This window comes from Hippopotamus amphibius, chromosome 2 (genome assembly GCF_030028045.1).
Source record: "Hippopotamus amphibius kiboko isolate mHipAmp2 chromosome 2, mHipAmp2.hap2, whole genome shotgun sequence".
Lineage (NCBI taxonomy): Eukaryota > Metazoa > Chordata > Mammalia > Artiodactyla > Hippopotamidae > Hippopotamus > Hippopotamus amphibius.
The window spans coordinates 209745740-209817494 of NC_080187.1; the positions used below are offsets into that span (position 1 = coordinate 209745740).

Below are 71755 nucleotides of genomic sequence, written 5' to 3' on the forward strand. Positions count from 1 at the left end.
AATTTTTAGGATTTTTTGTTCTAGTTCTGTAAAAAAAATAAAAAGCCATTGGTAATTTGATAGGGATTGCATTGAATCTATAGATTTGCTTTGGGTAGTATAGTCATTTTCATAATGTTGATTCTTCCAAGAACATTACATTTAAATCTTTAATCCATTTTGCATTTATTTTTGTGTATGTTTTTAGAGAATGTTCTAATTTCATCTTTACATGTAGCTGTCCAGTTTTCCCAGTGCCATTTATTGAAGACACTGTCTTTTCTCCATTGTATACTCTTGCTTCCTTTGTTGTAGATTGATGATAAGTGATAAGTTTATGGGTTTACTTCTGGGCTTTCTATCCTGTTCCATTGATCTATGTGTCTGTGTTTGTGCCAGTACCATAGTGTTCTGATTTCTGTAGCTTTGTACTATAGACTGAAGTCAGAGAATGTGATTCCTCCAGCTCCATTCTTCTTTCTCAAGATTATTTTGGCTATTTGGGGTCTTTTGTGTTTCCATGCAAATTAAAAAATTTGTTTGTTTTAGTTCTGTGAAAAATTCCATTGGTAATTTGATTGGAATTGCATCAAATCTGTTGATTGCGATGGATAGTATGGTTATTTTAACAATATTGTTTCTTCCAATCCAAGAATACAATATATCTTTCCATCAGTTTGTGTCATCTTCAGTTTCTTTCATCAGCATATTATAGTTTTTGGAGTATAGGTTTTTGCCTCCTTAGATAGGTTTATTCTTAGGTATTTTATTCTCTTTAATATGATGCTAAAGAAGATTGTTTCCTTAATTTCTCTTCCTGATATTTCATTGTTAGTGTATAGAAATGCAACAGATTTTTATATATTAATTTTGTATCCAGCAAATTTACTGAATTTATTGATGAGCTCTAGTAGTTTTCTGGTAGCATCTTTAGGATTTTCTATGTATAGCATCATGTCATCTGCCAACAGTGACAGAGTTTTACTTCTTCTTTTCCCATGTGGATTCCTTTTATTTCTTTTTCTTCTCTGATTGCCGTGGCTAGGACTCACAAAACTATGTTGAATAAAGGTGGTAAGAGTGGGCATCCTTGTTTTGTTCCTGATCTTAGAGGGAATGCTTTCAGCTTTTCACCACTAAGTATGATGTTAGCTGTGGGTTTGTCATATGTGGCCTTTATTATTTGCGGTATTTACCCTCTGTGCCCACTTTCTGAAGTTTTTTTTTTTTTTTTTAATCACAGATGAATGTTGAATTTTATCAAAAGCCTTTTCTGCATTCATTGAAATGATCATATGGTTTTTCTTCAGTTTGTTAATGTAGTGTATCACATTGTTTGATTTGCAGATATTGAAAACTCCTTGTATCCCTGGGATGCATCCCACTTGATCGTGATGTATGATCCTTTTAATGTATGGTTGGATTCAGTTTCCTAGTATTTTGTTGAGGATTTTTGCATCTATGTTCATCAGTGATATTGGCCTATGATTTTCTTTTTTTGTGATATGTTTGTCTGATTTTGGTATCAGGGTGGTGTTGGCCTCATAGAATGAGTTCAGAAGTATTCCTTCCTCTGCAATTTTTTTGGAATACTTTCAGAAGGACAGGTATTAACTCTTCTCTAAATGTTTGGTAGAATTCACCTGTGAAGCCATCTGGTCCTGGACTTTTGCTTTTTGGAAATTTTTTAAATTACTGATTCAGTTTCAGTATGGTAATTGGCCTATTCATATTTTCTGTTTCTTCCTGGTTCAATCTTGGGAGATTGTACCTTTCTACACATTTGTCCATTTCTTCTAGGTTGTCCATTTTATTGCCATGCAGTTGCTCATAGTAGTCTAGTATGATCTTTGTGTTCCTGTGGTGTCAGTTATAACTTCTTTTTCATTTCTGATTTTATTGATTTTGCCCCTCTCCCTTTAGTCAGGCTAAAGGTTTATCAATTTTGTTTATCTTTTCAAAGAATCAGCTTAATTTCATTTATCTTTTCTATTGTGTGTGTGTGTGTGTGTGTGTGTGTCTATTTCATTTATTTCCAGTTTGAACTTTATGATTTCTCTCCTTCTACTAACTTTGGGTTTTGTTTGCTCTTTCTCTAGTTGCTTTGGGTGTAAGATTAGGTTGTTTATTTGAGATTTTTCTTTTTTCTTGAGATAAGCTTGTATTGCTATAAACTTTCCTCTTCAAACTGCTTTTGTTGAATCCCATAGGTTTTGGATTGTTGTTTTTTCATTTTCATTTGCCTTTAGATAATTTTTTGATTTCCTCTTTGATTTCTTCAGTGATCCATTAGTTGTTTAGTAACATATTGTTTAGCCTCCATGTATTTTGTGTTTTTTGCAGTTTTTTTTTTCTTGTAGTTGATTTCTAGCATCATAGCATTGTGGTTGGAAAAGATACTTGATACAATTTCAATTTTCTGAAATTTACCAAGGCTTGTTTTGTGACCCAGCATGTGATCTATCCTGGAAAATGTTTCATGTGCACTTGGAAAAAAATGTGTATTCTGCTACTTTTGGATGGAATGCTCTGTAAATATCAACTATGTCCATTTGGTCTAATGTGTTATTTAAGGCTTATGTTTCCTTATTGACTTTCTGTCTGGATGATCTGTCCATTGATGTAAGTGGGGTTTTAAAGTCCCTACTATTGTCTTTCTCCTTTTACGACTGTTAATATTTGCCTTACATATTGAGGTGCTCCTATGTTGGGTGCATACATGTTTACAATTGGTATATCTTCTTTTGGGATGGATCCCTTGATCATTATGTAGTGTCCTTTGCCTCTCATAACAGTCTTTATTTTAAAGTCTATTTTGTCTGATGTAAGTATTGCTACTCCAGCTTTGTTTTGATTTCCATTTGTGTAGAACACCTTTTTTCATCCCCTCACTTGCAGTCTGTATGTGTCTCTAGATCTGAAGTAAGTCTCTTGTAAGCAGCATATATGTGAGTCTTGTTTTTGTATCCATTCAACCAGTCTATGTCTTTTGGTTGAAGCATTTAGTCTGTTTACATTTAAGGTAATTATCAATATATATATTCTTATTGCCATTTTGTTAATTGTTTTTGATTTGTTTTTATGGGTCTTCCCCCCACTTTTCTTTTGTTCTCTTGTGATTGGATGACTATCTTTAGTGTTATGTTTGGATTCCTTTTTCTTTTTTGTGTGTCTATTATAAGGTTTTGGTTTGCAATTACCATGAGGTTTATGTATAGCAGTCTCTATATATACAGATTGTTTTAAGTTGCTAATCTCTTAATTTCAAATGCATTTTAAATACTTTGTATTTGTACTATCCTCCCCTCATGAGTACTGTTTTTGATATTATATTTTACATCCAATTGTTTTGTGTATCCCTTAACTGCTTATTGTGGATACAAATGATTTTTACTACTTTTGTCTTTTAACTTCTCCACTAGTTTTGTTTGTGGATGATTTCCTATCTTTACTGTATGTTTGCCTTTACTGGTAAGCTTTTCCATTTTGTAATCTTCTTGTTTCTAATTGTGGCCTTTTCTTTTTTCCTAGAGAAGTTCCTTTAACATTTATTGTAAAGGTGGTTTCGTTGTGTTGAATTCTTTTAGCTTTTGCTTGTTTGTAAAGCTTTTGATATCTCCATGGAATCTGAATGAGAGCCTTGCTGGGTAGAGTATTCTTAGTTGCAGGTTTTTTCTTTTATCACTTTAAGTATATCATGCCACTGCCTTCTTGGCCTGCAGAGTTTCTACTGAAAAATCAGCTTATAGGGAATTCCCTGTCAGTCCAGTGGTTAGGACTCTGCATTTTCACTGCCAGGGGCCTGGGTTCAATCTCTGGTCGGGGTACTAGGATCCAACAAGCTGCACAGTATGGAAAAAAAAAATCATCTGATAGCCTTATGGGAGTTGTTCCCTTGTATGTTATTTGTTGCTTTTCCCTTGCTGTTTTTAGTATTCTCTCTTGATTTTTTTTCTCATTTTGATTTCAATGTGTCTTGCTGTGTTCCTCTTTCAGTTAATCCTGTATGGGACTCTCTGCGCTTCCTAGACTTGAGTAACTATTTCCTTTCCCAGGTTAGGGAAGTTTTCAGCTATTACTTCTTCAGATATTTTCTCAGGCCCTTTCTCTTTCACTTCTCCTTCTGGGACCCCTATCCTGTCATGCAAATATTACTGTGCTTGATGTTGTCCCAGATGTCTCTTAAACTGTCCTCATTTCTTTTCATTCTTTTTTCTTTTTTATGTTTAGTGGCAGTGATTTCCTCAACTGTCTTCCTGCTCACTGATTCAGTCTCCTGTATCACTTTGTCTAGTATTGATTCCTTCTAGTGTATTTTTCATTTCAGTTATTACAGTCATCTCTGTTTGGTTGTTCTTTATATTTTCTAACTCTTTGTTTAAAACTTCTAAATTCTCCCTCTGTGCATCCATCCTCTTCCCGAGTTCTTTGATCACTTTTATGATTATTAGTCTGAACTCTTGGGTAGATTATCTATCTCCACTTTACTTAGTTCTTCTTCTGGGCTTTTATCTTGTTCCTTCACCTATATGATATTCCTCTGCTGCCTCATTTTGTCTAAGTTGCTATTTGTGTTTTTATGTACATGGTAGGTTAGTTTTGTTTTCAACCTCGGAGAAGTGGCCCTCTGTGGGAGGCATTCTATGCATCCCAGCAGTGCACTCCCCTCTCATCACCCAAGCTATATGCTCTAGGGTTTCCCCCATGAGGGCTGTGTGGGTCCATCTCTTATGGTGGACTGACTATTGTGGGTGGTCTGGTAGACTTGGTTAGCCCCTAGTCTGGTTGGTTGCCAGGCCCTGCTTTGTACGGATGCTGTTCATTGCTGTTTAGCAGGGCTGGATCACGGGGTGGCTCATTGCAGAATCCTAGTGGGCCCTGGGTCTAGTGCTGGCTCACTGTAGGCAAAGTCAGGGTCCCAAAGACTCTGGGGCTGTTGCCCACACATTGGCAGGTGAGGCTAGATCCTGGGATCTGTGCCAGACTATTGGCAGGCAGAGCTGGTTCTTGGAGTCTGGCTGCAGAGCCCAGGGATCCCACAGCTCATTCCAGATCATTGGGGGTCGGGGGGAACAGTTCCTGACACAGTTGGGTATGGGGCCTGGGATGTCCCAAAGGTCACATTGACCTGCTGTTGAGCAGGGCCAGGGCACAGCTAGTCACAGGGTAGGGTTTGGCCTGCATTGCAGGATAGTAGTTTTCTTGCTTCTGATGTCTGCCCCCTGGTGGATGAGGCTGATCTAGAGGCTTTGGAGCCTTCCTGGTGAGAGGGGCTAGCGCCTCTCCACTAGTGGGTGGGCTGGGCTGTGTCTAGGGGTATGCTTAGAGGCTACTGAGGGCTCTTTAGTCTTTAGGCCACCTGTCTTCTTATGAGTGGTGCTGTGTCCCCACCCAGCTGTTTGGCCTGAGGCATCCCAGCACTGGTACTTACAGGCTGTTGGGTGGGGCCGGGTCTTGGCACTAATGAGCCAGTATGGCAGCTGCCAGGAGTGTTCACACAGTTGAATGTTCCCCAATATGTCTGCCATCAGTGTCTATGTCCCCAGAGTGAGCCACAGCCACCCCCTGACTCTCTGGGAGACTCTCCAAGACCAAGGGTTAGGTCTGGCCCATTCTCCTATTACTGCTTTTGCCCTGGGTCCTAGTGCATATGAGATTCTGTGTGCACCCTTTAAGAGTGAATTTTCTATTTCCCCTAGTCCTGTGGAGCTCCTGCAATTAAGTCCTGCTGGCCTTCAAAGTCAAATACTCTGGGATCTCATCTTCCCAGTGCTGGACTTCTGGGCTGGGGAGCCTGACATGGGGCTCTGAACTCTCACTCCTGTGGGAGAAACTGCAATATAATTATGGGATTTGCTTATGTTATGAGTCTATACCTCCTACCCATCTCACTGTGGTTCCTTCTTTATGACTTTAGTTGTAGATCTTTTTTGGTAGGTTCCAGTTTTTTTCATTGATGATTGTTCTGCAGGTAGTTGTGATTTTGGTGTATTCCTGAGAGGAGGTGAGCTCAGGATCTTTCTATTCTGCCATCTTGACTGCTGTTTCAAAACTTGGTCCATTTTAAAGTGTGATAAGCCGTTTTTCATTCTGATACAGTTTTAAGAATTATCAGTTTTGATGGCTACTGATCAAATTTGGCAAAATGTAACCTGTCACTATAAAATCTCAAGGGACATCTCCAATCCAAATCATGCTGTAGTCTTCCATCTTGAAGAAAGATAGAAGATAAGCCTCCCTCCACTTTGTAGTCCCACCTAATACATCCTCGTATGACTGGCATGGTGGTCAATAACTGTTTAATAAGCAGTGTGGTCCATTTCACTAAATATTGATCTGTTTGAGAGAATTTGACTCCACAGTGTCAACAGAACCCTTGGGCTATCCTCCTGTTTAAGACCCCTCTCTGTGAGGACTCTATGTCTGCTCTCCTTTCCCTCCAAGGAATTGAATGGCAGCAGCTTGGAGCTGGCCAGGAACAGGAGGACCATGTCAGTAATCTGAACTAGGGAAGTCAAAGAGACTTCCAGAGGCCAGCAAAGGCAGGGAAGAACACACAGAATCTGGATGTGTTCAAGGAAGTGGGCACTATGATCAGGGCCCCCAAAAGACCTAGAGTACACGAAGTGTGGGCAATAAAACTCAGTAACTTTGCTTTCTCAGACAATTCTTGGAGCTTCAAGTGCTTAGCATACCCACAGCCTCTTCTGAGAAAGGGGCCCAGGTAGCTTTTCTACACAGTCCCTAGGGTTTATAAATTACAGCTGGAGCCCCTCCAGCCATATGACTGAAGCAGGGGTTGGAGTCCAGGCCAGAACCTGACCAATAAGTGGGGCCCCCTACTGCCAGTGACTAAGCAGCTCAGGCAGCTCCTTTTTGCCTGGGGAGGAGAAGGTGGGATGTGCAGAGAGCAGCAGCATCCACTGAATGGCTGAGGCCCCAGAGCTGCCATTATATCTGAGTGACAAAGGAGCCCTTGCTGCAGTTCCCCAAGGTGCCTGTTGTACAGTCTGTGAGGGGCTAGGACCCAGAGGGGCTAGGCTGTGGCGATGATTCCTGCTTTTCTCCCTGCCTTCTGAATCCCACTGATAAGGTTAGAACACTGGCGAAAGGTGTGCAAGTGAGAGGGGACACCTGGCTTAGACATTTGGCCAATGGATGCCTACCTGGATGCTCAGTCAGCCTGCAACTTTCCAGGGTGGATGGGGCTAAGCCAACAGGAAGAGACTACTACCACTACCCAGCTAGAACAGAGACATCGGGGGTGTGGGGTCACAGGGAGTTGGTAGCCCCTAAGAAGAGAAACCAGAGAGCACCAAAGAATCTGAGATAACAAAGAGAACACAAGAGAGCCAGCTCCTCTGTGGACACCCACGAGCACCAGAGTGAAAAAGACCCAGCATTTTCTCCTGCCCACAGCCCTGCCCCACCACCAACTTGAAAATATGTGGAAGTTGTATTAGGAAGAAAAAGGGCTCTTTCCCACCCTTTTCACCTCCTCAATCTTTCTGGAACCATGTATGGTCCATCAGCTGCATGCTTTTCTTATCCTAACTCAAACCTGATGACCCTACTTCCCCTGTAGTCTTCTCATGAGGAGGCCACAGGGGAGGCTGGCCCCCTCCTTCATGGAACTGGAGAATTGTTCTTATTCCCCATCACTGCTTCCATTTCTCCTTCTTGCCTCTTTTAGAGTCACGTCTACCTCTTTGCTGCTGTCATCTGCCTCTTCATTAGTGAGGTCTTTAGCTGTTGGTTCATTATCTTTTTTCCTATTATTATTCCTGTTATCATTTTTGGCAACTTCAATAACCTCAAGGATGAGCCATCCAGGGGACTTCCCTGGCGATCCAGTGGTTAGCACTCCATGCTTCCATTGCAGGGGGCACGGGTTTGATCCCTGGTCAGGGAACTAAGATCCTGTGTGCCTCACAGTACGGCCAAAAGAAAAAAAAGCTAACAGTTGAAAAAAAAAAATAGCCATCCAATACCTTGGCCTCTCAGTTCTGCAAACTCCTCACTTCCACACCTCCAATGAAGATCCACTTCTCCATCCTACCTCCATGGCCGTACCCTTGACCTGCTCACCAGTAAATGCACCACCTTGGACATCTCCACTCTCTGACTGCTGCCTCCCCTTCTTGCCACTCACCTACCTTGGTCCTCCCATCCCAACAGTCCTTCAGCTCCAGCCATTCTCCAATCTATGGACTGCCTCCTGCTTTCTCACTCTCAGTCATGACTCACTTCCCTCTTTAGCCAACTTAGAATGCATGGTCCACACTTACAACTTTCTAAACACCCCCTCTTCCTTGCCCCATGCCCTGTGCATTATAACCGTCTGGCTAGTTAAACCCAGCTGTCTGCCACCCTGATGCTGGCACTCAAGCAGTTGAATCATGCTGACAGTTCCCCTTCAAAGTCATGGTCATCAGTTGCAGGTAAATAGGCATTGACCCCTCCCAGATTTCCCAGGGCTGGTGGTTTTCCGACCTTCCAGAACAACATTTCACACCTTCTGGTCTCTCCTTAAGTCACTACTCCCATTCTGCCCCTCTCTGCCCTCATACCCCACTGGTGACCTTGCCTCATATGTCCTTCAAAAACAGAATTCTACCTTCTCCCCTCCACCAAAGCTACCCCCTACCTGAAACTATAGTCTTTCTCTCCCTTCTCTCCTGTCACAAAGGAAGAAGTGTCCTTTCCTCTATGGAAGGCTAAGCTTCTATCACAGGATCCCAGGCCTCTGATTTTCTCCCAGATTCTGTCTGTCTCTTCTGCATCATTGATGCCTCCCTCTCCACTGGACCAGTCCTATCAGCACACAAACATGCTCTATATCTCCTGACACTTCTGGAAGGTACACTCTCCAGAGAGGGGTGGCTCGTCCCCAGTCACACTGGCCTCCCAGTACTAGCCCAGGATGGTACCACCGGCCATGCTGTCTCTTCTATTTTTCAAGCATTAGAAGGAGCTGATGTGGATCCTTCAAAACATCTAGTGTCCCCCTCTCCAGAGGTAGCAATCCATCCTCCTTGTTCCTGAGGTTCTGATCGTTTTTGTCATAAGACATCTGTTCCCAGGGACCATGGAGGGGCTGATTTTGTCACAGACTTAGAAGTCTGGAGCTCCGCAGAGATGAGTGGGAGGAGCGCACTGGGCCTGAGAGCTAGATTCTTGAGAAAAGGTGTGAAATTAGTCAAACCAAGATCTGGAGGAGATGAATCTTGCTGCAGTGCTTTGTAGGCTGCACAGGACCTGGGAAGTGAGGAAACATTTCCGTACTTCAGGCCAGGAAGCTATGGGTTCTGATACCAGCTCGTGCCTTCCTAGGCTGTATGATCTGGTGCAAATGACATAACATCTCTGAACCTCAGCGTCTTCATCTGCAAAGTGGGGAGAACAATAACTACCTCAAAGGGGATTCTGCTGCAAGAATGAAATGACAATGAATGAATGAAATGACAGCACCCATGTCAAGCTCTGGGCACCCCGTGAGCACTCAGTTCAGATTAGTTTTCTCTCTGCTTCCTTATTGGCCCAGCTGGACGACCCAGGCAATTGTGGGTGTGTATAAACTGGGCTGTTGGTCTACATGTTCGGACCTCGGAAAGTCATCAGAGAGCTCCTGCCTCAGCAGAAAGGCTGTTTCTCCCACACTAACCCTCTGTCACCTCAGAGTTTTTACCAGGGAATGCTTTTCCTAAACTTCACATTCAACAAAGCCCTAACTAGAGCCTCAGGGCAGCAAGGGAAAGAATGTAACAAACTAGGGACTTGTCAGAAGTCATGCAGTCTGCATCACTCTTCTTAAAGGACATAAAGGTGACTTGTCCACAATCACCCAGCTAGTTAGTCTCAGAGCTAAAATGAGAGTGCAGGTCTTCTGAGCCTTGGCCAAAACTTATAACACCTTCAAAAGGCCATCAGTAAGACTGAGGATACCCCTGGAGTGCAAATCCATTTCTTTCTACAACTAGGATCTTCTACAAACTAAGATCTAGCGTGACTGTGGTGGTTGATACAAAGAGCGAATCTTATTATATGTAAATGTTTAAAGGGAGGAAACAAAAACGTCTATGTAGATTATCTTAATTACCAAGTGGCTTTTAGGACTTTTGTTTTTCTCTTGTTAGAGAAAAGATTTGGGTTGCTTGGGCTTCTTTTTCGTACACCACCACGTCTCTCTCTCTCAATAGTGGTTTTCACTTGCCACTTGGTGATGTTCTTTCCATCTTTTGCGTCGTCTCGCGATCTGTGTGATACACAGGCATTTATCATCCTCCCTTTCCCACAGAGTGTGAACATCACATAGACCCAGGTTCAAAGCCCAGCTCTATCACTCACCACCTGTGTGAGCTTAGGCAGGTTACTGAACCTCTCTTGAGCCTCACTTTCCTCAACTTTAGATAAAACCGGCTATAATACCTTCCTCAGTAGGACATGGTGGGGATTGAGTTGAATGCACTTTCCAAATGTCCTCCATGACTAGAATCCTCTGGGCAATTGTTAAAACACAGATTCCTGGGCCCCGATCCAGAGTTTGAACCAGAGTTCCCAGGGATGAGACCTGGCAGTCTGACAAGCTCCAAGGATTCTTATCAGGAAAATTTGGGAAACACTAGGCTGATTTTCATAAAGCATTTATTGTGTGTCTGTCACTAAGCAGCTAACATTTATCAAGTACTTATGTGTGTTCAATCTTCGAAATGGGGGTAATGACTACCAGATAGGATTATTGTGAGAAACGAGCAAAATAATGTACAATGCCCAGCAAACAATAAGTTCTAAGTGTATGCTGGTGTCCTCACTTCATTGTATTAGTCAGGACTCTTTCAGGCTGAAATGGAAACATCCAGAGGCTCCCTCCAAGAAATGTGCTTCCGTCCTCCCAGCCCAGTACCCCCAGTAGGAGGTTTCTCATTTTCCAAATCCCAGGGACCAAGCCTCATTTAACCAACTTGGGTTCCAGGCTCTTCCTTGTACCGGTCTCTATGGTCAAAGTTTGGAATACACTGATTGTAATCCAAACAGGGTCACCTGCTCACCCCAGGAACCAGAGAGGTCCAGGGGTCAGCCCCACTTGAACTTCAGGAATGGGAGTGGCCCATACCCATGTGAGTCCTTCCAGTGGTCCCTCATAGTGTTGTTGCCAGACCAAGAGCAACTGATGCTTGGTGGGCAACTCCACTGATGTCCCCTGCATAAGCTCCTAAACTCACAGATAGTTGGTAGTATACAGAGGCTCCATCAGGTTTGGATCTTTCTCCAGTCTCTCTCCTTGCTGGCATAGTCGTGGCTACCTTGAGGGCCTTGGTCAGGCTGATTCAGCCTCAGACCTGCCCTCATCTGTCCCACCATCTCCAGCCCTCTCCTTGGTGCTGCTCACTCCTGGGCCCAGCCAGCCACGGGGGCCTGTCCAAGGGCTGGTCCAGGGACTCAGGGCTGCCATTGTCCAAGCTGCTTATTAGGGACCCACTGTGGGAATCCTTCCAACCAAGAACAATGAGTTTCTGAATCAGGATAAAAACAGCCTTTGCAAGTCAGCAAATGAGACAAACTGAATTGCGCATCCCCTCTTCCCTCATCTGCCTGGCTCTTTCAACGCAGCGGATGAGAACAAGGTCTCTTGCTTCAGAAAGTCATAGGTTTGAGGCTAGTTGTCTCACCTCTCTGAGCCTTGGTTATATCTGTGACATCTGTACAAAGACTGAGGGAGGCAATGGATATAGCACATGACACAGAGTAGGAGCTCATGGTCAAGAATCATCATTTATTCTATCAAGAAATGCACACCCTTTTCAGGGATGATCAACCTCAGGCACTACTGGGAAGGCAAACCCACTGTGAATATTTAGAAACACAGGATGCACTCCAAAGCCACATAAAACACAGAGAGGTGCCATGCACTCACTACATCCTGTCCCCCCAAGGCGTGGCTGGGTTCTGGAAGACACTGCACTGTGTACCTTCTGTATCTCACGACAGCTGGCTTCCCTGCAACCACACGGTGCAGCCTCCAGAGATGGTGCTTTAGAAGCCCAGGGATGGGAGTCCTGGGCTCCAGTTGGGCTCTGCCAATGCCTTGCAGGGTGACCTTGGGCACATCACTTACCCTCCCCGGTTTTTGGTTTCCTCTTTTATCAAATGAGAGGGCTGGCTGATGACTAAGTGATTTCTAAGGACCCTTCCATTTCAAGAGTCCGTCCTATGGCATTTGCTAGATCTGGTGGGGAAACCTATCACCAGGGCTGTGCTGGGCAGGGGTGAGGAACTGTTTCGACACAGCTGGCTCACACAGGTGGCTGCAGCTGGCAGAGGAGGCTGGAGGCACCCTAGTGGAAAGTAAGAGGGCTGGCGCTGGAACAACACACCCCTGGTTTATTCCTGTTGCTATTTTCTGGCTGCACGACCTTGGGCAAATCACTATCTGAGCCACCTGTGTAACAAGGGCAAAGACACCTACCGAAGGTGGCTGAGGATTCAATGAGATGAATGAGATGCTGCACGTAAAACATGGTACCCCGCACAAAGCAAGAGCTCAATAAAGGTCAGCTCTCACTGCCTCTCCCTCTTCTGGATGAGCTGCTTCTGCCTTCTTGCCAAAGTTCGATGAAATGGAAATAGCCCAAACAGACCTAGGATTCACCCTGCCTCCCCCTCTTCTTACCTCCAAGTCACTGGACCTGTTTTCTTCATCAGTAAAATTGGTACAAGACCTTATCTCAAGAGCTGATGTGACTGCTCGATATGACTTGACACAGGGTTTTCTTCCCTTGGTCCCATCAGCATTAACCCATCTACCATCATCCATTTTATCTTCCATTTTATAGCTTTTATTTCCATATATACGTGAAGTTAACCAATCTTTAAAGTCTCTATGGAGGGAGTCAGGGCCAGAAAACTGAGACCAGGCTTAAGTGTCTCTGGATTTCACTCCACTCCCCTGTTCCTTCACCATTCTGGGAGGCACAGAGCACGCCTGGCCAGTTCATCCTCACAGTCCTGATGCCTAGCATAGAACCTGGCCTCGAGGCCACTTCCCAAGCCTACACCTGGAGCCAAAGGACGTCTGTCTGCTCCAAAGAGAGCAGTAGGTATCAGGGCACCGCCCAGAGGGTGGGGTGGGTCAGTCTCCTGAGAAACACCTCATTCTGCTGGACTCACACAGGACTTAGGGCTTGCTGTGGGGTTCAAGGCCATACGGCTGAGAATGAATATGTGTGTATAAATTACCATAGTATGTTGGTGTAACCCTTCTGGAAAACATGGAACCTTGCACATGAGTCTTATAAATGTCACCTTTTGGTATATAACAGAATGTCCAGAATGTATAAGTTGGAAATAACCCAAACATCTTACCATTTGGTTAGAATTAAGCAAATCAGAATAGTTAGTAGACTACTTACATAGCCATTTCAGATACATGCTTTTGAAGCCTCTTTAGAGGTAGAGAGAAATTATCGTGATTAACTTTGAGAAAGGAACAAATTTGTTTTGTACATTCCTCAGGTTTTCCTGTATTCTTTTTACAGTCTGAACAACAAAACAATGAAAGATAAGGTCCCAAGGCTGGGCTTTTTGGTGTTTTTTTAAATTGACTCTATATCTTTCTCTCTTTATATCACCGCCCACCCCACTTCCCTGCCCAGATGGAAGTTTTTAATGAAGACAGCACCACTGAGTCTCGAGACCCAAAGTAACCAAACAGTATATCAGGTTATATATCCTGTAAGAAAATCTATATTATCAGGTAACTAACATGAAGCTTCCCCTTGCACCCCTGTCAGCTAGCAGGTTATCTGGAATGCATCTTAGATCAATGGCCTGTTGGACTCAAAGAAGCCACCCCAAAAAAAATTGTATAAAAAGATTTATTGAAATTTATCAATGACAAACAGACATAAAACTCAAAGTTTGGCTCTTCTGAGGGGGAGAAAAACCAGTGCAGATGGTTCTTTTATACAGATGAAACACGGGCTAGGGAATCACACGTCACTTCAAAAGCAATCCAGAAGAGGGACAGGAAAGCAAACCTGTACATTCACTAGGAATTTGCAGTCATTTCAGATTTCCACTAGGTAAGAAAATACAATTTTGCGTTAGTTTTTCCGTGCTCGGGTGTATGAAAAAAAAAACCCAGCCGACATGCAGCAGCGTCTCCTGTGCTTAGGTTTGTAAAAATGGTCTAAGCACAGAAGGACACGTAGAAGAATTCTCTTGTCATTTTGTAAAACAAAGCGTTCTAATATTTTACAGAACAAGATAGGACAGTTTTTTTTTAAATCTTTGAAAGAAGTTGAAGTTTGAGGGTTTGCTTCTTCTCCTTTAATTAGAATTACCAAATCCATCTTACTCCTAACTCAGAAGCCTGCTGTTCTCAGCTCTCTGGCTCCTTGAAAGAGTGACATCAGAGTCTTCTTCGGAGAGCGAAGCCCACCACCATCTGTGAAGAGGGAAAGGGGATAGGAGACGGGGAAGGTCCCCCGACCAGTGCCAAAATACGCCTTTCGCTTGCTATTCACAAACCAGGGCGCTGGCTGCCTCTAGCAGGCCCAAGAAAGACGGAAATCACGGAACCAGAACGAGAGGTAAGATGCGGCTGGCGCTCAGCCCCTCCTGGGCTTTGAGAAACCAAACGGAGGCCAGCCCTGGCCTCCCAAGCAACTCAAGAGACTCGCGAAATACCAGGAAACGTCAGAGATCTCCGGACCGTCCTCTTTGAGGGTAAGGAACAAACGCTCACTCGTGTGTAGGCAGCTATCTCATTTACAGGGACAAAACCAGACACAAAGAAAAAGTAGGGAAAAAAAAAAAATAAAGAGTGGCAGTAAAAATAGTATTTTATTCCACCCCCTCCCACCCTCCCTCCCCCCACAACCCCCAGTACACTTTTCCCCTCTCGTTCCCACAGCAACGTTACAATCAGAAAAAAATAAGTTTCGGGGGGCGGGATTTGGGGGGTATGGGTAAAAACAGTCAAATCACAACAGGAATTTTTCAAAATAGGTTATTCCACTTAGTCATCATCTTCTCCCTCATCTTCAGGTTCTCGTTTTCGCTTCTGACCCCTTTCTTCTTCTGGAAGAGTAAGGAAAAGGCATTCAGGTTAAACATGGCTCTCACCTCTGACTCAACCCACCCGCTGGGAAAGCAGGGGACCATCCGTCTAGGACACTTTGCCGACCCTGACAAACTGAGGCCAGGTCCTCAGGACCTAGGCCATCAACTGTCAACTGAAGGGGCCAGCCTGCTACCCACGGAGAGTAAAAAGGCTGCCGTACCACCAAGTTCCTCTTCATCTTCCTCATCGTCTACTTCCCCGTCGTTATAACCTTCCTCATCCTCCTAGGAGAGAAGATGGACACCAGACATGAGGAACGCCCTGGCCTCGGGCCATGCGGAGGAAGCCACTTTCCCTGACACTGAGCTCAGAAGGGTGGGGCCGCCCCTAGCCTCCCAGAGCCCCCAAGGACCTGCCTGCTCAGGTGAATCTGAAGCAGAGCTTCTTTTATATCAAGGACCCCCTTTAAGAATCTGTAGAAAGCTTTGAACCCCTTCCCTAGAAAATACCCATATCGCGCACAATATCTGCCAACAATGTTGGGGGTGGGGGGTGGGTTCTACCCCCAGGTTTAGAATTCCTGATCTGAAGTCCCTATAATTCCAGCACCTCTGCAGTGTGCCCTCGGAGGGGAACAAGTTTCCCAGCCGACTCTCCAGCACGTGAAGTAGGCTGTGCTTTCATCTGTTCTCACTCTAGTTTTGGCTTCAAGGGAAGACTCCCAGTCTAGATTCTAGACTGGGTGAGTCCAGCCACTTCACCGTCTTGCAAACTTGGATCACTTGGAGGGGAGGAAAAATACAATGCTCCCCCAGGACCACTCCCAGTTCCTTGAGATTCAGCAAAGGGTGTGAATTCACCCTCAGCACAGGACCAGGCTTCGTGCTGCTCCTGTAGGTCCAGGCTAGTTGAATCTCTGCATGAACACTGCTCCTGAAGCACCAGGCAGCCCGTTGTTTAAAAAGAACCTGGCAATACACTTCTTTTTGTCAAGGGAAATATCCTTTTATAATGTCACCAAATAGTTCCTTAATCAGTCTGTTTGCTAAGACTGTGTGTGTGTGTGTGTGTGTGTGTGTAAGCTCTCCTTTACTGGAAGCTGGAAATTTGCAGATGGTCAATGAGATTACAAAAAACAAAACAAAAAAACAAACCTAACCCCAAAACAAAACCAAAAACCCTCCGCATGCTGGAGGCTCCTGTGACAGGAAGAGAAAGACGAAAAATCCATTAGTCAACATGACTTATTGCCCTGTCCTAGGGGGGCCTGTTTTGCTAGATCTCTATTTTTAAAATACACAATATTCTTCAGAGGTGAGCCTAGTACCTGGGAAGAAGAGACACCCAGCAGCACAACTCAGCGGGAACCAAGCCTATCTCCCCAGCTTTTCCTGGTGACCTGACCTGCCTCTCCCCAGCCTGTGGGGGGCCGGCTGGGAGATCCCACCTGAGCAGGTCTGTGTGGCAGACAGTTGTCTGTGCCCTTGATGGAGGGAGACAGGAAACTGGGGGAGAAGGCAGGTACCTTTGTCCATGCTGCCATCATTTTAAACCTCTCTCGGTCTAACTTTTGCAATTAGCAATTGCAATTAGAAATCTGAAAAGTCAGGGGAAATGACTCTGCTATAGAAAAACTCAGAATATCCAGACACAAAACCCTGCACACAGAGCCAGGACCTTGGAGAAGGGTGTGAAAGTCTAAAATAGTAAGTGGTGAGACACTCCCTGTCTTTAAGCATTTTCCTTACAAATTATTTTATCCTCTTAACAATCCAGTGAGTTGATCCTTGCTCACAACCCAGCTATAAAATGATACCTATTGTATAGATGAAGAAATAGGCTCAGAAGGTCAAGGAACTCATCCAGGGACACAGAGCTAGCAAATGGTAGAGCTGGGATCCACCCCATCACAGGCACATCCGAGACCTTGTTAAAAAATGATGCCAGCCAGTGTGATTGGATAATGGCACTCTATCCGCTGTGTGCAGGGGACCCTTGTCACCCTCTGATGTGGAATCCAGCAGTGTCTTATCCTATTACCCACCAGTTCAAAGCAGTCTTTGATTTTCCCTAGCACACTGTAAGTGCTCACTGAATATCTGAATTAACATACAAATGCAAAAAGGTAGAAAATGGGGATGTGGATTCTACAAGAACTAATTTTCACATGGAAACAAGTGCCAGGCTTGCCCCAGCAGAAGAGCCCCCTCCTTATGGGCCTCCAGAATCCCCTCCCTCTTTCTTTTCCAGGGCCAGCTGCAAGGCTTGCCTCCCTCAAACCAGCCCAGTAACAGGCCCTGAAATGGATTCAATTCCCAATCAGGGCTCCCAGCTACCAAGTCTGATCACTGAGGCAGTTAGTGGGACTGACTCAGAGGCAGCAAAGCAAGTAAAGGGGACTCTGGGTCCCCTGCCCAGCCCAACTTCTTACCTCTTCCTCCCCACTCACATCCTCCTCTTCACCTTCCTCCTCCTCCTCCTCGTCTTCCTCGTCTTCCACTACCTGAGCATCTTCATCATACTCTTCCTCTGTGCAGTGGAAATGGGGACAAGAACAAACTGGTGGTGAGCTGACCCCTCCCTCCCACAGAACAGGCCCCAGGCTGCTGGGCCTGGCACTGGAGGTGTGGTCCTCTGTGTGGGGCCCACGACTCTCCCACACCCACCCAGGCCCACAGCCTGGATGCTCTAATGTGACTGAATGCATCCTAAAGTAATCCAAAAGATAGGCATCCTAAAATGGTCCCAAGGATAAGCCCTCTCCCAACTTTACAAAAACAAAAGATCCCCCGTGGAGGCTGAGATGGGAGAGAAAATGCCACATGAGAGAACCAACTTACAGGGCCTGGGACAGCTGAGAAGTCAATTCAATCACAAAGAGCATCTAGCTCTAAAGGTGAGGAAACTGAGTCCCAGAGGGGAGAGTGACTTGTTCAAGGTCACACGTGGAGTTAGCTGCAGAGGTGGGCCTAGAAGCCTGGTCTCAGGACTCCAGTCCTGGGACCTTTCTGTCCCATCACAAGGCAAACAGGGTGTCTGAATCCCTTGTAAAATACTCCCACCTAACAAGGGAAAAGCACTCTTATGTCTGAATTATTCAGGCAATGTCTCAAGCCTCAACTTTACTCTGGTGGCCACAAAGACCTGCAGGGAAGCTATACTGAGCTGGCGGCGTGGGAAGGAAATGGGAGGCTCCTTCCTTTTCCTTCCTGTGGTCCCTGACTGCTCACCGCGCCGCCACGGAGCCCAACGTGCTGCCTGCAGCCTCCTCCACTTCCTGGGCCCCTGGGGCTCCTAAGTCCGCACTCCCCAGGTCCCGGCATGTGGTCCTGTGGGTGGCAGCCACCAGGGGGCCCCACAACCTCTCCAGCCATGACCTCATCTCCACTGCTGGACCCGAGATGGGGAGAGGGGACCCTCAGGCCACAGCCCCCCTTCCTCCATCCACTCATCCCCTCCCTGGAAGAGTATGTGAGTCCAGCATCACACTATAGAGAGACACTGTAGGGTCTCATTTTCAGGGGGACTTTAAAAAGGAAAAAAATTGAAGGCAGGACTCAGATGGTTTTTAAGGAGTTATGTGGTTGGAGAACCTCAGGATGTTTCTCTGGGGCTCAGGCCCTGTTATTTTAAGGGCATCAATCAATAAGACAAACCAGGGACAACAGTAAACAAAGAGGACAGCCCACTCCCCTCCACAGCTCTAGAAAGAAGGCGACAGCCCTTGGGGGCCAGTGGGGGCCACCTGACACCTAGCCCACCCCTCACAAAGCCTGGCCTGGCCTCCTCCCAGTGCCACCCACCATCTTCATCCTCCTCGTCATCCTCCAGGCCCTCCACGTAGCCCTCGGCGTCTGAGTCGGGGGCCTCCTTGTCGTCCCGGTCGTAGCCATCGAGATACGTGAGCTGCGGAAGGAGCTTGAACACGTTTTCTCGGTAGTCGTTCAGGTTGGTCACCTCGCAATTGAAAAGGTCTAAGCTCTTGAGGTTTTCTAACTTTTTCTGCAAGCAAACGGTAAAGTTGACGGTGAGTGGTGTGGGAGGCCAGGTGGGGAGACAGGTAGGGGTGACGTGAGACAGCGTGCAGAGCTCTGGGCTCGCAGGTGACGAGGGAACTCTGGTTTGGCTCTGCTCGGCCGTGTCAGCCTTGGCCAGGGGGCCTCACGTTCATTCCCGTGGAAGATGGGAAGTTGGACTTGAGGATCTTCAAAGCCTCATCTGATGCCAACACTTTTATTCTGCAATTACAGCTTTTGCCTTAACAGTGACGAGCTTGAAATTAACCCGGGGCTCTCCTGGTGCGCGAGCCAAGAGCTTTGCTGCTGCCTGCCCCTGCGACTAAGGAGCCAGAGAGGAACTGAAAAGGCCACAGGAACTAACAAACTACCTCCTTCTGTGAATAACAATAATAGTGGCAATGAATATAGCACTTTGTGGATTAACTCAGTTTATCCTCATGACCCTGATGAGGCAGAAATAATTAGTTCATTTTACAGATGAGGAAGTAGAGGGCAGAGAACTGAGATTTGACCAGGCAGCCCAACGTTAGACCTGTGCTCTTACTCTCTGCAATACTGCCTGTCAAAAAGGACAAGAGAAAAACTGATGAAGGATCCAGATTTTGTCCATAGTTCTTAACACAATTTGCTCTATCAAAGCTTTAGTATCGATGGGTTCTAGGCTATACTATACCCATTTGGTGGCTCGAATGTGAGGCCCGGGAAGTGAAAGTGTCACAGCTAGCAAGAAACAGCTGCATCTTGACTTCCTACCTCACACATCTTTAAGTCACAGATACCCCACCCTAGGCCAAGACCTGGTTTCCAGTGGGGCCAGACCTAACTGGTGATTAAAGCTACTGTCCTCAGGGTCAATGTCAGGAACAAGGCTACTCTTCTGCGATCTCGTGACTGAGACCTGGTCATTCTCAGCAGAGGGTCAAGGGCAGGGAGCGAGTCTGGGCTGTGGGCTGGGTGGGTGAGGCCAGCATCCCCCACTAACGGCAGTTTCTCCACTCTCAGAAGTGAGTAAAACACATTGATAATCACACTGATAACCAAGGAAGAAGCTATAAAACCACGTGTGGATTGGACAAGGGGAGAAGGATGTGTGTGTCTGTGTTTGATCTCTAATGATACCCAGATCACAACTGTATAAACACACACACACACACACACACACACACACAGTCTCCGTAACCTGCCTTCCAAAACACACACACACAGAACTTCAAAGATTCTTTCCTTTTATAATGAAATTATGAAATCAAGGCTTCCAGGCAGATCAAAATAGTTTTGCTTTCCCCTAAAAAACTGGTGGAAGACCTGAAAAAAAAGTTCTGTGGGAAGCACAGTCTAGTAGTTGACCCCATGCCACAGATGGGCAGGTAAATCTGAGTCTGGAGGAGAAATGCCAGCTTCCCGTTCTGCCATGCTGGCCCATCAACCTGCCCTTCAAGCATCCCTGTAGGGCAAGCAGTGCTTTTGGGACAAGAACACAAACTGAAAGATGCCCCAACTGCCATGCTATATACCCAGAAAAGGGAAACATGGCAAACTTGGCCAAATAGCCTTGTGGCCTTTCCCTGATTCTAAGGTGCACAGCTTATGAAGTAATTCTTATGTATGTTTACAATAAGTGTTAATTTAATGTGGTAGTTATTTCTGTATTTCAAAAAAGCTATCATTTATCAATGATACATCTTACAGTTCGTTATAAGGGAAATCAAGGGAACACAGTCATTCAGATCGGGGTAATGCAGAAATTGTTATTCTGACCATGACCTGCCCCTTTCTGGCTAGTGAATCGTGAAGTTCGTGAAGTTTGGGGTGTGTTCAGCTCCATGTGGATAAGCAGAGGAGGAAATGCGGCCCAGGTCTGAGTCCCTAGTCACCATCACACCCAGGACAGATGACCAGGGTCACTCTTCTCTACGTCCCACAGAGGGAGCCTGCATGGGGCTCCCCCTACCACCCAGCTCTCTGCCACCCCAGGGGACCTGTGTCAGGACCAACCCACTGGCCACCATTCAGAGGCATTAGCCTCTGGTCAGCGACCCAAGGAGAAAACAAACAGGTGACCACCTCCAGGGGCAGCTTAATTCCTGGATGGCTCCTCTCCCCCCAGTGAAGGGCACCAGCCGTGCTCTAAGCCTACAGAAACCAAAGCTCAAATTTCCAAAGCCGGGCAGAAACTGTTAAGAGGAAAAGCACTAGACCAGAAACCGAGAGCTGGGTCCTATGGCATCCTTCACCCTGATGCCCATCTAACTGTGAGAACTTGGTCGAGCTCTTTAACTTCTCTAGGCCTCAGTTTCTCTATGGGTGAAGCAGAAGTAGGAGCTCAAACGCTATCTCATAGCACATAACTGGAGTAAAAACAAAAAAGCACGTTACACAAACGCAGAAGTAGTATTCCCTGATTTCACTCCCTCCCACCCCAGTGGAGGGGGGGGACCCCAATGACTCACCAGTGGCTCTATTGTGCTGAGGTCTTTAATTTTGTTGCCACTTAAATTTAGATGCGTGAGGTTCGGACACTTTTCTGCCAATACTTCCAGGCCCCCTGAGATTCTGTTATCGCTTAGTTCAAGCTACAGGCAGGGAGAGAAAAAGCAGGAACAGCTCTTAACATGAAGGCTCGGGGCGCAGGCGCCCGGCTCCCTGCAGAGAGGCCGGGAAGGGAGTCGGGCCAGGCAACCGGCAGGCGTGCTGGGGCTCGCACCTGGCCTCCCCCGCAGTTAGGCTCCCTCCACACGGAGCGAGGACCCGTTCCCTCCTCCCCAGCCCGGCCTCCCGGGCACACACGCTCCCCTGCGCTATTTACCTTCTTAAGTTTGTTTAACTTTGGTAAGTTTGCGACTGAGGTGAGGCCTACGTTGATTGTACTCAAGAACTCCAGTTCTTCAAATTCATCTGTGAGGCCTTCGATTTTGCCTTCATTCGACCGACAGTTGTCCAGGACGAGCTCTTTCACCTGGAAAGGGAAGGAGGGCGTGAACCGGCCGGGCGAGGAATGGGGGCTGAGGCCGGGGGCGGGGGAGGACAGGAGGCAGACCGGGAAGCATCGCAGCGCCAGTGCCCACCCTGATCTTTCTGCCTTTGGCAATGCCGGGGGGATCGAGGGGAAGGCTGGGGTGAGCGGAGCTGCAGAACTAGGGGCCCCTCTGGACGGGAGCCTTGGCTGGACTGGAGAAGGCAAATCCAATGAGCCCCGCTGCTGTCGGCAAGGTTAGGGGTCTCTTTCCAACCCTACTGCCACACTTCGGCCCCCAGCTCCCCACCGTACCAGCCGTAATGTTGTTAGGGAACCTCTGGGCCTTGCCATTCCATCAGAGCCCCTCACCCCAGTGCCCACCACGGCCCCAGCCTGACCACCCTACGGAGGCCAGCTACCTACTACCTCCCGTCCTACTACTCTGTGTGTCTGTGACCCTTTGTATGTGGGGAGGGCCCGTATGCTCGCACCCATACCCACTCCTGCCTCCACAGTCAGAGCCTGCCCACCCGGCCTGGCGTTCATCACGTGGCACCACAGTGAGGGCCACAGACCACGGACCCCTCCAACTCTCCATTCTCTAGACTAGTGCTGTCCACCAGAACCAACAGTCCTGTGACAATGGAAACCTATCCAAGAGAAGAGCCATTAGCCACATGTGACCGCTGAGGTGAGACTGAGAAGCTAAGTTTCAAATTTTATTTAGATTTTTTTCTTTCGGCCACACCTCGTGGCACGCGAGATCTTAGTTCCCCAACCAGGGGTTGCACCCGTGCCCCCAGCAGTGGAAGCGCAGAGCCTTAACCACTGGACGACCCAAAATTTGGAAGTCCCCAACTTGATTTAGTGTAAGTCAATATTAAGTGTGAAGAGACACATGTAAATTACCCTATGGAATATCATGGCTCTAGGCTTTGCTCTTCAGGGTCCTGAGAGTGGATGTGGAAGGACAGAATGACATCCACAAGCCCAGGATGGACCCATATAGAAATGCTGAGGTTGCCGAAGTCCAAAAGTTGGTCTTTGGAGGCACCCCTGTGGCTCCGCTTGCCCTCCACCTCCCCAGAGGTGGTTTTGCCCTATTAGAGTTCTCAGATTCCCCTCTTCTCTTCTGACCCAAAATCTGGGCCCTAAATCCTTTTTTTCGAGTGAGGTAGAAGGAACTGATACAGAGCTACCGTCTCACTGTGTTGTTAAAAGGCAGACCCGGCTGCAGGAGAGTCCAGGCTCCAGCACAGATGGTAGGGAGACAGGCTGAGGAAGAGTCATCAGGTCTCAGGCCTGAAATGACCCAGGGGAGTCAGCAAGGGACACCAGGGTGCCTGGCCCTCCAGGCAGAGGCCCAGAGTTATCTGCTCCTGTCCTGAGTGGATGGGGGCTGCTCCCTGGCCCTCCAGGGCTGGCGGGCACCTTAAAGGTGATCCCTCCTGGCTGCACCTGGTGCTTGACATAGCATGCCCACGTGCCCCTCCCTGCAGCCTCCAGGAAACACGTACTGATGTCACCTGGATATGAGGCCTCCCTGGGACTTCCACCCACAGGTTCGGATTTCTCACCCATGGGTCACTTGCTATAGGCCCGCCCTTCTCCACAGCACCCTGCACTGTCATTCCTGCCCCTCACAGCCTTTTCTCCTGGATAAGCAGACGGGCCTATTCTAACCAGCCCCTGTCCAGCAGGGCCAATTTGCCCAGCTTCTTCCGGCAGGGCCCAGGATGACTGTCTGCCACAGTGGTCCTCCTACTCGGGCACTATGGGGCCATGTGCCAACGTGGGGGAACAGAATCCACGGCAGGCTGCCGTGCCCCTCCCTTCTCAGGCCTCCCTTGCCAGTGGTCAGACCAGGAGAGCTCAGGGCATGTCTGGGCCACAGCACCCTGTCGTTGCCCTGCTTCCTTCTTCCCTGGTGGAGCGAGGTAGCCCACTCAGTCTAGGACAGCGGCAATCTGCCAGGAGGGGCAAAGCCAGGCGCAGCAGCTCTCACCCAGAGCGAGCAAGCTCTCGGCCCAGGCACTGGCGCCAGGGCCCACCTTTCGCCTGGATCTGGGATGGAGGAAGTTAAGTCCTTTCCCACTCTCTCAGTCCCCAGGGGAGACCAGATGTCCAGGTCAAGTCACCTTCTCAAGGTCACTGGCAAGTGTGCCTGGGAATACATCCCATGAGGCCTTCTGCCCTAGGGCAGGAAATCAGTGATGAGCCAGGAAGCCGGGCCTTAGGGGAGCAGTGGAGGGAGATCAACTGTCCTGAGGAGGGAGCGCCACCTTCCTATGCAGTTACTGTTGGGATCACACGGCCCAGGCTCCTTCACTCTCTCCTTTCCTCGGAAGGCCCTGGCAATTCTTTAAGCTCCAGCAAAGAAAGACAAATACGAGCAGGGTTTCCACTCCACTCCCAAAGATTTCAGACACGTGGTTTTTCTAGACGGGTCAAGGGCTTCTCCTCTTAGGGCCGTCAGCCAAGGAGGAGGCCTCAGTCACGGCAGGAGGCGGTGCTACGGAGTCAAGGGAGGACTCCCTCCCGGATGTCGGCCTCTGTCCCGGAGAGGTACAACGCTGCCTGGGAATTCTACAGACAGACCCAAGGTTCCAGTTCCAGCTCTCAGCGCCACACCCAAACTGGTGGTCACTCCTCTCGGGGACAATACGCAAGCCACTACTACTACTGTTTTCCGTAACAACAATCACAGGGTCCTTCCTGAGCCCTCGGCAGGCACGCTCTTCACAGGCACGGTCTCATTTAATCCTCCCAATCGCTCCATGGGGTGTTCCTGGGGGATTCTCCCATTTCACAGCCACATCAGAACTACTGATCCTAAAGCCCCAGGAATGGGCACGGGAGGGTATCTAACGGACCCCGATGGTCAGTGTCGCCGCAAGATGAGGACGGTTTCCCTTCTATTCCCAAGGGCAGGGCACAGGCTCTTCCAGCCCCCCCAGCTGATCCTACAAGCTACCCTGACTGCACCTACACCTCTCTGAGGCCCTCTTCTAACTGTCCCACCGGCCGAGTGGGGGCCACTCCCAGCGGTCCCCACCCTGGTTACACTTCCTCAGTAACCAAAGCACAAAACCTAGCTCAGCCCCCATTCCAATGACACTGCAGTCAGGGAGCGAGGATCTGGAGAGGGGCCGGGGGCCTGGGACCCCGATCCTCCCCAAGGAGAGGGAGGCTGCCTGCCCCCACTCAGGAGAGAAAGCCTGTGGCGTCTGGAAGGCCAGGTGGCTGCTCCAGGTCTGTGGGGCCTCCGGGATCCCCATGGTTTCTGCATTTCCTTCCCGGCGGGGTTTCAGCACAGTTTGGGGAGAGATCAAAGAGGGGAGGGGTGGGCTGAGGCTTATACCCTGAGGTTGCTGATATCCCCAGAAAGCCCAACCACGCTGGGGGAAACCCACTGCCTCTCCGGGGCGATGAGTCACATCGGGGATGGCAGGTAAGCAGTGAAGTGTCTGTAATGTGCTGAACAGGAAAAAACACACACTCCATCCCAAGAGCTGACCTGTGCAAGGCATTCCATCCACCCCCGTTCCACCTGCCTCCATGCAGGGCCACGCGTTCTTACGGCTCCCGGGCAGGCTAACGTGTTTCCAAACATCCGACCCACCCCAACCTTCCTTAAATTGACTCTGAAATCCTGCTGCAATTCCAGCCCACTTCCTCCCATCTCTGCTCGGTACTGCTACTGCTGCACACCCTTCCATGGGAAGAGAACATCCCTTTTACATCCAGGGTGCGTTCTGCTTAAAAAAGAAAAAAAAGTTAAGGCCCCTTCCCCCCGCCAAACCCTGGGTGTGAGCTACGTGCAAAGTTAAAATTAAACTGAAAATTTGTACTTTGGGTTTAGACTCTCTCCCAATTCCACTGGCCGTTTATAAATATCCGAATGCGGTTACTCTCTCTAGAATCAACAGCTGGAATTACTCCGCTCGTATTGGGAGCTTTTCCATCACCCCAACGACAACCCACCATCGGATCCTTTGCTTCATTCCTCAGTGCTAACACCCAAGAGGTGTCTGCATATTCACACTCAGCCCCCAGGAGGTGTCCGCGGGGCGGCACTGAAGGCTCCCAAGAAATCAGGCTGCCCCACTCCAGCATTTCCTGAGAAACTTGTCCCCAAAGCAAGGAAGCAGCGGTCATTTCTCTCCAATGGGAGCTGAAGCCTCCGTGACAAACACGGACACATTATTATTCTAAGGAACAACCCGTTGCTTGTTTCAAAACTGGAATCTTGTCTTTACGGATCTCTCAGATTGGACCATTCCTCTCTACTGCCGGCACTGCAGGCCTGGTCACGGTTGTCCAAGTCATTCGAAGTCTGCTTCTGCTTCCAAATGCGGTCCATGTAACAGCAGGGATGCTGGACTACTGGGAATAGGCCTCCACACGGAGGCCAAGGCCCGGCTGGCTGAATGACCCTGACTCCGTCTCTGAGGTCTCAGGCTCTGCCTCGCAGAAAGGGGACGATGATATCTGTTTAACCTATAAAGTGCAAACTCTGGCCTAGAAAACATTCCTGGCTTCTGGTCGCCTCTGGGAAAAAATTCAAGGTCCTAAACCGACCTAAGGAGGCCCTCCACTCTCGACCTCTCCCCACTTCCTCCAATCTCATCTCTTCTTTCCCCCACCTCCTACCCTCGCCTACAGATTTAGTTAAGCCCCCCTCCCCAGGAAGCCTTCCGCACCCAGCTCTGAACATCCCGGAGCCCGAGGGCAGCTGCCGCATGAATCATTTAATCGTGTATTAAGCATCCGATCCTCCTAGAGGTCAGGGACTGTCCTTCTCCATAATCAGCCTAGTGCGGAGCGGACACCAGAGCAACTGCTTAACAAACGTCCTGTTTATCGTGCCAGCCACAGCACCAGGTGCTGGGCACACAGAGGCAGACAAAGCACGGTGACGCTTACAGTGCAACCGGCCCGATACAGGTCGAAAGAGCTGTCTCTTTTATAAACAATAACAACTACGTGTTCTGGTGTGTTCTCTGTCCCCCAGGCAAGCATAAGCCCCATAAGGAGGTAGGTTAACAGTGCACCCTCCCCTCTTGAGCTGACCCGGCACTCTGCACACGGGTCTCTTGCCCATAAGAAACCCCTCTCTCCACCCAGCAAGCTCCTGTGACACTGTCCATCTGAGCAGCTGAGGGGACGTGGAGGTGACGGCGAGCCACAGCTGGGGTCCTTGCCAGCAAGAGGTGTGGTGGCGGGCTAGGAGGAGACAGACGGCTGGTAAACAAGTCCAGTCCAGTGTGCCAGGTAGCAGGTCCAAGGCTGGGACAGGGTGCATGCTTCACATGCCTCCACCCGGAGAGGACAGGCACACTAAGGACAGCAGGAGGCACCCAGAAAGACCAAGAAAGGGGATGCACCATAGCAAAGCCAGGGCTGGCCAGATAATTTGCAAGGCCTGGTGCAAAATGAAAACGGGAGACCCTTTGCTCAAAAATTGTTAAGAATTCCCAGACAGTGACAGCAGCATATTAAATCCAAGAGCAGGGAGGGACCTTCTACGTGTGGAGCCCGTGTGACCATACAGGTCACATGCCCGTGAAGCTGGCCCAGATCTAAGTAGACAGCTTGGGCCTAAAGCAGAGCCCTCTGAAGGCCAGAACCAGAGAGGAGGAAGTTTGAGAGAGGAATGCTCTTTATTTTTCCAGCACTTCCTGAGGCAATGTGGAGAGGTGGACAGAGGCAGGCTCTGGGGTTGGACATACGTGGCTCAAGTCCAAATCCCCCCTTGCAAGCTCAGCATCGCCTCTCCTGAGCCTCCGTTCCCTCCAGTGACAACAGTGCCCACCACTTGGGGTTGGGTAGGTGAAATAATGCACTTAGAGCATCCCCAGCTTGGAAAAAGCCACCTGCCCGTTCCTCAGTCCACAGCCACCTTCAATGCTGTGTCTGTAGTCAAGGCACGAGAATGGGACTCAAGGCAGGCGCACAGCCTGGAGTCAGCCCTGCTGCCCGCAAGGCTTCCTCATGGAGCAGGAGCCCCTGCACGCTCTGGAGAGCAGAGGTGGCACGCCCAGAAGACACCCCGCTGGACATTACACCTACACCCTGTTTTGCTTAGTGTTTCCCACTAACCTCGAAGCCTGATCTTTTCTTTTACCAAAAATGCAGTAAATACTTGTAGCTTTGGCTTCAACCTTGTCAGTCCCTGACCAATTTCATTTTCAGGTCCCAGCCTTGCAGCTGAAGAAGACTTACATGAGATTGACCCTGTGTTTTTTTGGTGCTCATGGCTTTTAAATAGGTCAGCTTTTAAATGGGCCATCCCCTGTTGCAGATCCATTTCTAGCTCGAAGGCCAAACTGTTTGAGACACCAAGGCAGAGGGGAAGTGGGCTTCTTCCCAGAGGTGTTCAGTAGGAGTGACAGATGCTTGTGGTTTTCTCCTTTTAACCATAAAGTCTCTAGTTTTGCTTAACAGTCAGTGTGGCAAAACCTGCGAAAATCAGTCAGTTTCTATGGGGGAAAAGTCAGGCTCTGGGGGAAAAGTTGGACACTTCGAAAGCTCTGAAAGGCCTTCCGGATCATCTAGGTCAGTGGCTCTCTGACCACAACCCATAGTAAAAAATATATTTACACCTCGGCTCAGCACACACACACACGTGTGTGTGTGTGTGTGTGTGTGTGTGTGTGTGTCTATGTATACAGCCATGCACAATGAAACAAAGCTTACCCTATTACAATTACTCTTTTCTATTACATTAAAAAAAATTTTTTTAAATGTGACCCACAGTTTGCAAAATGCTGGTCTAGTTTTTTAGCTCTCTCTTTCTAGAGGAAGAAGCAAGGTCCAGAGTTGGCCGAGAGCCCAGGAACCCCGAGGCTGGGTGATTCTCCTGCCACACCACACCACACTGCTGCTCTGATCAGAACTCACAGTCCCCAGTGGAAGACCGTGGAATCAACCACATAGGTTTCGCGTTTCTGCTAATAGGAGGCTGTTCTGCAGCCTCAATGGTAGCTAAGATTCAGGTCTCCATAACCCTTAAAGATCTTTTAAAATCTTAACTAAGGGTCAGGGTCCCGCCTCACTTTAAAACAAACAAAAAAATCTCTCTAACAAGAAAGCATCTGGGTCTCTGGATTTTGTTTGTTTCCTACAATAGAGCTCTGAAGGCACGGGTGGGAGCACATGGCCACGGGAAGTCGGTGACGCCATCCTTATTATTTTAGGGAACCATGGAAGGCAGGCCGAGGCTCGCTGCGGCGGTAATTAAGCTGCCGGCAGGGCCCGGGTTATAGGCTAGGCGCTGGCTGGGGGAGGGCCCACATTAACATAAACCCTGTGACTGGCTCCCTCGCTGCCTGAAACCGGCTTCCTACCTCCTCCCCCAAGCGTGGGGAGGACTGGGTTTCTGTCTCGCCAAAGACAGAGGAGCTGGTGCCACTGCAGATGCTTCTCCGGCCAGAAGAACAGACTCAGGGCAGTAACCCCAGGACTGGCACAACTGCTGTAGGACCTGGACTTTGGGCTTATCAGACGGGCCTGTTTAAGCTAGTGAAGCCAGGCAGGGCTGGGGCCCCTCCCTCATGTTATGCCTTTGATTTCCTACCCCCCCCCCCCTTACACCTCACTCCTCCCTTCCAGCCAGTCTAGATTCTACTCCAAGGACTTGTCAGTGCCATCTCCTGCAGGAAGCCTTCCCTGATTGCCCACCCCTGCCCTTACCCCTGCCTGATTTAAAAGCAGGTGAACAATGCCCAGAGCTGGAGAAAAGAGACCCAGAAGGAGGCTGTTTGGGGGAAAGGAAGTGGGAAGGAGTCAAGTTGGGTCTGATTTTACTCTGTGTGTGTGTGTGTTGGGGGGGGGGGGGTGACAGTGCAGTGGGGACAGGGAGAGATGAGGGTTTTGAAACTGGTGAATGACATGATCAAGTGAAAATCTAGCAAGCTGCATCTTCTAAGTGGCTGTCCCCTGCTACCTTCAGAAGGTACTGGAAGGTGTGAGAAGCAGGAGTTGGAAGCAGAGCCCACGGAAGGTGCGGCCTGAGCAGGTAGTGTCTGAATGGTGACCAGAAGGAAGGGGGACAAGAAGGATGCTCATCAGGCAGTCTCATGATCTGGACTCTGGGACCCACTTTGCCACTAACTTGCTGTGTGCCCCCGGGGGAGTCGCATCCACTCTCTGGGCTTCTGCAGTCCCCTATCTGCACACTGGACAGACAGACACGAGATCCCCTCTAGTTTCAAAATTCTGTGGGCCCATCTACTTCTAGTCCCGCCCCACAACCAAACTCAAGTCATTGTTCTCCAAAAGGAGGTGGGAAATTTTATGGGCCAGAGGAACCCAGGATTCATCGTTGAGGGATGCCAAAAATGTAATCTGGGCCACCGGGCAATTATCCCGGGTAATTACTGAAATGCGAAAATCAATCGTGTAGTCTCTTAAAACACACCAGGATCATAAAAACAGCCCCCAGGGCTCAAGGTGTTAGGTTCCAGATGTGGGAGTCTGGCATCACCCCATCTGATTCCTGCCACCTTACAGGACAGCCGAGAGCAGGCACCTCAACTCATGGGGTCCTACTGCCTGCTCTACGATCCTCTGGTTCATTAAAAAACCACATCATCCATGATGATCCAAGAGCCACAGTACTGGCCCCATGCAACAGAAGAGGCCCGAGGAGACTGAAGAGGAAGGCCCAGAGAGCAGAGGGGGTGCATCCTGGGCAACCTTCCCAAAATGCTGTTTTGATCGTGTCACGTCGTCTCCTTGTCCAAAAGCCTCTAATGGCCATGGGAATCAAGTTCCAAATCCAGCGGGTTCCCAGCCCCCTGACCATCAATGCCCCTCGACTGAAACCCTGTGCCTCTTTCCCAGTTAGTCCCTGCCTCAGCCTTCTGCCAGCCTCCCTGATTGGCAGCAAACACAGTGATACCACCTGGCATTTCTTCCCCATGTTACAGTTTATGAAGTGCTACCCCAGGCATCACCTCATTGAATTCACAGACAACTGGGATCCCACCCCGTGGAAACCGCCCCTGTCCACCCACCAGGGCCCTCAGAGAGCTGCGGCTCGGCCACAGGACACCTGGCAGTCTTTCTTCCTGTGGTCTCTCCTCCAAACACAGCCTTGCCACAGTCTGAGGTCTTGGTGTCCCCTGCTGGTGCCCTGCCCAGAGGAAATGGCTAAGTGGTCACGCTGGACCAGGTCACTCAAGAGGAAAGGATGCAGCAGGGGAGGGCAATGGCTCCGATCCCTTATTCACTTTCAGAAGCAAAGCACCCTGCTAACTCTACTCTTGGGCAAATGAACAAAAAGATACAAAAGTGGCTTCCTGGGCCCCTTCCCAGATGCTCTGATAGAGCTGATTTGGGCTCCTAAAATCAATTTAAGGGATGTGAGCCCAGCTGTGCTGTGACCACTTGTGGAAATCCCATCAGAGTCCTTGAGTCAGCAGAGTCTGAAAAGAGGACACAGCCCAGGGTCTCTGCCGTGGGTCTGGTATGGACGGCGACAGCTATCCACTCCCCAGGCAGGGACCAAGTGAAAGAATGGTCTGCAAAACAGAAGTTAATTCATTTCCTCAGCTTTACCACACAGAGACCCATAGGCCAGCAGCAGTTCACAACCCCTGCCCCGCCCAGGAGAGCAGCACAGCCCATCTAAGAAGACACCACACCTTCAGACTCTGGCCGGGACACTTCCCTCAGCCCTCGTGTGGGCCTCCGCCGAGTTTCCAGGTGGCTTTAGAAAAGTGCTTCAAGAGAACTAAACCACCCCATCATCACACCTCTGGGGAAACCACTGGATCCAATCCAGCTCCCCGGGCAACTGACGAAGCCAGGTGGAAACCAACCCTGTGACTCATCCAGGGTCACACAGCGCTTTGTGGAACCGAACCTTAGGTCATTCTTAATCCTCCTAACTTAGGGCCCACACCCCAAAGTCACCGGCCTCTCCATGGTGAACTCCTTGAAGCAAGAGGAAGCAGAGGCGGAGAAAGAAAACAGCCGTTAGGAAAAGAGTCCCAGACCTGAACCCGGCCCTCCTCCCCGCCCGCCTGCCTTCCCACGCAGCCCAGGAGGCGGACAGAAGAGGCGGGGGAAGGCTAAGTGGCCTCAGAGAAGAAACCCTCGACCTTGGCCTCCTTCCCTGCCACCTCTACCAAAATGACAGCAGCACTGGCAATGACAGAAGCCGAGCAAACACCGCGGCACTAAAGCCCTCGTGTCCAACCACCAATCGGAAACCGCTGATTCGGGCAGAACAGGAACCAATTGTGCAAAAGAACTTAAGGCTGGAGACTGAAAGTTTTTTCTATCCAAAACCGCAAAACAAATTAGCCAAGGGTCACACATAAGAAGCAATTTAATCTCTCTCTCCCTTAGAGAAATGTGACACGTGCAGCTTGCCTTAGTCTGGAAATTAAGTGCTTATGGTAAAAGTACTGGTGATGGAAGCGCAGGAAATGCTAAGGAGTAATGTTAGTTCCCTATGCTACTAGCTGCAAGGGGGGAAACAGGAGGCAACGGAATGCGAGCAAGGAAAGAAGGGGAGGCGAGGGGCTGCTGGAAGGAGGGGAGAGGGATAGAACATGGGGGGGGGGCAGATGGACACTGGCAAAAGGACACGGGCGTTCAAAGAGAGGGCAGGAAGCAGAAAGTTAAAGGCTCTGTGGGTTCTTCTTTACTTCCAGAGTTCCACCCTCTTCACCTAGAGCTTGGTGATAGAACTTTACCTATATTTACTGTGTTTTTAACAAAATATAGTGCAGGTTGAATTCACCACTGTTCACAGATTTACAGCTGCTTTAATTCCAAAATGCTAAAATCAAAGACAAAACAAAAACCAGAAACCTTTATGATTCTTGAAGAGTCAGAGAGGGGCTAGACAAATAGAGATGCCGTGAAAAAAAAAGAGCCTAGGGAGCTCGGTCTTCATCGGAAGCTCATAAAGGAGGTCCCTGCCAAGGTGGCCAACACAGACAAGGCTGTCCCAGCCTGTGCTGACAGAGCAAGTGGGACGGACCAAGGGTCCTGAGTCAGGGTCCCAGAACACTCTGCTCTGACACGACCGAACCTGAAATTTCAACACCTGAAGCAGAACAAACTTGAGGAAGGCGACAGGGTGGGAAGCTTCTGAAAACCGTGACGCTGGAAGAACAACGGAGGGAACTAGTGATGATTAGGCCAGAGGCGGTGGACACCCATGACAGTTCTCTGTCTCCAACCATTTGAAGCAGAGTCGTATGCAAATAGAAGACATTTATTCTGTGTTCTCCAGTGGCTCAAGAGCTAAGGTCAGTGTGCAGGAATTACAAACAGACAGTTTTCAGCCCAAAGTAAATCATGAGAGGGTGTTTAAATCTTTACAGCTGTCCCACAAAAGAGTGGGTTGCTCTAAAAGATCAGTGAGCCCCCGTCCCTGTAAGCATACGTACCAGAGGCTGCTCAGTGACTGTCTGCAGAAAACTGTACACGTAAACAGCACCGAACAATTATTAAATGAATTAATAATATTGTATGATGAAGCCCTGCAAAGAGATGAGCCTCAGGTCTTTTCACCTCTTAAAATGCCATGATTCCTTCCTCTTGAAAGAAGCATTATGTATTTAGCCCACAGGTCCAATTTACTCATTCAACAATATTTACAGAGTATCTGTCAGATGCTGGGTACCCGTGCTAGGCAGTGACCAAACAGCAATGACGAAAACTGGATGCCTAGCCCACGCATTTACAGTCTAGTGGAGGAGTGAGATAATAAGCCAATAAAGGTATACGTCTATAGACAACATATGCAAACGCCACAAAGGGAAAAAAGGGAAAGAACAGTAATCATGACAAGAGAGAACTTTACAAAGCACACCAGGCAAGGCTATCCAAGCTGAGCTTTTGGTGGGGACTTGAAGCCAAGTGGAGAGGGCAGAGGGAACAGCTGGGGCAGAGACCCTGAGCAGGGAGCGTGCTTGGTCTTTTTGGGGAACAGCTAGGATGACAGGTGGCGGTAACAGAATTTGTGAAAGGGAAGGAGAGGAAGTGGTGGCAGGAGAAAAGCGCGGGGAGAAGGCCGCTGCCTACCACACACACTCGTGCAACACCCATGGGACCTTCTGCAGCCAACTGCTGGCAGCGTGATGGGTTTCACAAGCAGAAGTCAGAACTGTTTGGTCAACAGAAAAGAAGGTAAACCCCAAGACCTAATCGTAACTCCGAGATTTCTCTTGCCCTTCCTTAGAGGATAAAAGGAGCTTTGCTCAGGACTGCTTTGCTCACCCAATGCTTCTGGGTAGAAGCGGGCCTTGACTACACCCTGTCATATCCTATGGCACGAGGTTTTGCTGAAGAGTGTTTGGGTGCATGAGAAGTAGTCAGAAAACGTGGTTTGCTTCCAGGCTTTACCACACAGGCACTGTGTGACTTTGGGTAAGTCTTCACTGAGACTTAATTTCCTCATCTATAAAATGCGGAGAAGAATCCCTACCAATTCCAGACGTCTCCGTGGGACTAGATGAGGTAAACCGGACTGTCCTGGAGGGTACAGGGAGGAATTTTACGAGCAAGTTTCGTACCCAAAACTTGGAACCCCAGGGAGCAGAGAAGAGGTGTGATGTAGCTCTGATTCCCCCACACTGCCTTGCACTTACTTAGCTCGCAATAAATGTTTGCTGAACCGGAAAGCATTAAAAATAACCTGGGAAAACATTCTGCCATTTTTTCCCTTCCTATTAAACTGTAGCACTTTGCCAGAATGCTCCAGAACCGTCTCTCTTCTCTGTAATCCTTCACTTTGGGGGAAGAACCAACCGAGTCACAGCAGGGCAGGGTGTTCAGAGGATAAAGTCCCGGGAATGGGGACAGGAGCAAGGCCTGACCCCTCAGCAGAAGGCTCCTGGCCCTCTGCGTCACCCCCGTCTTTCTCCAGCAGTCTGAGCTGATCCACGTCCAGGCCACCGACGGAAGAAGGAACTGCAGACCATCCTAGGACAGGGTCAGTAGCTCCTGGAAAAGCCCATGAAAGCCAGAGATACACAATATACACAACATGCCATCCAGATGAAGCCTTGATCTAATCCAGTCGCCTCACTTACGGACTGAAAGACTGAAGCCTAGATACACAGACCAGCTAGTCCAAAGTCACTTGCATTATTTTTTTCTTTTTAATTTTTTGAATAAGTAATTCATTCGCATGCTCTCAAAACCAAGAAAACATAAGCTATACAGTTAAGTCTCCCTCCCATCCTGTCCAGTGAACTAGCCCACCCATTAAATACCCTTCCAGAGTTTGTTTACACACATACAAGCAAATTCAGAATCTTATTTTTCTCTTTTTTGTTCCAAATTAGTATATTGTATATTGATCTCTGCCTTGCCTTTATTCATGAAGTGTGGGTAATATACAGTCCATGAAAACTTTCCTTGTTTCTTATTTGTATTGTGTTCCCCTGTGTGGATGTGCCACCGTTTTCCTTAATCAGTCCCTTCCTGATGAGTATTTGGGTTACTTCCAATCTTTGGCCAGAACGTTGCAATGTAGATAAGCCGGCACATATGTTATTTTGCATTCACCCAGCTTATGAACCACAGAGCTGGAATCAGACCCCACTTCTGCCCCGCAGGGCAGCAATCATTAGAGACTTGGAGTTCTAGAATCTAATGGGCTCACCACTGTACCTGTGTGGGCCAGTTACCTCACCTCCACCCATTCAATAATACTACTTAGAATCTACCAAATGCTAGGCACTGTGCCTGCTCCAACAATAAAGGTATCCTTGCCTTCTGCCCCCAGTGTCCAGTCTGGGATGGACAAACAGAAGGGACCACTACAGCACACAGGGGCAAGTTCAGTGTGTCTCGAAGGCCATCCAACCTCTGTGGCCTCGTCTCCCTGTGTGGTAACAGGGTGACCAGACCTGCACCTTAGGGGCATTCTAAAGGATCAAAACATAATGCTTGCCGAGTACCTAACATGAAGCAAGGCTCAGAGCAGGTGCTCAACAAGGAATAAGCCTAACTCCCGTCCCAGAGGGGTCTTACTGATGGCAAGGACAGCCATCATGCCCATTCACAGCGCTTTCCTTACAGAAGGTTGGAATGCACTATTAGTTTCTGAGGCAGCACCCAAGCCCCTAATTATATCTTAGCCTGCTTTTATTGGCTAATGGTTTGGCCTCCTCCCACTTTTCAGACCCCCTTTCGTACCCTGAGGCATCCTGGGTACGTTTCTTATTTGTGTGCACAACAAGCCCTCGTGTTTGAAGTACATCAGAGCTGTCAGTAGAAACCCAGACACATTTATTAAGGCTCTGGCACAGAAAGGCAAGGATAGGCACATGGAAAGTTGATTTTGCTGGGATTTCCCTGACAGTGTAAAATAATCACTTAAAGGAAAAAAAATCTCAAGGAGAAAAATCATCGAACCTCACATTTGTTTGGTATACTTCAAAATGCATTCTAGTTCACAATAATACACTTCTAAAAATCAGAAATCCTGGCATCATTGGTTTTGCTTTCCTGGGGGAACAAATGCAACAGACTTTAGAACAGAGAAGAGAAAGAAATGGAAGTCAGGAGTCTGGAGTATTTCCACATTAGCAGCAGCCCCAAAGTGGCTGAAAGGAGGCAAGAGGTCAAAGTTAAGATGCAAGGTTCCACGCATTGCTCTGAAGCCAATGACCTGGCTTTGCACCCAGCACAGCTCCTCAGTATGATGTGACCTTGAGCTAGTTCACTAGCTTTCTGAGACTCACTTCCCTCATCCGCTAAAGTGGGAATAATCCCACTCGTTTTGTAGTGTTTTGGTACAGATTAAATGAGAATAAATGAGTATCTATGTGCCAGACACCACAACAGTTAAAAACAAACAAAACACACAGAAAAGATACTACTTTCTCTCAGTACTTAGCAAAAAGATGACAATCTAGTGCCTTTCCTTTAAGCTCAAAGCAGAACAGCAGGCATCAAATTATCCAGCCCCCATAATACTGGGAAGCCAGGCTCCTAACAGGCTAATTAATGAAGTCTTACTTCACCAGAAGCTCCTTTCATATGCGTGCAAGACACCCGCTTTTAGCTGAAAACTATCAGCCAATTAAGGCTCATCCCGGTCCTTGGGAGAGGTGGGTCACGGCTGGACTTGTGACCTAACTGTGGGTTTCTCTCCTTAAACTAAGCCCCAGAGCCTATAAGTCCTGCCTTACCACCCTTCGTGAGAGGCTTCGGCAGGGTCTCCTTTGGCCCACCCAAAGGCACCTGGCCCCTCAAACCAAGTGGGAGGGCTTGAAAGGTCCAGATGGAATCCAAAAAGTAGGAATTGGGGTCCTTCAAGAAATTCTGCTATTTCAGAAGGATGCACGGAAATTTCACCATGCTGGGCAGTGACAGCCTGTGGTTACCCAAACTGGGCCGCATCTCTGCGGAGACAGGAACAAGACCAGCTCCAGGTGGCGAGTCCTTCCTGGGAGGCTTACTGGCGGTTACAGATGTGTTTCTGCTCCCCACCCCCAACACACCAGCCACGAATGAGAAAAATAAATCTACTGTTGTTAACAAACACAACTTGGAAGCCCCAACCTTTCAAATCTCAAGTCTCAGGAAGGTAATAAAAGACATTCTGGGATGAAAGGGCAGAAGGTCAGCTGGCCTGGGGAAAGGCCTAAGGTTGAGAGCAGAGTACTGGCCAGTTGTAGTTTGTCACTCTTTTGTATCATGTCATTAGCTCATGAATTTGCATCTTAACCTCGCTGGGCCTCAGCTTGTTCTTCAGCAAGGTGATTCGCAGGTACTTCCAGATCAGACACTCTCAGGTTCTGGCTCACGGGGCCCAGAAGTCTAGTGTAGGTTACCGGACTCTCTGCTCAAATGCCACTTCATCAGAGAAGCTTTCCTGGATCACCTACCCCCTGTAACACAGCTTCGTCTGTCTTCATGGGACCTACCACACCAGCAGCCATGCCTTTGCTTGGCGTACTGATGGTCTCCCTCGACGGAATGGAAGCCCCACGTGGGCAGCCTAGATAACGTCCTTGTCCTGTTCACTGCTGTAGCCAGAATGCTCAGGACAGAACCCAGCACACGGCGGGCATTCAATCAATACGTGAGAACGAATGACCCTCCACAGTATTTTCTGTCTGCAGACATCGCCCTCGTAACTCTGGCTAACATCAGGCAGGAGCCGGCCAGCGCTGCTTGTCATCAGGGGCGTCTGTGGCCATAACAAGCCTCCCGGGGCCAGCAAGCCATGTGCCCAGGACAAGTCTGCTTTCCGGCACAGCGGGCGCCTCAAACCAGGACCCAGACCTCGCTGGAGTCTACGGCCAGGGGTCAAGCTCGGAGGTGCTCTTTCCCTCCCACACCCGACCATCCTGGGTGACAATGACCGCACTGGCCACGGGAGCTGAGGGAAGATTCCTGAGTGTCTAGAGGCCAACTGGCTGCCCTGAACCAAGTCCCCCTCGCTTTTAAGAAGCCAGCATTGCAATTCTGCTCCTAGATTGACTGCTCTACCTCACCCCACACAGCAGCCCCGGGAGGGCCCTACCCTAGACGCCTCCCCAGACTCCCGGACCACACCTCAACGTACAGACACACCAGCTCTCTTATCCGACACACACAAAGGCGTGTCTGCAACAGAGCCGCAAACTAGATGGGGGCTCAGAGGAGAACCACTCATTATGGCAGCAGGCCAGCCTCTGCAGAGGCTTCTTCAGGCCTCCCAGACAGCTGGAGAGCTTTACTCAAGTCCACGCCTGCCCACTCTCCCTAGACGGCACCGGGGTACGCCCGAATCTCCACGGGGAAGGGGAGACGTGCGGCAATGTAAGGAACACCCCGCGCCCCTGCGAGGGCCTGTTCCTGGCCCTCCATGTGGAACAGGCCCCTGTGCCAGAACAGACAGATCCTTCCCACCGGCAGCCAGGCGGGAGGCTGGAGGCCACATGACATCATCACAGCGCCGCCCTGATGCACCCAGCTGCAGGGGAGCTGTGCTGGGCTCTGCAAACCCTCAGCGTTGCCCTCTGGCAGGGGGAATAGACACTGGCCAATCCAAGGAGAGAGGGGCCACCATGCACACCCCAAGGAGGTGATCCCAGAACTCGTGCAGAGGAGAAAGAATGCTGCTGTGTGACCTAGAAATCCTGGGGACGTCTACATCTCGACATCACCTGGGATGGACACGATTTGCTCCCCTTCTTCCAGTGAATCAAGGGAGACTTCCTGGAGGAGACCTCTCAGGAGCTGTTTGCCTCAAAGTTATCGGGCTGAGAGGGGCAGACTCAGCGTTCTGTAGCCAGGAGGGGAGCTGAGAGGCAGGAGCGGCTGCTGACACAGAGCACACCAGGCAGAGTGCCCCAACCCCTACCCCACGATGGGGAGGAGGGCCCTGGGGCAGGGGACATCCGCGTGGCTGATGTGGCTGCAGCCCCACCTCGACAAGGAACCAGGGGCTCTGTCCCTCGCCTGGGGCCCCTCTTGCCCTCGCCCATCTGCCTGAGCAGCTCCAAGTGAGGCCTCCTTCTGAGGCAGGCAAAGACAGCTCTCCAAGAAGTACTCCCACCACACACGGACTCAGACACCGAGCAAGGGCCTCTTTAGCCGGGCTGGCGCCCCCTTGTCCCCACAGCTCAATCACGCCCAGGCTGGTGAGAACGTACTACTCTTCAGGGGCCGTCCACAACACCCACCTGGCATAAACCCTATTTCTTTCAGTCCTGAAACAGCCCCTGGGAAGCAGGTGTTAGTGTCAGTCACCATTTTACAGATGAGGCAACCGAGGCTGAAAAACGTAACCTGCTGGATCTCCTCAAGCCGTGGGGCTCAGCAGTCCCTGGCACAGCCCAGGACATCTGACTGCTTGGCCCTTCGGTCCCCTCCTTTTTACAAAATGCCCACTGGCCTCAGTCCCCTGGCGAATAAATCCCACTTAGCACTCAGCAGCCCCATGAGACAGCAAGTAAATGACAGTAGGCACGTGTGAGGACTGCGGGCATGTGTGAAACCCGTGTGGCCGTGGCGGCTGGGGGGGTGGCGGTGAGCAGGCCAAGGACTGGGTCCCAGCACCCCAGCAGATTAAATCCTGCACCCTTTTTCCTATTTCCTGTTTTCCTTGCTCCATTTTCCTCTCATGTTCACTTAGTCTACTTCTTCCTGCCTGCTGTGAAGTTCTGCACCCTGCCCCAATGTGGCGGCTCCCAACCGTGGTTTAAAGCCCCCCTTTAGAGCCTTCTAAAAATACACAGACTGGGCACCCCCCTAGGAGACTGATTCAGTAGTTGGGTAGAGCCTGGGAATTTCTCAAAATGCTCCCCTGGTGGTTCTGATACACAGCTGGGGTTGAAATCTGCCTTCCCAACCACACACCTTTCCTCCTCCTGTGTGCTGTGTTATATACTCCTCCCCAACTCTACCACAGAAACAGGCAGTACACACCAGCTTTCTGTAACCCATGCCCCATGTGCATACAGCGCCCCCCCTCCCCCCCGCCCCCAGCCCAGGACACAAGTAACTAGATTCAATACACTCTACCCTTTACACGATACTTACGGAGCATTCCTAAAACCCCCTGCATCATTCTGGATGCTGTGTACACAGCCCATGTCAGTGAAAGTGGGCTCCCCTCACCCTTCCCACCACAGCCACACCATTTGGGCCCACTGGTGAGACCAACAGCTCAGGTGAAAGTTGGTTACATCACGTGGAATGAGGATCTCCGCAGGACGCCTGCCCCGGAAGAAATCTATCAACACAAAGCAATCCCTTTAAATTTACTATAAGGGTTGCACTTCTCCCCCAGCTCCACTCACTCAGGAGTCTCCCTCTCTCTTACTCACCCCTTCTGCAAGGGGCAGCAGAATCCACTAATTTGGACCTTCTGGGCATTTCTGATGGCAGAGTCCCAGCATAACCTCGCTGAACTGCCCCATAGAAATGCACTGGAACACCGGCGGACCTCTATCCGGCAGGTTTCCCTCTGGCCCTCCTCCCCTGCTCTCCAGGCCCACACAGATCCTGGCTTTGACTTATTTCCAGCATGCAGGATAAGCAGGAGAAAGCCTCCTCCCCCTGCACTGACCGGCTGAAGTCTATGGCTGATAGAATCCTCTCATCTCAGACACTTCTGGGCCTTTCTAAGCATCTGCAGGAACAGCCCAGGGGTTGGCTTTACTGGACCCCAAAGGACGATCTGAGGGAGCGTGGGTGGGTCTGTGCACACAGCCTGACCAGGCAGCACCCAGCTGACACGTGGCAACGGATGCCTGATTCGTTGGGAAAGCTCAGGCAGACCCACTGGATCTTCCCTACTTATCAAAGAGGGGCTAAGAATGCTCTCCATTCCTGCCCATCAACACCAGGGCTGGGAAGGTCTTAATAAGGAGAGAGCACTTAATAAGGCACAGGCATTTCTTATATGCATGAACTTTCATAAACAAATTAACAATAAAATAATGAGTAACTGATTGGAGGAGTGGTCTAAGTGGATCACCCCCAGATAGTCCACTAGGCTGTAGGAAGAAAACACCTGGACTCTTAAAAACATAATCTTTTAAAGTTTAATTTTTTGGTGTTGTTTTACAATGTACATATTTATAGGTAGTGTATGTGAATAATCCCTAACTAAAAGTAGACATACTGGGGCCAGGGCTCAGGGTCAAATTTCTAACTGACACGGGATATAAAACCCAGAAAAACATGAAGACCACTGGGCTGAGAAAGTATGAATCAGCCACCCAGAGGCAGGAGCTCACACTGACCCAGGGAGAGCTGAGGACACCAAGCCGCGGCGGTGTTTCAGATGCTTTGTTTCAGTGGCTTCGGGCTTCGCTCACCAGACCGTGGGTTCATGAAAACGACAACAACGTGCAAGGACCATGGCTCCTTCACTCAACCAATACTTTCACAATGCCCGACACGTGCCAAGTGCAGTGCTGAGCCCAAATAGGCCCCGTCAATCATGCAGCCTACCGGCTACATGGGGACAGAGATGCTATTTCGAACACTCACATGCAGGAATGTCTAATCACAAACTGAAGCTGTCTTGAAGGAAATTTCTATAAGAGATTTAGAACAAAAGAACGAGACCTAGAGCTGAGGAGGGGTGGAGGGTGAAGGAGATTGTAAAGATTAGATGCTAAGGAAGGGATGGGTCAGTTCCAGCATGGAGTAGATTTGAGAGCATAAATGGTGGTGAGTGAGGCCACTGCAGTGGTAAAGGGTGGGGTGAGGAAAAGGATGAGAGTAAGAGGCAGGCCATGCAGGACCTTCGTTGGTCTTAAGGCTTTTGGGCTTTATCTTAAGGACAATGGTGTATTTTCAATACAGGGTGACACGATTACACGTGCATTTTGGTAAGATCATTCTGACAAGTTGGAAGCATGCTTCAAGAGGGCTGTGTGCAGGGGAAATTGCTGGCAAGCCTAGAGGATATTTTGAATTGACAGGATATGTGATAGATAGAAAAATTACATGTGTGCATGTGTGCATGATGGAGGAGGTTGCAGAGACCAAGGGTTCTCACTGGACATGCTGAATGTCGAGCACTGTGGGGACACTCAGGGGGAGACACTAGGTACATCCTGAGCCCAGTCAAGAGGCCAAGCCAGAGATGTTAAGTCAACATCAGACCCAAGGCAGCAGAGTACCTGCAACTGTCAGTGAGGAAGAACAAGATTTTGTGGGAAGGGAATACAGAAGGAGAGAGAGCTCAGGGCCTGGGATGGACTGAGTCCAATACTTCACGGCTGCAGAAAAGAGGGCAAAAGGACCCCAGAAACTGAGGAGTGGCCAGAGCCGTAGGAGAAATACCAGAGAAAGGGAGAGGTCATGGGGAACGTATCTCATGAAGGTCGAGAGTGGGAATACAGTTCTGCTGCTGAGGAGTCATGTAAAAGAAGACAGTGAAGGCTGCAGTGTGAGAGAAGTGAGGGAAGGGAGAAGGTGGTTAAAGGCAGTTCAGGAAGTTGGAATGGAAATGGGAAGAGAGATGGCCAGCCGCTAGAGTGAGCTAGATCAAGGGACATTTCCTGTCTGCTTTAAGATGGGAGAAACATCCCAAGCTTGAGAAGGATCCAAGGAAGGGTAGCCAGGTGCCCAGGAGGAAAAAGGTAACTGAAGGGCAGGTGCAGGTAAGACCCAAAGGACAGCTGAACTGGGCACAGGTTTGGTGTAGGAATTTCTTAGGAAACCAGGAGGTTTCCGTTTTCTCTGTGAGGGGAAGGTTGCTGGCTGGGAGGGAGGGGTGGAGGGTCGATGGGCAGTTTGAGGAGTACAGCCTGAAACAGTGGCTGAAGGTAGTGACCAGGAGGCCAGGAAAAGGGCGAGTCGTGATATTACTCTCAGCAGAAACTACTTGGAATCCAGTGCTGGGGCCGGTTCCATGATGTTTAGATACTATAGCTACACTCAGATCCAGAAACAACATATTTACTGTTGAATTGCTTGTGGGGAAAAACAACTTCTGGCAACTTTGAATCTCTAGCTTCTAACCCCTTTTTCCATTGAAACAAATGTTACTTTTTTGATATAACCTGTCTGTTGATAATGGAAGATTTTTTTTTTTAAGTGAATGCCAACTGTGGTGTTCTAGCAGAATAGACCATAATAACAATGACAGCTAACGTTTATTGAGTGCTTACTGTGTGCCAGACTGTGTGGTAGGCATTATTACATTGTCAATTTACAGAAACAAAAAGGGAAGACACTGTGAGGTGAAGGGCTTGCCTAAGGGCTGGAAGTGGGGGTGACAGGGTGCACGCCCAGGCAGTCTGGGAGCGAGCAGAGGCCAAGTGCACTCCCCTCTCTCTTCCACACTGGAAAATGTTCAGGCCCCCAAGCACTCAGTGCCACACACTGAGGGATGGTGGAGAGCACCAGGGTGCGGGAGGTGGGTAGAGAGAAGACCGTGGAGGTACCCGCTTGGCAGAGGGCTGCTGGCAAAACCAGGAGACTTGGAAGGCATCCATCTGGGCAGGAATTTAGGATAATGATTCCATAATGCCCTGAGAAGGTCTGGGTTGGGAAAGGGCTAAGGAGAGCAGCTTGAGAACATGGGACCCAAGAAGAGCTGGCTTAAAAGCAGGAGGAATCATTCCTGACCCTCGGTGGAGAGATTTCAGAGCTGCAACAGGCATTCCCACATTCCTCCAAATCAAACCACAAAATATCTGAGTGTGATGGTCTTTCAAACACTAATAAGTAATGAAATCAACTTATGGGTCAAAGTCAGCATGGTTTTGTTGTTGTTGTTTCTTAATGAATAGAAAAGTGTTTTATCCATAGTAAGAGAGCATATTGTCAGTTTTTCGGATAACCTGTATATATATCAATACATACATACTGGCTAGTGGTGTAAAACATTTCTTACTATAGGAATGAAAAGTTTGAAAGTCACTGATCTCATTCAACACTCCCATTTTAGAGGGGAGAAAACAGAGGCCCAAAGAGGCCAAACAACTTGTCCAAATTAGTTAACAGCAAAGCTGAGAACGGCACCCAAGTCTCTAATAGTTCTCTGGTAATTTCCTCACCAAACCAGAATCTCCAAATGCAAATCCCTCTGGGAAAGACAGCCCAGACTTTAATACACATTAGAGTAAGTGACAGTGCGGTAAGTAAACTGATCTTTTAGATCTGCTGCCTGGAGCAAGTTTTGGTAAAGAAGGCAGTAGATGCATGCACCAGGGCATCTGTGGAGCTGAAACAAAATAAATGTGAGTGAAAACACAGGGGTTGCAGGGTGTGGCCCAGCAGGCACTGGATGGAGCCTAGTGCCAATTAACAAAGACATCTTATCTCATTTTACAGGCTTCGTGTTAACAAGTGTCATCAGGACAACTGGTTCTATGCAGGGAGGCTGCTTCCACGTCTGGGAAGGGGGCCCAGGGCCACGGGGGCTTTGCTCATCTAGCGTCAACCCATTTTATTAAATGAGAAGTTCAGATTAACAGACACCTCCACAAGTCTCCGTCCCTGCCAGACTCCATCTCTTTAATGAAAACATCATTGTTGGGTATTTATCATTTGGCATATAATTATATTTCAACGTAATATAAGATTCAGACTCTGGTCACTACTTCTCTGTGCTTGTGGGAGGAAGGCAATGGTGATGGACGACTGGGGGAGGGTACTTCCTAGGAGACTAGAGAACTAGCTAGACTAGGGGGTGGACAGGTCAAAATGTGTGTGTGTTGCGGTGGAGGGCACGGCAGCAAACATCCATAAAGGAGTACCCCCTCTGGACACCACAGTAATGAGCCTCCTCCCCACCAAGTCATAATTCAGGCTCAACAACTGGGCCAAGCTCATTTGACCAGGGCTCGTGACCACTCAGCAACAAGCGCTCTGCTCCTTTCCTAAGCGGTACACCAGAGCAGAAGGCAGGCACATGTGGTAAGGAGACGTCTGATGAGCACCCTATACAATCTCCATAAACGATCCCAACAGCCCTAAGGGTTTTATTTCAATGTGGTAAAATGAATATAAAATGCAGCTCTGGATGATCAGCCCCCAAAGCTCAATCAGGTGCCTGTATTACCAATAAAAGGGATTGTGGAAGTCTAGAGTAAGTCACCTTGAGAAGCTGGTGATGCAGCAGCAGCCCAGAGACAGAAGTGGGCCTGCAGTTTGCTGTCCTTAAAGTACAGGCCACAGTAATGGGGACTGGGATTCGCCCTTGTGGATTTATCGCCTCCTCCCATGGCCTGGCCAATCTTCTATCCATGCCTTCCACTCATTAGCTCAGGCACAAGAGGCTAGAGGTAGAAAGAAGGGGTCTGGAACTCAAAGCCACTTTGCTGCTGGTACGTTCCCCAGACAACATGCACGGTGGAAGAGCAGCGGACCCAAACTAGAGATTCCAGGATTATCTGTCTTTTCAGTGATCTGAGCTCTGAGGGTCTGATGTCAGCCACCAGGTACACAGCTGCTGCACCTTCCAGGCCTCAAAGCTCAAACCGTTGCAGTTCAAAGCTCCTTCCCTCTAGCTCTGAGAAGACATCTAGAACTTAAGGGTAACTATTTAACTACAAGGTATGCAAAAACCTTTTGAAATATGCTGAATATGCAAAATAAAGAATTTTGGTTGATTACACAGAATAACTTCTGGGTAGAAGGGATGTCAATTTTACATCCGCAACAAGTACAATTTCTCTTCTTATGGATGTTCATGGATTGAGGCCAATTTCCACTAGACAAAGGGACGTGTAAAAGGACTTGGAAAGACCCCTAAAAGCACCACCCAAAGAAAGGCTTGTCACACAATAAAAAATTTAACAATTGAAAAACAAATTTAAAAACCCAGATCCCAAGGTCTTTCTCCACAACCTATTAAACCAGGGATTACCAAACTTTTTTTTCTGTAAGTGGCCAGATAGTAAGCTTTACCTAAAGACAAAACTGACAATACTACATAGGTACTTTTCTAATAAAACAAATTTCCACAATTCTTTTATTGATAAAATTCAAAATATATAATGAGTACTTTTTTTTTTTGCTAACAAAGGTCCAAGGAGACAAGTGTAATTCTTTGCAGGGGGGAAAAGGGGATAACATTTCACTTAATTGGGATTCAAAGTGTTCATGTTACATCATGAAACTGACTGGAATGTTTATGTGTACAAATTATTCTTAGTTCACAATATAATAGGCAATTCACCCAAAAGTTGCCAATGCCTGTGCTAAACCAATCTCTAGGAGTGGAGCCAAGAATCTGCACTCTACATGCTCTCAGGTGATTCTGGCGATGGGCCACTTTTGGGACCCGTGATTCTAGCGATGGGCCACTTTTGGGACCCAATCCACTTCACAATTTTCAAAGTCCTGACTGTCTAACTTAAAACCCCTCCCGGGTTTCACAGCGGGAGGAGAACCCAACTCTGCTGCATACCTGCTGTTTGACCTCTCCCAACCTGGTGATTCACCCTCACAACAGAGGATGTCACCCTGCTTGGCCTATCCTTAAGGAGTTGTTGGAGGATTAAGCAAAACCACACGTGAAGTGTTGCTGGTAAACTAGGTCCTGGAAACCAAGGACATGCCGATTCTGTTCAGCTTTTTGTCTGCAAATGGAGACTAACAAAACTGGGAAATGCATTACATGCACGATCCCACACACCCCACTGCCTGAGCGGCTCCTGCTTATCTTCTCGTTACTCAAAATGTGTCCCCCAACACCTAAAAGGCCAGATTCGTTTCAGCCTAACCAGATGCGATGTGCCAAACCCAAACTAGGGAAGTGTATTTATGGCTTCCCCCTTAAAATGACAATCCAGAGCGCCTCTGATCCTGACCACCCACCTCAGTATCTTCAACCAGGAGGCTGTCCAGCCTTCTAACTCTCTCATAAGGTGGCACCATTTCAAAGCCAAGAAAGAAAAAGCTCTTAGTTTCTTACAAGTAAGAGTGCTTCAGGGGAGGCGTAGAGAATAGGGGTTGAGTACGCAGATTGGCTGTGATAATATCTCTGTGCCTCGATTTCTGTGTTAACATAAGGATAACAATAGCACCTGCCTCACAGTGCTGCTGTGGGGACTAAATTAACTGATATGTGTGATCCATTTAGAACTGTACCAGGCATATCATGGATGCTATACAAGCATTGGCTATTATTATTGTTGTTCTCTAAACCCTAGAGACACCCAAAGTTGTGCTGCATCTCACCCCAATCTCTCTCCAAGAATAACACTATCACATACTGAGCACCTGTGGGCCAGATGAGGCCAGTTCTGTCAGACTCATTAAACAGGATTATTCCCATTTTACAGGTGAGGAAACCAAGGATCAAGGAGGTAGGTTAAGTTAACCTGTCTGAGACAGTAAGAATTTAAACTCAGGCCTGTGTGATTCTACTACCCATGAAGACCTCAGGCTCAAAACTACCAAGAGCAGCAGCAATCCCGTAGCAAAACATAACTGACCAGGACCATAGGGAACTCATGCTCAATTTTCTGCCCCTGGATCCCTGGTAGACTCGCATAAACTGGAGTTAACATCAGGCTACTTGAACCCAATTAGGCAGTAAGTCTGCCTGGAAAACATCATGCGATGTATTCCAAAGGTCAAAGTTAAACCTGGCCTCCTGGGCAGGCTTGGCCGGGCACTGCCATGAAAGCTAGTCTCCATGCAGACATCTACCAGAGTTTAACCAGTGAGGTGCTTAACTAGCATATATCAGCTTTTAAAAAGTCCCGGAGAGATGCCGGCGACGCGATGCCTTGCCTGGCTCCGTCCGCAGTCAACAGCCAGAGAAAGGCAGTTAGAAACAGACATCATTTACTTTTTAAAAGGCAAGCGTTATTCCCTACTCTTTTCGGTTTAGGGTTACATTTACTACTGTAGCTGCCTCTCCCTGGGCAAAAATAAAAGGGGGAGGGGCAGAGGAAGAGCGAGGGGGCCTCCCCTAGCAGCCAGCAGGGCGTTGCAACACCCACCTGAGACACCGAGCGCGACCTACCTTCCCGGAGAGCCCAGCCCCGGAGGGCGTTTCCCCAACGCATCAACTCGTCCCTCCCGGCTAAGCGGCTGCTGTCCTTGGCTTCACTCAGGGCTGCTAGAGTCGCGTGCGCCCCCCACCCCCCAAAGAAACCTCCCGGTTAATCTCTCCCCCCACCCTCCCATCAGTTCCGCAGAAAGAGCAAACACCAGGGCGATCCGTTCGTCTTTAGGGCCACACTGAACTACGTCTAAAACGCCTGCAGGAGCAAGGACGAAACACTGGCGAGAAGAGGGGCGGGGGAGGCAGGGAGCGCGCTGGGGGGTGGGGGGAGCGCTCGCGGGGAGGATCGTCGCCCTCCCGGAGCAACGGCCGCCGCGACGCTCCAGCAGAGCCTCAGGCCTTTGGCAAGGCGAGCGGACCCCCATCGGGACCCAGAGCACACCTGGGGGGGTCCCCGGAGCCCGCTCCCCCTGCTGCCTCCACGTCCGGGGCCGTCGGGGAGATGGCGCAAGTCTGCCCCCCCCCACACAGCGACAACAGCCACGGTGACAAAATGGCAGCCCGGCGCCCGGCAGTTGTGCCACAGGCGAGCAGGCCCCCGGCGGCCGCCCCTGCCCCCCGATAACGCCTCGGCGCCCTTCGGGCTCGGCTCAGGGCGCGCCTGGCCGTTTAAAAAACAATAATAATAAATAAAACACCTCGAACTCCAAGACCAGCTCGAGAAGCCACAAGGCCCGCCCGGGGGCCAGCCCGGCGCGCCCGCGCCCGGCCCCGCGCGCGAGAGGCCCGGCCGCCCCGTCGCCCGGCCGCCGGCCGGCGCCCCGCGCCGCAGGGAGCCCGGCGCCCGCATTCGGAGCCCCGCGCTCCGCGCCGGCCGCGCCATGGGGGAGGGGCGGGGCGGGCCGCGCGAGACCCGGGAAACATGGCTGCTCGTCCTATTTCGGCGTCGCGGCGTGGCCACCGGCCCCCGGATCAGAGTTGGGAGAGGCTCCGAAGGTGGGTGTGTGGGGGCCCCGGGGGGAGCGCGGCGGGGAGGGGTACAGGGGGCGCTCTCCGGGAGCTATTTGTCTTCGGAACGTTTAAAAACCGAGTTCCTCCTCCCCCACCCCTTTTGTCCCTCATTAGCTGGCTTTCGCCCCCTCCTCCCCAAACGGACCACAAGTGCCCCCTCCACCCCCACCCCGCCTCAAGGCAGGGGGCAGGCGAGTGGGCCGGGAGGCTCGGAGGCGAGGGGGCGAAGCGTGAGAAATCGCTCCCAGTTCGGCGCGGCGCGCTCCCCTCCCCCAGCACACACTCGGGAAGTTTAAAGAGCCGGTTCGACCCGCTTTCGGTCTCGCTCCCCGTTGGCCAGCAGCGGGGACAGGGCTGGCCGGGCGAACCGCGCCTCCACACCCTCCCGCCGCGACCCCGGCCCCCTACTTGGCGCCCTTCCCCCTCCGCACGGGGGGCTTCCGGAAAGTACGCGGGAAGCCCGCGGCTCCGGCCCCCTCCCCCATCACCACACCCAGCCCCCCAGTCCTCTGGCTCGGGGTCCAAGCGGGGATGAAACCGGCCAGAGAAAGGCAAACCGCCGGCAAATTGTTCGCGGAAACTCTAGCGTCCTCCGGCGGGCAACCCCTCCCCTCCCTCCGCCACCCCCTCCCCGCCCTGCGCGCCATAAGGCACTGCACGTCTACAGTCCACAGCTGCGTTATGATGGGGGGGTGGGGGGGGCACAAAAAGGATCTTGTTTTCAAAAGTCTCACTCAGGTTTGGGGGAGGAACTAGAGAAAAGAGGAAGCAAGGCCTGCCTGCGCCAGGGATTCGGGTTTTAACGGGCTGGAGGGGCGACAGGTCAGCGCACAGTGCTACCCAAAGTCCCAACTCGGTGGAACCCTGGCCACCGGGGCTGGGGTGGGGGGCGCTCCCACCCAGGCCCCGCTGTTCCCAGGAGGGGCCGCGAGGAGTCAGCCAGCGTCTCCGCCCCAGACCTGGGGTCTCCTGCGTTGAGCCGCCAACTCACATAAAACAGTGCTTGAAAGCGAGAGGGAGACAGAAATAAAAACGGGCGTCCGAGTAACCCACCCTCACCCTTCCCCTCCTTGGGGGTGGGCTTTCGGCCGAGCCTCCCAGTTCCCATCCGTGTAAGTTTCCTCCGGCCGTACTCCCGCTGCTGCCCAATCAGTAACGGCGACGGGAAGGCAAACTCCCATCCCGGAGCTGCGTGTCTGCTGTGCCCGCATAAATCTGGACCCAGCCGATACCCACCATGGGCACCAGCTCTGGGCAGCTCGCGTCCTGACAAAGTTTCCCGGGCCCATTTATTAACCGGGCGCCGAATGGCTGCCAAGGAGCCCACCCTAGAGGAAGACGGGGCCGGGGGGCGCCAGGGCTCAAAGGCTGGCATCTCAGGGAAGCCGGAAGGAGCAGGGGCGAGGGGGGACCGGGACGTAGCCTTTGGGTAACTTGCAGTAGCGATCGCGCGAGGTGGGGAGGCGCGGGGATTATCTGTGCCTTTGCACGTTCGAAAATCCCTCCCCCCTTCTTCCAATTTATCCTCCCTTCGGAAGGAAAGGAAGAAACATCAGCATCTGGCCCGAAGGTGGGGTGGAAAGAGTGAGGGAGAAAGAGGAGGAGAGGAAGGGAGGCAGAGAAAGGGAGGGAGGGAGAGAAAGGGCGCGTTCACGAACACTACAAAGTTACAAATATGGCTCCCCCGTCTCTCGCCTCATCACTGCAAAGAAATGAAGACGCACTTTAAACTCGAGCCATTCCCAACTCCACTGCAGCCCCCTCCCCACGCGCTCTCCCCAGGGGCCTCGGCCCACATTTATCAGAAACTAAACCGGACTCGCGAAGCCCAAAACTTATTGTGTGTGTGCGAGCGAGCGAGCGAGAAAGGGAGGGGGAAGGCGCGGGAGGGGGGCGGAAGGGGGGATTCATTTATAAAATATAAAACCCCCTTTTTTTGTTGTGAAATCCAGGAGGCAGCCCCTCTCCTCCTCCTCCCTCGTTAATCTTTCCCCCAGACGGAGTCACGGGAGCAGCAAGCTCAGAGGGTTATTTTGCCTCATTCTCTCCGACCCAAACGCGTGCGCCCGCTTGCCCCCGATGGGTGCACACTCGCACGCACACTCTCGCACCCACACTCGCACACGCGGGAGCACACGCACAGGTAGTCACACACCAAGGGCAGCGGCGGCGGCAGCCGGAACCTGCTCGGATGGCATTGCAACCCCCCAACCTTGCAATTCATTTGCAGTCCGACCCCCAAACCCACATCTCCCGGGCGCCCCCCCCTCAAAAAAAAGTGCCTCCCCCCCCAACGCACACACACACAAAGTAGGAGAATGGACCGACAGAGATATTTTTGGCAAATGCTCACATCAGAGGGCGTCCTGTTCCGCAGCTCTAAATGAATCCGTTTGTCCATGTCCATCTCTCGCGCTCTCTCTCTGCAGAGGCTCCCGCGCCGGCGGAATTCAATCAATAAACCCCGAACCCACGGCCGCGCGTTTTAGGACTTTGAAGGCTCAACCAGCTCCGCTCGGTTCTCGAGCCCCCAGCACCCGCGGCGCACACTAACCTGATCACCGTGGAGGCGGGATCGGCAGCCCTGCGGCTGAGTGGCGGCAACCTTAGCCAATCGCCGCCGAGGGTCTCCGGGCAACAGCGAATGGTGGCGGAGGCGGGGGGAAGGGACCAATGGGCGGGCTGCGCAGCCGACCAGGGGAGGCTCAGCCATTTGGTTGTGGTGCCGGAGACGGACCCCTTTAGATTTCGGGGCGGCTGAGGAGCGCGGCGGCAGCTCGGTGGCGGAGCGAGGGGGGTGGGCGGAATGGCGGGGGAAGGGAAGGTGACTGTGCCTGGAGGGCCGAGCCGCCCGGCCTCGCCAGCCCGCCGCCGCCTCAGCGTTTGGCCGGGGGCGGGGCCGCAGGTGCGTTATACGAAAGGGAGGGGCGCGGCTGGAGGGGCCGGGGGTCGGGGTCCTCGCCGGGCCAAGGGCTTCGTGGGGTCGCCCGGGCCTGCCCGCGCCGCACTGCTGGGTTGTGGAGAGAGGCAGACGGCGAGAGGTCTGGGGGCCGCGGGCTGCCGGGCGGGCGGATGAAAGGCCTGGAAAGAGGGGGAGGGGTCAAGGGTGCAGTGGGGGGAGGGGCTGGTCATTTTCTGGGTTCAGCGGGCTGAGCTAGTGGAGCGTGGCTGCTGCCCCCCATCTCCTGTGCGGGTTCCCACCCATGGGCTGCGGCTCGCAGCCTGCGCGCCCCTTCGCCTCCCGCCTCGTCGTAGTCCAGCCGTGGCCATCGCAGCCCCTTGAATACTTAAGTAAATAAAAAGCAAGATACGTCCACCTTTGGATGACTTACCTCGCGGTCTCGACCCTCCCCGTGGAGGGGCATTTCAGTTTGCATGTCAGCTTGGAAAGAGTGATCACCAAGAGGCACCCGGGATCTTGTTTAGTCAATAAATGAGTGAAGACCATGGACTAAGAATTGATGCTGAATATATTGAATATTTTTAAAAATGGAAAAGGAAGGTGCTAGTAACTCGTGGTTTTCTGGACCAAACATAATTTATGGGCTTTATAGACCTAGTGAGGGAAAACGGCGCACAGTTTAATTGTCCACCTGAGTCATTTGGTTCAATCTGGGCCGCCAAAGAGGCTCTATTTGGAGCACTTTCTCCAAGTTTTACGGTTTGCTTGCTTTCGGTTTTTTGACTAACATTAGTCGTAAGAGACCTTAAAGCCTTAATTCCCACTTGGTTACCAACTTATTATGGCCAGTTCTAGGACATTGTTGTGGACTAAGTTGGCTACCTGTGTCTGTTGACAAATCATGGGGATTGCTGTCAACAGGACAGATACATTTACACACAACTGTTTTTCGATTCTTATTTCTACACGTCTGTACTCCTCCTCATGCACTCCAAGGTAGTTCTTTTGGATACACTGTTTATTTTTCAGGGACATGGGTTCAAGGGAGAGATAAAGCAATATGTATGTTGCAAGTTTGAAATATTGTTACATAACACCAATACAGTTTCATTCTTGAGCATATAAAGTTTAGGAGGAAATAAAAAGTGACAGACTATAAATAAAAGGTACATATAGAATGCTTCCACTGGGGAAGAAGCTGTAGTAACTTTAATATTGTAACCTGATGGATTGCAAACGTGAAATCCTGCAGTTAAGCCTTTTACTCAGTAAATTCTTTTAGATAAAATATTAAGTGGAATTTGAAAAGTGATCATGTTTGCCCTTTGAGTAGCTGGGAAATGCAAAATAAAAATGGAAAGCCATTGTTTTGTCATCTGCATATAAATAGTATGGGGTAGTTTATTTGACTTGTTGCCTTAGGTGACATCATTCTTCCTCAGTTTTGTTAATCTTATTGAAGTCAGTTTGTGTAGTTGGAATTTATTCTTTTTTTTTTTTTTTTTGGAATTTATTCTTTTAAAAATTGTATTGGCTTCTATAAAACATACAGGGACCCCAAATTACCTCTCTGCCAGAGTCAGCTGTTATTTCTGGATATGGTATTTAAGGTTGTTTCAAAACAGAGCTCTTCATCACAAACACACTAAGCCAATATGATGTATAGAATCTATGTAACACAGGAGTCCTGAAGTTTACGTTCTCTCTGGTAGTAAATGCTCATCTTCAATTTAAAATTTTAACCACAACTAAGTCCACACCGCTAGCAATGTGATATGGGACAGTACCTTTCCAGAGACGTAATCCCTTAAAAGCCAACCAATCAAATGCAGAGATATCCCCCATCCAGCTCAGCTAAAGGGAAGAAAATAGCTCACTTTATCGTACAAAGACTGGAGAGGATGACATGGAAGCCCAAATTCCTGTTAAAAAGAGTGTACAGGAACAAATTAGAATTGAAAAAGTCATGACTTGATTACTACTCAAAATATGAAACTTAACGGCTGTTTTTTTTTTTAGATAACGGCTTTTGTACTGGTTTTAGAAAATGGAAAGAAGGCTTCACTGGATGTCAATCATTACAGAAGCTGAAATATCCAAAAAGTGTATTTAGCCAATTGAATACTTAACTTTCCAACATACTTTGAAAGAAGAGATTTTTCTCACTTTCACAAGTAGATTTGTTTGTAGTTTATATCTCAGAAAATTTTAGTGATTTTGATTTTTGTTATTATCAAAAGGAAATAGTTTTGGCTGAGCTATTTGCCCCAGGCTACTTAACCAAACATCAAAACAAACGACAACAAACACTGCCCTTATAGTCCCTATTTTACAGCGTTGTTTCTTAAATTGCACTTCATTGCGTTTTATAGGAAGTAAATGCCCTTGAATGGCTCTGAATATCAGAGCTATAGTAAGAAAAGAAGCCCGTATCAGGGAATCTGGGCTGAAATTTGATGTGGAGTGGGAAGAAGATGAGTTCCTAACTCCTGAGTGATTCTACAATGGGAGTTAGGTTATGAAAGATGTAGAGTCTGTAACTTTGGGAACTGGATTTGATTCACACTGGGAAGAATAAATGAGATGCAATTCAAAGCTTTGAGCCCCAGGGAGAAAGATGGCCTTCAAATAATGAAGGATATCTTCCTGCCTTCTAGAATATTTTCCTTCAAGAACCATTCCAAACAAATGAGCAGCCCATCTTATTCTCTAAGAAGTATGAGCAATGGGTGTCCTTAGCCTCTTGCTACATTTTGGGAAATAGTTTTATAAGTAACCCACATTGATGCTGCTGCCATTTTAACTCCTTTGCCCTTGTTTGGTCTCTAAAGATGTAGACCCTTGGGTTAGCATCCTTAAATGAGTCAAGTTAATGTATTCACAGTTCAACTTTTTGTTCTTCAGCTTTGAATCACATACACTGGAACCTGGCCATAGTATTTTTTCACCTACATCATGGTTCTGCTGCCTGGACCCCAAAAGATAATGATATGGAAAGACTCCAGCTTAATTATGTTCTCTTTTGTCTTTCTATATAAATAGCTTTTAGAAATGTAGATTATTCTTTTTCTCCCCCTCTTGTTTTTTAGAAATGTAGATTACTCTTTTGAAATTCATGGTAACAAATGTGGAGACTACTGCAATTTGATTTGAATAGCAAAGGCATGTTGAGGTCCAGGATCTAAAAAGTTAACCATTCTTAACCTTTTGCTTAGTAAAGCACTGGGTGATTTTAAATTATTAAATTAATCTTTCAAATTATTGAAGAGTTACCTTACCAGTGCGTTGGTCATGGACGAAAACCACTGTCATTATGGAATATATAATGAAAATAGTCATTATATGTGATTTTTTAAATTAATAGTAAAAATCATACAAACAGCTTAAAGATAGTTTATTTTGAAAAGAAAAAAAAACCTATCATGTACACTCTTGTTAGAAACTAACTAAAAATTTTATGGGTTTGTTTCTTAAATATATTTATTAAAGGTAATTTGGGGGTAGCAATAAGAGGAAAGTTTGTCTACCACTCATCAGGAAGAAAACCATAGCTATAGGCTCTTATTTTTAGTATTAAATGTGGCTATAAGTGATTAGAAAAAAAAGATGCCTTAATAATGGGATGAGGAGCCATAGAACAAGACTGACTGAGGGCAACCTAGGTTGAAAAAATAGAAATGCAATTAATTTAGAATCTACTAATTCATTTTAATCTATCTGGGCTTGAAGATTACCTCTATGAAGAAAAGAGTACTAAAGTCTGTTAAGATGGAAGAGGTAAAGAACAGATCTTCTGAAAACTTTTAATATTTTTACTATCTGCAAGTAGTGTTTATAAGTTTAAGCATGCCTGGTAAAATTGCCCTCTCAGATTACCTACTTTATAATGGCAGTTATTATTTGTACATATAAGTAATTATTTAAAAATGTATATTGTACAATTCTCCTTAGAGATCAATTTAATGCATTCTGAGAAATTAGTAATTTTAAAATTATTTCTAGTGGAAATATTAGGTCCTCAGCAGAGTATACCTATAAACTGAACTTTCTCTGAAAATTCTGAATTCTAGCAACTTGAATATAAAAATCACACATCCAATGCACCTGACCAAGTGAATCATGTGAGGACTCTTACCTAGCAGAGGAACACTGTCCTCTGAAATCATTTTGTATGCCTTCTTGTATAGGAGAATTATATGACTTCTACATACGTTTATTCAAAGACAACTTGAGTAAGGGTGACAAATACTTGCCACTAGGCTGGACCAACCAATGTCTATATTCACGTTCATGTGGAGAAGCAATGCTGTAGATGAGGCAGAATAGCAGGTAAACAACAAGCATGTTGATCACAATGTAGTAGCACTTTTTATAATAGCTAAAGAAAGAAACAACATATTCATAAACCCAGGAAAAAATTCTGGGAGAGTATGCACCAGAAAATGTTTAAATTTTTTTTTACAAAGGTTCTCTGTGGGTTATGAGGTTACATTGTTTTTTGTTTGTTTGTTTGTTTTTGTCTCTATTTTCTACATTTTTCAGTTGATAAATAATTTTTGCAATAAGAAAAAGGTATTTTAATGGAAAATTTAGGTATAGCAGATTTGGGGGATGATTGTGCTAGTAGGAATCCTTAGTTGCAGAATATAGAAACTTTCCCTGACTGATACAAGCAGTAGGCAATTTCTTATAAGGCTATCAGAATCAAAGAACAAGGCACAGGAAAAGAGCAGGAAATGGGAAGCTGGGCAGCCTGGAGCAGCCAAGATGGTACTCCAGGATAGTCTTCAGAAGATCCCCATACCTTGGAAGTTATGTCTAGGCTGTGGACTCTGCATCCCTCCATTGCTGTAAATGATCTTTCAGGAGCCTTCATTTTTGTGTCACTCCCTCAAGCTTCAAAACCCTTGGCAGGAATATTTGCAAATGCCCCAGGTGTCAGGGAAAAAGATTATCTGCCCTTTAGTTGGTCCATCCCCCTTTAGCTCCTACAGTGGGATGTATGACCCTGCCTCCCATCTATTTTAGGATTCCGCCTGAAGAGTATTCTGATGCTAGGTGATCAAAAGCAAAGTCCACTCAAGTGTTCTGATTAAACAAAACTGTGAAGGTTTCCTAATGATCCAAATTAGCCTTGTCTGAGCTCCTCCCCTTCTCACTACTATTTACCAGAAGAGACTTGCTATAGTCTAAATGTGCACCTCCCTCTACAATTCATATATTGAAATCCTAATCCCCAAAGTGTTGGTCTTCGGGGGTGGGGCCTCCTCCTACAAGAGGTGACTAAATCATGAGCCATCATGGTTGAGATTTGTGCCCTTATTAAAGAGGCCCCACAGAGCTCCCGAGCCTTTCTGCCATGTGAGAACACAGTGAGACGTCTGCAACCTGGAAGACAGCCTTCACCCAACCATGCTGGCACCTGACCTCGGACTCCCAGCCTCCAGAACTGTGAGAAATGAACGTTTCTTTTAATTTGTAAACCACCCAACCTGTGGTATTTGGTTATAGCAACCCAAACAGACTAAGACAAGACTGCATCACCTATCCAGGATCAACCTAAAACAGAGCTAATATCTGAACTCTTTAATTTCCTTTCAAATGCCTCCCTCTCCAAACCCTAGGTCAGAAGAAACAATGTACTATTGTTTTTTTTTTGGTTTTTTGGTTTTTTGTACTATTGTTGATGTCAATGAAATACTTAACAAATCTGAGCTGGTAATAACTTTAAGACTCTGAGAAGAAGGATCCCCAGTAGAGATAATTGATTTTAAATTACAAGGAATTTAGTCCTAAGGGCTATGCTAAGGATAGGAATAATCTACAAGTCATATGTCATGAATAAACGCAGAGATCTCTGGATATCAAGTGATGTAAGATCTTGAGTAGTGATGTATTACTGCTGATGGATCTCTCTCTACTGCTGTGAGCGTATTTTCAGGCTTAGGTGCAGAACTAAGCTGAGGGGTATGAGATGTGTAGTAAAAATTTATTGGAAGTAGGCAAGTGGTCACAGACTAAACAAGGGTTCACAATAGGATGCAGTCACTTTAAGGACAATTTTGAACAAAAAATGCTGATGGTGAAAGAAATGCAAAAACCACAAACACATCAAAGAGGCCCATATTCCTGGGAACAAAAAGGAAGGTCAGAAAGGATCTGCTTATAGAAAACATATTAATCTTGGGATGTTGTCCTTTTGCCTCTTGCCCCCCATCATCTCAGGTCACTTAGCTTAGATTGCTTTTCAGCTGGAGAAAGCAAATGATACCCTTGCAAGGACTCTGCACAACATTATAGGAATTCAACTGTTTTATTTTTACAACTATTAAAGCATGGTTTAACTGTTAGATGGATAGAAGCTCCTTATAAATGTCAGTAACTTCTCTCCAGAGATGCAGTGCTCAAGATTCTGTTCATTGACATACAAAATGCTCTTCACGATCAAGTGTTTTACGTATTAGAATTTAACTCTTTCTCAGACAATTTAATACAAACTGTGACAGACAGCTAATTATTCAACAAAATCCATTTCCTCTTCTTCCTGGACACAAAGCTTGACTATGCTTCCCAGCTGCCCTTGTTAGATTGGGCCATATGACTGAGTTCTAGCCAGGGCAGTGTGAGTAGAAGTAATATTTGCCACTTTGAGGGCTAAAATCTTGAATGCATGCTGACTGAGATGGAAGTGACAGAGTGACCTTAGAAGCCATGTATTGTTCATGAAGGTAGAACCCCTGTCTGCCTGGGTCTCTGTGGAGAGAGGTTCTACCAACCTACTCACTTGCTCATCAAGAGACAATGTGTGACCAACATAGAAACTTCTATGGTACTGTGCTGTTACATGTTTGTTTTTGTTACTGCAGCCTAGGCTAACTAATACACTAATAAAACTTTTTTTTCAGTCTTAGTTTTTGATTTATTTATGATTTTGTAGATCAACTGTAAATTTTAAATATTTATCATTGTATTTGCAATATATCTTTGAATTAGAGGTTCTAAAGCACCATAAAACAGAAATAAAAGAGTTGTACTGTTGACTCTTGAACAACATGGGTTTGAACTGTGCGGGCCCACTTATATGCGGGTTAAAAAAAATAAATACGGTAGAATACAATCCAAGGATGGTTGAATCCGTGGATGCAGACTGAAAGTTACAGAGGGCTGACTATGGGCCTTGAGCATCCACAGATTTTGGTATCCACAGTGGCTCTTGGAACCAGTCCCCCATGGATACCAAGGGATGGCTGTATTTAGTAATAAGCACTTAATGAAAAGATCATTGTAAAGGAGTCTATATAAATGACATACAAGTATATCTTTCCCCCTCAAATTTAGTGCTTGGCTCATAGTAGGTATAAAATAAAATATCTTTTCTCAACAAGAAATGAACCTCCCTCCCAAGCTCCAGACTGACATTTCAGTTGCCCAAGGGACATCATTCCAGTTCCCTACAGGAACACCCACACAACATTTCCACAACTAAAACGATCTTCCCTGTCAACCTCTACCTACTTTGCCTCTACCAAAATACCATCATGCTCCTCATTCCCTTGTTTTTATCAAGGGTACCCTCGAATTGTCCTCTGTCAACTCACATAGCCAAATGGTTGCTTTATCTTCTAAAGTTTTGTTTCCCAAATATCTTTCCTCCTTTCAGCCCACTTTCTCTATTCTATCCAAGAGTACTCAACCAGCTCTAATCAACCCTATGTGACAGTAGCTCCCAGGCTTCTAGTTTTCTGACCAATAACATTGCAAAAAGAAAAGTTATTTAAGAATCAACATATGATTGCCAACTTTTAATTTTGCCAAATAACATTATTTAAAAAAACTTTTAATGGCTGAATAATATTCATATATAAATATGTATCACATTTATACATATCATATATATGTGTGTGTGTATATAAATATATCACATTTTATTTATCCAGTCATCCATTGACAATTAGTTTGTTTCCATGTCTTGTCTGTTGTAAATAATGCTGCAATGAACATGGTCATTTATCATATATTTTCTATAGACTATTTTTAAAATAGTGAGGTAGAGAGGGCTCATTTCAGTATATAGGAAAGCTTTTTACCTTAAATAAATTAAATTTTATGCAAATCATGACATTCTCCAAGATTTTCTACTCAGGTAGTTAGAAACCTTTCTGTGGACCAGCACTGGCCCTCAGGTCCTGATATCCTCCCATGGCCAGATGAATATTTCTGAGCTCCAGTCACAGTGCTCCTTCAATCAATAGTAGCCTCTTTGGTGCCAGGTGGCCTACGCCCTGCAAACTGGCATTTAATCTCCCAACAAGAAGACCCGACACTACCTTCGCATTATCATCTCCAATTTCCAGACAAATCAGACCTTTTCTATGTTTGATGTGATTCTCACAGCTTATACGCTCTTTCCTTTTTAACCTCACCAGTCAAAGTTCTCCCCAAAACTTAAGATCAATTTTGATGGCACTGCATCACAAAACCTTTTATGATCCACCCAAATAAATAAGATCTTTCTTCTCCTTGAACCTTTATAACACTGTAAAGGGTATCAAGGGGCCACTTACTTCCATGTACTATGTTTATTTACTCCTCCCACAATAAATTCTTGAAGGTAAGAATAATGTTTGACACATTTTTGTTACCCCTGCATCTTATTTATATATATATAATGACATATATATAAAATGACTAAATAAATGCTTTGTGCATAGTGCAAAGTTCCTTTGAAACATTTAAATAACTTTGATATTCAATGTCACCTAAATAGCAATAGGGTATTGGGGAAACAGGGATTGCTAAGTAACTTCTTTATTCTTTCCAACATGAGGGAAACAAAAATAAATTCTTGTTTCTATGACCATAACACAGAAGCTTGTTTACTATAAAAATTTTATTTTAGACTCCTACTCAGGAATTGTCTTTTATTTTAGGATCCTACCCAGGGATTGAATCGTCTTAAAAGATAATTTGTAGGAGATATGGGAATTACAGAGCTCCCTAACTCTAATCTACTTTTGTGTCTATGCCAGTTTTAGTGAAGGTACAAAATATTTTTTCCTTTGGGTTTTATATTCATCAAAAAGCAAAAAAGAACGAGACGACAAAGCTCAAAGGCCTGAAAGCATAAAATTTCTAGAAGAAGATATAGGGGGTAAACTCCTTGACATTGGTCTTGGCAGTGCTTTTTTGGATTTGATACCAGAAGCAAAGGCAACAAATAAACAGGTGAGACGACATCAAATTAAAAAGCACAGCAAAGCATATCAACAAAATGAAAAGGCAACCTACAGAATGGGAGAAAATATCTGCAAATCATGTATCTGATAAGGTTAATACTCAAAATATATAAACAACAACTCCATAGCAACAACAACAAAGAGAACCCAAGCAGAAAATGCATAGAGGAAATGAACATACTTTTTTTCCAAATAAGACATATGAATGGACAACAGGTACATGAAAAGGTATTCAAAATCACTAATCATCAGGAAAATGCAAATCAAAACCTCAATGACCTATCACCTCACACCTATTAGAATGTCTTTTATCAGAAATACAAGAGATAACACCCGTTATCAAGGATTTGGAGAAGAGGGAACCCTTGTGCACTGCTGGAGGGGATGTACATTGGTGTACCCACTGTGGAAAACAGTATGGGATTTCCTTAAAAGATTAAAAATAGAACTATCATATGATCCAGCAATTCCACTTCTGAGTATATAGCTGAAGGGAAAAAAATCACTATCTGGAGAAGATATCTGCACCCCCATGTTTACTGCAGCATTACTTACAATAGCCAAGATATGGAAACAACCTAAGTGTGAATGAATAAACAAAACATGAGATATAAAAATAAAAGAAGGAAATTCTGCCATTTGCAACAACATGGATCGACCTTGAGGGCATTATCCTAAATGAGAAGTCAGAGAAATACAAATACTGTATGATCTCACTTATATGTGGAATCTTAAAAAACAACTCAGGTACAGAGAACAGATTGATGTTGCCAGAGGTAGGGAGTGGGGGTGTGGGTGGGGAAAATGGGTAAAGGTAGTTAAAAGGTACAAACTTCCAGTTATAAGATAAATAAGTTCTGGGGATGTAATGTACAGCATAGTGACTAAAGTTGATAATATTGTACTGTACATTGGAAAGTTGCTAAAAGAGTAGGTCTTAAAAGTTCTCATAACAGGAAAAATAAATAAATATTTGTGGTGATAGATGTTAGCTAAACTTATTGTGGTAGTCATTTTGCAATATATACATATATCAAAGCATCATGTTCTACATCTAAAACTAAGGAAATCTGAGCACTTGTACTGCTGTGTTCTTTGACCTAAGAAATCTAACTTTTGTTAGAAGCATTACGTTTGTCTGTAATGCTCTATAAATGTGAAAATCAATACATAAATGTTTTAGTTTCCTCCAATTATATGAATATAAAATTTAGCAGATTAGAATGAGTATATTTTATTGAGCTATTAATTGTTTTTAGGGAGGCATGAAAATAAAGGACAGAACTCTGTAAAAATATAGGACTTTCAATTTGGATTTTGAATTTGAGCGGCAGCATCTGGTAAGAGGATCTTTATGCTTAGCCTTTCTCTACAGCTAGAGATGAGAAAAACATAATGGTTCCTTAAATTCATTCCTTTTAAAAAAATGAATCTCTTGATTTCCAGCTCTGGGTGTGATTGAGTACCTGACATTGGACTCACCTTCCTGCTTTAAACAACAATAAAAACTAGATAAGTATAAAACAATGATTGAAGGCACTGGACAGCAACCAAGGCAGAAAAGGGAAGCATGTGTGGTTGCTTCATGTTCATCCCAGCACAGAAATATAGAGCCCAAGCAGAGAATAAGAGTGTCTCTGGGCAGAGGAAACAGAAATCAAAGTTCAGGCCTGCTAACCGAGCTAGGTTTGAAGCGCAAGGTGCCTTAAAGAAGATAGCTGCAAAGAAGGAGCCCTCCAAAACTGCATAAAAATTTCCCTCAGGTACTTGGCCCACTGTTGAGATGTGAATAAGCACGACAAGACTCCAGGAGACCTAGCAGAGGACAATTTCTGGGAGTCTGAGAGCTGAACAGAGATTTCAGAGGTTTCATAATATGGGGAGACATGAGAGGTTAGGCCCAGCCTAATGCAGAATGTATAAACCTTCACAAATACCTATGCATTAGAGACCCCAGAAAGGCCACATCTAGGCTTAAGGACCCTGAACTAGCAGTATTACCAATAGGAGTAAGGACTAGACTTAAATAGACACTTGTTGCCAGAACAAGATTCATACTCAGAGGAAGACAGTATAATCTAGAGCCTCTTCACTGTATTAATCACTGTTATTAACCAGTGGATACACACACACACACACACACACACACACACACAAAACCAACCACTGGACATACAGAAGAAAAAGAAAAAAACAACCAAATCATCATGAGATAAAGCAGTAAAAGAAGCAGACCTAGAGATGATTCATATATTAGAAGTTATCACTCAAAAACTTCAAAATAACTATATTTAGTATGGTAAAGAAATTGGAGGAAAAGATAGACAAAATGGATAAGAAGAATACTTCAGTAGAGAATTTAAATCTAGGAATAGAAGTCAACTGGGCATTCTAGAAATGCAAGTTGAAATATCTGCAATTAAGAACTAGTTGAATGGTTAAAGTATGAGTCTAGATTCAAAGATAGTCATAAAAAATATTTAAACTGAACAGAGAAGGAAAAAATACTGAAAAAGAACAAAGTATGAGAGAGATTTGGGTTGCAGGCAAAAGGTTTAACATACATGTAATTTAAGTCCCAAAAGGAGAGAGAGAGACAGGACATATGTGATATTTGAAGATCGATGCCTGAGAATTTTCCTTATGAATGATAAAGCTCACACATTCAAAAAGCTTCACAAACACCAAGCAGGATAATAAAAGAAAACCACACTTAAGGACACCATAGTCAAACTTTTGAAAAGTTAATAAGAAAATCTTTAAAGTGGCCAGGAAAAAAATTTCTCCTGGGGAAATTATTATAAAAATAATAGTTGATATTTTAACAAAAACCTATGGACATTGAAAGGCAATGAAATAACGTCTTTAAACTGCTAAAAGGTCAAACCACCAACAACAAAAACACAAAAAATCTTGTCAAACTGGAATTCCGTACCAAAAAGAAGGAAAAAGCTTCAAATATTAGAGTAAAAACAAAATGTTCTCAGATAAATAAAAGCTGCAAAGTTGTATCCCTAGCAGGCTTACATGACCAAAAAAAAAAAAAAATCCTAAAGGGATTTATTCAGATTAAAGGGAAATGATCCTACATCATCATACTCAGTAAATATAAAAGACTATTGACTATTAACAATAATAACAAATATTTGTGGGGTTTATAACATAGGTAGGGAATAAAATACGTAAAATCAATAAAAATGTGGGGGGGGTACAGATGGAGATCAACTGTTGTAAGATTCTTGCATTATTTGTGACAATGATAGGTACACTGTAATGAGAATACACTTTTTAAATTCTAGGATTAAGTGCTGAAAGACTGACAGTAAAAGGGAAACAAAAAAGATAAAATAGAATATTAAAATACCTGATTAATAAAAAGAAGGCATGAAAGGAGGAAGAAAAGAACAGATGGGAAAAATAGAAAATGAATAGCAAGATAGTAGACTTAACCCCAACTTAATTATGTCATAATCAGAGTTAAGTGTAAGTGTAAAGGAACAAAACATCCAATAAAAAACGTAGGTTGGTAGAAGATTTTTTTAAAAGACCCAATTATATGCAGCTTGCACAAGACATGCCAAAATACACCAAAGTATGAGAACAGAATAAGTTTTGAGTGAAAAGACAAATCAAATGTCATTTAAACAACTAACCAAAGAAAGCAAGTATGATTACATTAATACAATCATATATAATCAAATAATCAGAGAAAGTAAACTTTTAAGTCAAGAAGCTATTACTTGAAATAAAGAGAGAAATTCCATATTGATAAGAGTTAATTCAACAGGAAGCAACAATAATGCACCTAAGAATATAGATATAAAATGCATAAAGCAGCAACTGACAGGGTAAAAGGATAGACAAATCCACAATCATATTTGGAGAATTCAACACAGAACGAATTCAACACAGAACAATCAGAAAAGTTAAATATGGAATATCTAAGCAACACTATCAGCCAATTTTACCGAATTAGTATTCATAGAATACTATACCCCCAAACTACAGAATACACATTCTTTTCAAGTACAAGGTAACACTTATCAAATAAACCATACTTCAGTCCATAAAGCAAGTTTCAACAAATTTCAAAGGCTTAAAATCATGTGGTGTATTATCTATCTAACCACAATAGAATTAAATTAGTATACACTAACAGAACTATAACTTAAAAAATCTCAAAGTATTTAGAAATTAAGGGAAAAACTTCAAAAATAAACTTTGGGTCAAAGCAGTCATTATAATGGGAATTATAAAGTAATCTGAACATTAGCTTAGATTATAATGGAAATGCAACTTACCAAAATCAGTGAGATGCAGTTAAAGCAATATTTAAAAATAAGTTTATAGATTGAAATATTCATACTAGAAAAGACAAATAGCTGTAAATCAATGACCTAAGCTCTCACTGCAAAATGTTAGAAAAAGAACTTTTAAAAGATCAAAAGCAGGCAGAAAGAAGGAAATAATAAAAATAAGAGCATAAATCACCAAAATAGAATATACACCTATAACAGAGTATATCCATATAGCCAAAAACTGTTTTCTATGGGGAAAAAAAACCCCCTAGCAATAGTGAATAAGAAAATAGAGAACACACACACACATACACACACACACACACACACACAAAACAGTATCAAGAAAGAGATGATATTATGAATAACTTATGCCAACAAATATGAATATTTAGATGAATGGACAAATTCCTTGAAAAACACAACTTACCAAAATATAATCAAGAAGAAATAGAAAATCTGAATAGTCCTATATCTATTAAATACATTGACAGCAGGACTTACCTGGTGGTCCAGTGGCTAAGACTTCATGCTCCCAATGCAGGGGACCCAGGTTCAATCCCTGGTCAGGGAACTAATCCCACATGCTGCAACTAAGAGTTAGCATGCTGCAACTAAAGATCTGCATGCCGTAACTAAGACCCAACACAGCCAAATAAGTAAATAATTTTTAAAAATAATAAATTGATAGCAAACCTTTCCACAAAGTAAACTCCAAGCACAGATGGCTTCACTGGTGAAATCTATCACATATTTAGTGAAGAAAAGATACTAATTTATGTAAATTCTTTCAGTAAATAGAGGATAAGAGGATATTTCCTAATGCATTATGAGTCCAGCATAACCTGGATATAAAACTTTACAAGGATATTACAAAAAAGGCAATCACAGGCCAATATCTTCATGAACATAGGTACATATTCCTAAACAAAATTTAGCAAATGAGATCTATTGGAGGGTAACAAGGGCAGTTTAACATGAGAAAATCAGTCAATGAAATTTGTCACAATAAGGTAGAGGTAAAAACCCATGTCATACTCTCAGTAGATTCAGAAAAAGCATTCAATAAAAGGGAGAATCAGTTCACAACTAAAACATCTTAAACTGGCATGTCAGGGAACTTCTTCAACCTGATAAAGGACATCTGAGAAAATCCCAGAGCTAACATGGTACAATTATGGTGAAACGCTGAAAAATATTGCCTTAAAGTCAGAAAAGGGCAAGCATTTTCACCATTACCACTTCTGTTTGACATTGTATTGGAAGTCTTAGCCAATGTGACAAAACAAGAGAAAGACATAGGTATACAGATTGTAAAAGGTTGAAGTAAAACTGTCTTTACTGCAGACAATATGATAGTTTACAATGAAAACTCTTTTTAAATCTATGAAAAAAATACTAAAATTGAAGCATGAATTTAAGAACATTATATGATTATTCTTCATTGTAGGTTTTTCTCTCACCACTTTAAGTATATCATATCACTCCCTTCTGGCCTGCAGAGTTTCTGCTGAAAAGTCAGCTGATAGCCTTATGGGAGTTCCCTTGTATGTTATTTGTTGCTTTTAATGTTCTATCATTAATTTTTGTCATTTTGATTACAATGAGTCATGGTGTATTCCTCTGCGGGTTAATCCTGTATGGGACTCTCTGTGCTTCCTGGACTAGGTCGACTGTTTCCTTTCGCAGGTTAGGAAAGTTCTCAGCTATTATCTCTCAAAATATTTTCTCAGGCCCTTTCTCTCTCTCTTCTGCTTCTGGGACCCCTATAATGTGAATATTAGTGTGCTTGATGTTGTCTCAAAGGTCTCTTAAACTGTCCTCATTTCATTTCATTCCTTTTTCTTTAATCTGTTTGAAGGCAGTGATTTCTACTACTCTGTCTTCCAGCTCACTGATCTGTTCTTCTGCCTCATTTAGTCTACTATCAATTCCTTCTAGTATATTGTTCATTTCAGTTATTGTATTCTTTAATTATATTTGGTTGTTCTTAATATTTTCTAATTTTGTTAAAAAACTTCTAATTTCTCGCTCTGTGCATCCATTCTCCTGAATTCTTTGATCATCTTTATGATCATTACTCTGAACTCTTTATTAGGTAGATTGCCAATCTCCACATCACTTAGTTCTTCTTCTGGGGTTTTATCTTGTCCCTTCACCTGAAACATATTCCTCTGTTGCTTCATTTTGTCTAAATTGCTACTGGTATTTTTATGTATGTGGCAGGTTATGTTTCTCCACCTTGGAGAAGTGGCCCTCTATAGGAGACATCCTATGCATCCCAGCAGTGCACTCCTCTCTTGTCACCCAAGGGCCAGAGGCCAGCTGGTCCCAGGGTAATGACTGGCCTACACTAGCAGATTTGGTCTGCAGGCTACAGAACCATAGTTTTCTTGCTGCTGGTGTCTGCCCCCTGGTGGGTAAAGCTGGTCTAGAGGCTTGTGCAGGCTTCCTAGTGGGAGGGGCTGGTGCCTGCCCCCTCGTGGGTAGAGCTGGATCTTGGTGCTCTGATGGGCAAGGCCCTGTCTAGGGGCATGTCTAGAGGTGCCCGTTGGCTCAGGAAGCCTTTAATAGCCTGTCTACTGATGGATGGGGCTGTGTCCCTGTCCAGTTTGTTGTTTGGCCTGAGAAATCCCAACACTGAAAGCTACAGGCTGTTGGGTGGGGCCAGGGCTTGGTGCCAAAATGTAAGCCTCCAGGAGAGCTCACACAGATGAATGCTCCCCAAAATGTCCATCACCAGTGTCTATGTCCCCAGGTGGGCCATACCCATCCCTTGCCTCCCCAGGAGGCTCTCCAAGTAGGTCTGGCCCAGGCTCCCATCAAATGACTGCTTTTGCCCTTGGTCCTGGTGCATGTGAGATTTTGTGTGCATCCTTTAAGAGTGAGGTCTCTATTTTCCCCAATCTCCTGGAGCTCCTGCAGTCAAGCCCTGCTAGCCTTCAAAGCCAAATGCTCTGGGGGCTCCTCTAACCATTTCTAGACCCCTGGGCTGGGGGTCTGACATGGGGTTCAGAACTCTTACTCCTGTGGGAGAGCCTCTGTAATATAATTATTCTCAAGTTTGTGGTTTGCCTACCCAGGGGGTATGGGATTTTACTATATTCCAAGTCTTCCCCTCCTACCCATCTCACTGTGGTTCTATCTTTATGTCATTAGTTGTAGAGGATCTTTTTTGGTAGGTTTCAGTCTTTTTCAATGATGGTTGTTCTGCAAATTGTGATTTTGGTGTACTTGTGAGAGGAGGTGAGCTTAGGGTCCTTCTACTCCATGATCTTGGCCGCTTCTCCCCTCCAGGTTTTTCTTAATGCAATTCCTTCACCTTTCATTGTGTAGGTCAGGGGTCGTGGGCTCTAAGCTGGACTCTACTCAGGGTAAATGAAGTTATGGGCCAGCTGGACTCTTATCTGGAGTTACTGGAGGAGAATTTGCTTTCAAGCTTATTCAGGTATCAGCAGAATTCAGTTCCTTGCAGGTGTAGGACAGAGGTCCTCATTTCCTTGCTGGCGGTCAGGCAAGGACTGCTGTTTGCTCTTAGAAACTGCCCACATTCCTTCTCATGTGGCCCCTCCATCTTCAAAAAAGCAAAAGCACATCCATGCCTTCTCATGCTTGGAATCCTTCTGACTTCCTCTGCCTACAACCAAGAATACTCTACACAGCAAAGCTCTCATTCAGATTTGATGGAGAAATGAAAAGCTTTACAGACGAGCAAAAGCTAAAAGAATTCAGCACCGCCAAACCAGCTTTACAACAAATGGCAAAGGAACTGCTCTAGGAAAAGAAAAGGCCACAACTAGAAACAAGAAAACTACAAAATGGAAAAGATCACCAGTTAAGGCAAACATACAATAAAGGTAGGAAATCATCCATGCACAAAGTTAGTAGGGAGGTTAAAAGACAAAAGTAGTAAAATCATTTGTATCCACAATAAGCAGTTAAGGGATGCATGGAACAGATGTAAAATATAATATCAAAAACAGTAATCATGAGTACAAATGCAGGGTATCTAAAATGCACTTGAAATTAAGAGATCAGCAACTTAAAACAAGCACATAAAAATATAGACTCCTAAACAATACCTCATGGTAACCACAAAACAAAAATCTATAATAGACATACACACAAAAAAAGAAAAAGGAATCCAAACATACCACTAAAGATAGTCATTGAATCACAAGAGAACAAAAGAAGAAGGGGGAAAAAGGACCTACAAAAACAAATAAAAAACAATTAACAAAATGGCAATAAGAACATATATCTTGATCACTTCCTTACATGTAAATGGATTAAATTTTCCAGCTGAAAGACACAGACTGGCTGAATGGATATAAAAACAAGACCCAAATATTTGCTGCCTACAAGAGACTCACTTCAGATCTAAAGACACATACAGACTGAAAGTGAGATAATGGAAATAGGTATTCCACACAAATGGAAATGAAAAGAAAGCTGTTGCAGCAATGCTCATATCAGGCAAACAGACTTTAAAATAAAGACTGTTACAAGAGACAAGGAAGGACACTACATAATGATCAAAAGATCAATCCAAAAAGAAGATATAACAATTGTAAATACATATGCACTCAACATAGGAGCACCTCGATAGATAAGGCAAATGTTAACAGACATATAAGGAGAAGTTGACAGTAATACAATAATAGTGGGGAACATTAACACCCCACTTACATCAATGGACAGATCATTCAGACAGAAAATCAATACGGAAACACAGGCCTTAAATGACACATTAGATCAGATGGACTTAATTGATATGTATAGAGCATTCCATCCAAAAGCAGCAGAATACACATCTTTTTTCAAGTACACATGGAACATTCTCCCAGATAGATCACATAATGGTCACAAAGCAAGCCTTGGTAAATTTAAGAAAACTGAAATCATATTAAGCATCCTTTCTGACCACAACACTATGAGGCTTGAAATCAACTACAAGGAAAAAAACTGCAAAAACCACAAACATGTGGACCCTAAAAAATATGCTACTAAACAACCAATGGATCACTGGAAAAATCAAAAGGGAAATAAAAAAAATACCTAGAGGCAAATGAAAATTAAAACACAATGATCCAAAACCTTTGAGATGCAGCAGAAGCAATTCTAAGAGGGAAGTTTATAGCAATACAAGCTTACCTTAAGAAATTAGAAAAACCTCAAACAAACAACTTAACCTTACACTTAAAGCAACTAGATAAAGAAGAAACAAAACCCAAAGTGAGTAGAAGGAAAGAAATAAAGATTAGAGCAGAAATAAATGAAATAGACACTAAAAAAAAAAAAAGACAAGATCAATGAAACTAAAAGCTAGTTCTCCGCTGCCCCCCACCCCCATTTTGCTTTTTCATAAATTATTTATTACTGAATCTGTCTGGCCACAATCCCCATAATCATTTCAGCAACTCTTAGCATAAATACTTTTGATTCTTGGTCAGTCTTTTTTTTTTCCCACATCTTTATTGGAGTATAATTGCTTTACAATGTTGTGTTAGTTTCTGCTGTACAGCAAAGTGAATCAGCTATTTGTATACATATATCCCCATATGCCCTCCCTCTTGAGCCTCCCTCCCCCCCTTCCTACGCCACCCCTCTGGGTTGTCATAAAGCATTGAGTTGATCTCCCTGTGCTATGCAGCAGCTTCCCAGTAGCCATCCATTTTACATTTGGTGGTGTATATATGTCAATGCTACTCTCTCACTTCATTCCAGCTTCCCCTTCCCACACTGTGTCCTCAAGTCTGTTCTCTATGTCTGTTTCTTTATTCCTGCCCTGCCACTAGGTTCATCAGTACAGTTTTGTTTTTTGTTTTTAGATTCCAAATATATGCGTTAGTGTACAGTATTTGTGTTTTCTTTCTGACTTACTTCACTCTGTAT

General features: G+C 46.5%; 1 protein-coding gene across 3 annotated transcripts; it reads right to left on the reverse strand.

The window, feature by feature from the left end:
- Positions 1-13837: 13837 nt before the first annotated feature.
- ANP32A (acidic nuclear phosphoprotein 32 family member A) lies at positions 13838-51908 on the reverse strand. 3 transcript variants are annotated; one of them, XR_009051428.1, is made up of 8 exons: positions 51778-51908; positions 21869-22018; positions 21513-21635; positions 18847-19045; positions 17475-17572; positions 15653-16242; positions 15264-15327; positions 13838-15060 (listed from the first exon to the last, which is right to left on the reverse strand). XR_009051428.1 is itself a non-coding variant. In XM_057723057.1 (7 exons), the coding sequence occupies exons 1-7, from the start codon at positions 51829-51831 to the stop codon at positions 14999-15001; spliced, it is 750 nt and encodes a 249-aa protein (XP_057579040.1). In that variant the 5' UTR covers positions 51832-51908; the 3' UTR covers positions 13838-14998. The 3 variants fall into 3 exon arrangements, 1 of the variants encoding a protein (XP_057579040.1); XM_057723057.1 differs by lacking the exon at positions 15653-16242; XR_009051429.1 differs by lacking the exons at positions 15653-16242; positions 17475-17572.
- Positions 51909-71755: the final 19847 nt, after the last annotated feature.

What these genes read in the sequence shown, in the direction of transcription:
- ANP32A (XM_057723057.1), bottom strand. Translation starts at nt 51,831, where the DNA reads ATGGACATGGACAAACGGATTCATTTAGAGCTGCGGAACAGGACGCCC. An exon ending in GGAACAGGACGCCCTCTGAT is followed by an intron (nt 22,019 to 51,777) that starts GTGAGCATTTGC and finishes TTCCCTTTCCAG; the next exon opens with GTGAAAGAGCTCGTCCTGGA. An exon ending in TGACGAGGAGGATGAAGATG is followed by an intron (nt 17,573 to 18,846) that starts GTGGGTGGCACT and finishes TCCACTGCACAG; the next exon opens with AGGAAGAGTATGATGAAGAT.